The sequence below is a fragment of the Brassica rapa genome, chromosome A08, assembly GCF_000309985.2.
Source record: "Brassica rapa cultivar Chiifu-401-42 chromosome A08, CAAS_Brap_v3.01, whole genome shotgun sequence".
NCBI classification, from domain to species: domain Eukaryota; kingdom Viridiplantae; phylum Streptophyta; class Magnoliopsida; order Brassicales; family Brassicaceae; genus Brassica; species Brassica rapa.
Window position 1 is genome coordinate 6,673,801 of NC_024802.2, and position 72,089 is coordinate 6,745,889.

Below are 72,089 nucleotides of genomic sequence, written 5' to 3' on the forward strand. Positions count from 1 at the left end.
AGTCGTCTAGGAGTCGGTTCCATTAGGTTAAACTCTTCTGTTAGGGGATTTTTGTGTAGGCTCTTTGTGAATACTATGGAATGATGGATAAGCTGATAGTTTATATGTATTTCGTGAGGATTTAGAAATGATAGGCTTGAAGAGACGTATTATTAATCAGACAAACAAGAACAAGAGAGGTTACAAAGTATTCAGTAAGAACCCTAGTTCTAGCCGTCTAGTTCTAGTCTCTAAGCCTTGGGAAAGTCGGTCCCTTTCTTTAGGGTTTTAGTAGTCCTTATGTAGTCGTCTAGGAGTCGGTTTCCTTAGGTTAAACTCTTCCATATTCGGAAATATGGAAGGTTCTCTTTATCGGAAGTTTTCCATTTCTTGGAAGGGAGCTCGGTTCCAGGGACCGAACTCAGCGTTCCTTCTAGCGGAGACCTGGAGCGTTCTCTTATCGGGGACCCGAGGGTCTGGGTCCTGCCTGGAGGCTGGAGGAAATGATACCAGAGTATTTTTCCCCAGCAGTTTACCCCTTATTTCTAGATTACGTCATCAAAGTCGGGGGAATAACCTATGCACTCAAGCTAACCGGGGTTACTCATTCTCAGCAGGCTTCCCTTAGGCAGGACCCCGTTCCATTGATCCTGCTATCCTGGGTTCCATTCAAGCCGAAACTCTTTCTGAACCCTGGTGAGGGTCAGTTCCTTTGTGTTTGACCGGAGTCTAGTGGTAGCTTCTCTTATCTTCTGGAGATGATGAGGCTGGAGCTCTGAAGTTTTAACCATACGCGGGGCTGGAGACAATTCTTGCTGGGAGAATCTAGGGATCTTCGAGGCTATGATCCTTTGTCTTGAGGAAAAAAAGGTAGAAACATTGTTTCCCTTGGCGCCTTTCCTTTTTCCAGGCTGGTCGTTTCTTTCGTAAAGGATTCTCCTAAAGATTTGGAAATATCTAATTTCCTTTTTCCTGGCTCGAAAAAGGAAATAATCAGGCATATATTTAGGGTTCCTGATGCGTAGAGTTTCATTCATCCCTTATTCCAGAAGATGAACTCCGATCTTCCTGCTTCGCTTGTGGGTGGTCGCGTGAGACCTTGCCGCCTGTTTACTGATCCTTTCTTATCCCCTGTTGCTTCTTTCGGAGAAGTTTCTGAAACTGATAGCAAAGTGATTCCAAGGGCACCTTTGAAGCAACATGGTTCCCTTGTTCTCGACGATGGCCCGCGTTCTGAAATTCAGGAGGGAAGTCTGAAGGTGATACGGATGAAGTACGGGATCCATTCTTCGGTGAAGATGAGGAGTCCTTTGGAGTTTGAGCGCGCTCCTGATGGGGGCCAGGCGAGATAGCCATTTTTGAGGCGTATCTGGTAGCAGGTTTTCGGGGGAATCGTCCCTTCGCTTGTGGCTGAAGTATTATCGTTTTTGGGTTTCTGTCCTTCTCAACTTACTGTTGGGGTCGAAAACGGTCACGACGAAGTTAACGTCCAAATCTCCGCAATATATAAGTCTGACTCTCCGCAACATAGCTTTTCGAGATGAAGTTTCATCTCGAACTCCATTTAGATCAAACATAAGCCATCGGAAACATATCCAAACCAATTACGAGTAAGTTCGAGTATGACAATCGGAACACGGACAAACAAAGCTCGGTCATTACGCAACTACCGCACATGCACGCTGTCCGGTCGCTACGTAGCGACCGAGCTCGAGACAAATCCCGGTCGCTACGTAGCGACCGAGCGTCCGTCCCACTCGGTCGCTACGTAGCGACTGAGCATCCGTCTTGCTCGGTTGCTACATAGCGACCGAGCTCGAGCCAAAGCTCGGTCGCTACGTAGCGACAGTGCTCGGCCAAGCTCGGTCGCTACGTAGGGACCGAGCTCGGCCAAGCTAGGTTGCTACGTAGCGACCGAGCGTCCGTCCCGATCGGTCACTACGTAGCGACTGAGCTCGGCCAAGCTTGGTCGCAACGTAGCGACCGAGCGTCTATCCCGCTCGGTCGCTACATAGTGACCGAGCTCCTCCGAAACGTCAATACGACACCAGTCCATGCATTCTCGTCTCTCCTTCGACACTATCTCCCGAAGACCGTGGCGAACTCAGCTCATGTTTTCCGCCATTCTAAATCGTCGATCAAACTTTCCGGAAAAAACTGCGTAAAGTTCATTCTTTATCGAAAGAAGTTGCGATAAACGTTTCGAGTCGGAAGACGGCCCAAAGGGACCTAAGACACGACTCGAGGACCATCTCGCGATTTCTTAAACAAAAACCGGTAAACCATAGGACGGTTTACGCTTGGTTCGCAAGGGAAAATAAATGTCAAGTTTCCGCGGATAAATACAAAATTTTGAAGATAATTACGTAGATCAGAAAAAATGGAATATCTCCATTTTTTTGCTATGACGGCTTAAGGGCAGAAGAGTAAAAGCGTAAACCGACCTTGGAGCGAGTTTATAAGGAGTCCGAGGCGAGAGTCATAGGGAGAGAACTTTTTCAGTGCAATTTAGGCATATTTCCGTTTTTGTTATTTCGAGCTGCGACTCAATTAGGTTTAGTCGTCTTAGGGTTGCTAGAACTAGGAATCTCGCTGACAGCTCTCGAGCCCAGGCTTATACCTTGTTGTAACGCTCAAACACAGATTCAAAATAAGATCTACTTTGCTCTCTTCTCACGATTTTTATACTTTGTCGTTGATATATCGTGTTCGGATTGCTTAGCATGTGGTATTAACAGATCTCCGGGACCTCTGGGAAATTAGGGTTTTCCTAATTTCCTAATTTAGACGGAAATCGACAGTGCAAATTTCGGTTCCCACAGTTTGGCGCTAGAAGGAGGGGGGGGGGTACGGATCAATCTAACCCGCAAAAGCCACATCACGCGAATAACGTGCAGACTCCTCTTAACGGAGGCAGCGGCACCGATCTCCACACTCCAGCAGCGGACATATCCGCAGCTAACGCACCAACCAACGCCGCGGCGCTCGAGGAGTTTAAAAAGATGTTCGCCACCTATGAAAAAAGGTCGGAAGAACAGGACAGGCTCGTGAGCACCTTGACAAACAGGTTGAAACCTTAACGGCAAGGACTCGAGCAATCCGTCCCCGCGGAACCACTAAAGTCCGCGGGAAAAGACTCGACTTCGCTACCCCACTCGATAGACCTGGATTCGCGCGGGAACGACCTTCGGGTCAAAACCCTAGCGAAAAATCTCCCGTCGAAAAGGGGAACTCCGAAAGTCCTCCGCCTCCCGCAAAGGATTCGGAGGATAACAAAGTCTAACGCGTTGACCTGGATCCTATCGATGTCTCCAACAATAGCGATGAGGACGTCGACAGACATCCAAGAAGGACCAGAAGCCGATCTGCTCGAGAAAGTTCTCCGTTCGACAAACCAATGACGGAAGAGGAGGAAATCCTCTATTGGAACGAGCAAGAAGAGCTAGCTGAAAAGCAAACCGAGCTCACTCGCAGTAAATGCCGAAAGGCTCGGAAATCTGCTGACGAGACGTCGGATATCCGTGATCTTCGCGACTATATCACCAAGACTGCGGCAGAAGTAAGAGCCGTAAATTCTCAAATCCATCACGCTATTAGGGCTGCCCCTGAGATCGACAGGCTGCTGGAAGGGGCTCGGAAGACCCCCTTCACCACTCGCATCTCAGATATGAGGGTGTCCGATCCGGGAAAAATCGAAGTACCAAGGTATGACGGTACGACCGATCCGAAGGCGCACCTTCAGGCTTTCCACATTACGATGGGAAGAGCGAGACTGAAGGATTGCGAAAAAGACGCCGGCTATTGCCGCATGTTCGTCGAGAATCTGGAAGGAGCAGCTCTCGAATGGTTCGCACGCCTTAAGCGAAACTCTATCAGGAGTTTTCGACAGCTCGCGTCGGAATTTCTCAAACAATACTCTATGTTCATAGATAGAGAAACTTCCGATGTCGATCGGCCGATTCAAGCTGGTGATGTCCAGGGTCAGTGGCAAAGTGGCCATCGACGCGCTCAGAAAGACGCTCTGGTACAAGTCAAAATTCAGAAAATGGATAACCCTCGACAAACGCTCTGGTACAAGTCGAAATTGTTAAAGCTTGAACCGAGCTGAACATGGTATCAATCTGTCTTGAACCGAACTGATATGAGAGAACTGAACTGAAATGTTATGAACTGAGTTGAGTTTCTTCTTGAACCAGACTAGTGAACCTTATGTTCCAACTGTTATGTTTTGAATTCAGATGGCCAAGGAGAGTATTCGGATCAGCCGGATCCTTGTGATGGTTCTGAACCGAGAGTGATCTAGAAGTGAAGTGTGATTAGCTTGAGCTCGAGTCTAGTATTCCTTAGCCAATCTCATGGATTTAAAGGTGAGTCTAGATAGATGATGAATGAATTATGAAAGAGTATGCATGATTGCATATTGAATATAGCTGATTAGTTAAGAATTAATCATGAATTAATTAAAGGATAATCATTGATTAATTAAGGATTAATCATGGATTAATTAAGGAGTAATTATGGTTGATTGATTAAGTATTATCCCTTGATCTATATTTATATATGAAGTATTTATCTAGTTTAAATACTTAAGAATTAATAAGAATAATTCTTTGAGGTTATCCCAAGCCTTAGTACTTGTTCTCAAGTACTAATCTATAAGTATTCTATTAATAAGTGTGAATCATGTGAAGTCTTATTGTATACTCACTCTCCCGAAAGTCCCGCATTGCCGTGAATTGGTCCTGCGATATGGATCAAGGTCATGAAGACACGATGATGGGGTCGCACCCTGGAGGCCGTGTAACTGCATGCAGCGTTAGATGTTCTATCTTGGAATATCTGATGGAGATGATGGTTATATTTATTCCTCGTTAGGCTCGGTTAGCCTTGGTGGTTTTCCGGGTTTAGCATATATAAATATTAAGAGTATGAGTGATTGGCGGGTATCGTGGAGGTGATGTTTAAGATAGATTCACATGGATGGATTGAGAGGCCTTATAATTATATTAATTATGGAATATAATTTCACTGCATTCAAATGGTGTCGCTTGCTCGGGATACTATTGATATGTGTTTGGGTGTGGGATTTGACTCACTGAGTAAACTAGTTACTCATGACTCATTTGTGATGCAGATAACCAATTGGCGGGAGACCTTACTCTAGGACGGGAAGGAACATCATTAGCCAGCGGTAGTTTTATTATCCTTGCAAAGTCATTTTGATATATCTTATGTATAAGATTTGTTGATCGAAAACCTCGAGGTTAATTTATAACAAATTTTGTAAGATGCTTTTGATTGATATATAAAGAATGTTTTTTTAAAGTACGGGTTCCATATGATATTAGTCCTTGTCCGGACGAACTAACTATCGGGTATTGCTTTGTCGGGTTGAAAAGCCTAGAGTTATATCCGATAGGAGCGTTGGTGTTCTTTGGTTGTTGGTCTAAGGCGATCAGAAGTATTCTGAGAACCTCAGATCGACAATCGAGGAACATCGACCGTGTCATTTCCGGTCATCTACGATCGGGGGTGTCACAAAGGTGGTATCAGAGCATGGTTATACGATGCTAGAATGGGACTTGTTTCAAATGTTTTTCGAGTCAAAATGAGTCGCAAGGATAACTAAGATTTGCTGGCTTGTTCCTTCATTTTAGGATAGATAGTCCTGGGTAGTTACCTAACAGTGATCTTTCACAGCATAAGCACCGAGACAAGGTTTGAACGGGTGACCGTACTTACCGATGTTACTATCATCAGGCTCGAGTTTGCTACCCTCATGGTGGGGTTCACTACCATCCTGTTAGGAGTCAATAACCTCATGTCTTCCTGCCGTTCTTTTGAGTTCTAGTGGAGGATGCCAATTCTTTAGAGAGATATATGAGACAGAGTTGATACATCGAATACATCTCCGGACTCGTGTGTTATCGAAGTCAAGGTGGGTGTTGTTTGTGATCCGATTCAGAGTGATTCGACTACACATGATCACTCAAATGCACTTGTTCTACCTTCTGCTCATGTTGATCCAGTTTATGATGAGCCGTACCAGGACCAGAGCCGTACAATCCTGAATTGTTCATCATTTGTTTTAAGCTTAGAATTGATAGCTCGACTTTATTACAAGATGGTAGAAGCACATGAAGCATTTTGTTTGCAATGAGACATCATGAAGCTTATGATGCAAAGAAGAAGAAGTTGGGACCATAAGATACTGAAGAAACACTAAACCATTTGAGGTATACTTTGGCTTGAGGTAGATTTGGGATGAAACACCCAGAGCAAAACATTGACGTGGCCAATGTTCAGAGAATTACATGAAGGATTTGGTAGCAAGCTATTTGGAGATGAACGCCATGAGTTGTTGGTCGAGAGTCAAGAATTACTTCAGAGAGGTGAGATCGAGTTGGACAGATCTCGAGAGTTCAAGAAGTAGAATTTTCAACACAAGATATGGGACCGATTGAAGATTCAGTTTACGCAGTTGGTATAGTGGGATGTTTCCGCCAGGAGGTTCAAGTCGAGTTAATCATATACAGCATCGAGATATGTGGTCGAGTGAATTTCATTCATCGATTATGGTTTGGAGAATAAGCCAAAGATCATACGGAAATTTTTTGGGAACTTAGCCAAGAATTTTGGAGTAGATAAAAGACCATGGAGTTTCAAAGCTTCGAGGAGATGTTAGAGTATGACGTGAATGTTAAAGAAGCTATTATTTCTGAAGAAGTTAACCAAGTCATGCAGACCGTTTATTTTCCAACCGCTGCAGATCAAAGGCCAGTTTCAAGAAGTGAGTTAAGTAAGTCATTGGGGATGATTTTGGGTGTACATTTCATCAGATCAAGATTGAGGACCTTGAGCCGTTATGGTTGTGACTAGCAAGGACAGAATGGTCGTGATTGTCAAAGTGTGGGAAATCCTGGAACGTTTACATCATTCGCGCTTAAGTGGTTCTTGTGAAGAGTTAGGATTTCAGGTTACCCTTCCTCATGAAGTTACCCGATCTATGTTACCTATACCTAGGATATCACTTGTTGAACTTGTTCGCTTTTCCTTACCGTTAGTCCACATCCAAGTGTTAGGCTATTTGGGTAGAGCCTACACTTTATAGTTTCCTGGACCGTCAAAACCCCTGAAAGGTCCAACCACAGGTTCGCTTCTTATCCCATTGTGTGTTGTGTGCATTTTTAAAATATTATGAATGATTGAAAAAAAATGTGAATTGTGATCAAGATGTCGTAAGAGACCTTGCCTATGGATGGAATTTTCCGTCCATATTGTGTTTGATTCGGGAACCACACGTAGTTGTAGTTCCGGAGTAGCGTCATAGTTGTAAGCATGATTCACTTTAGTGAATTTAAGTACCCATTCTTATTCCTGGAAGTATTGGCTGCCAGTTAAATTTTATGGCATGCCTTTCCCCATTCCATAGTACTTCCGTTAGAGCGGTATGTTTCTATCTAGAATGAGATTGGCTATCTAGTTACCGAGCCCAATTAGGATATTAAGGAAAGAAGTCTTTTGAAGAGGATCAGTTATTGTTGGCCTACAATGGTATACTACTAACTGTTCGAGTATCACTCAAATCAGTCTGGCGTGTTGAAGAACTTTTGGGAAAACGGTGAAGAAGTGTAATCTAGTAACTTGATCGTTTAAAAAGTAGAAGATGAAAAGGAGTAGAGTAGAAGACAGTCTGATAATCAGGGAAGATGAAGATGTGTTTAAGGCATTGAAAGGATGGTCGACATCTAAAAAAAGTAACATGTTCAGTATTCTTGTTGAACATGAAATCACTGCAATAGCCTACGGATTTCACCAAGTGGTTCTTGTTGAGTTCTAGTAGTAGTTAGAAGATTATGAAGAGCATTTCAGATAGATCAGAAGTGTAAAGAATACTGTAAGTGAAATCATTCTTGGAATGGGTGAGTGTGTTTATTTGAGAGTAGCACCCCTGGTCTGAATCATGTTGGCGTGATTGATCGTGCATGTTCTTGTTTGATTGTTGCACGGTTAATCAAGTTAACATTGACTAGACTGGAGATGTTACATTCACGTAAGGCACATCACCTCACGTTCCAAATTTCATGTTGTTGTTATGGGGGAGAGCCAGATAGAAAAGGTTGAGAAGTAATAGTCTACAAATACAAGATTGTTAGAAAAAGTATGCAGACCGCAGTTGACAAGAATTGTGCAGAGTAAAGAATTTGGTTATCTTGAAAGTGGCTGCTCAGAAAAGAAAGGATCGGTTGGGGGAATCAAGGGATCGACCATGAGTTGTTTTGATATGGGCAGATTAAGATAAGGTCAGATCTAATATCCAGAACTCCTTTCAGAGACTGTTCAGTAAAGAGTGTACAGCTACGTTTTTAGAATTCGAAGACGAATTATTTTGAGGGGGGAAGAATGTAATAACCCTCACGAGAAGATAGAATTTTGGTCGAGAAAATTCTTTAAGATCAGTTTGAAGATTGATCGATCAGAATTTAAATAAAAATCGACACGGTGAATTAATCTTTCGACGGGCTGTCTTTTGGTCAAAAAACCATCTCTTGATGGTTCTGGTCGAGTGTTAATTATTATTGTCGATTTTTATTCATGCTAGGCGAGTTTATTCAGAGCAGGACGAGATTCGAATGATGAAAAATATTTAGTCGAAACAGTCCGAAAAATATCGACAAAACTCTGAAAATTATTTCTGAACAGTCACATGCCTTGCACCTTCTAGCCTACTTACTTCCTTAGTAATTAGGTCACATGACCTGCACCTACTTGCTTGCCTGCTTGCTCATTAGAAGTCACATGCTGGTCACAAGCTACTTGCTTCAGTTGCTTATAGCTTTCTTCATGGGAAGGAAAAGTTCAGCTGCTTGTGCTGCTTGGTGTGCTGAAGCATGTCTCCACCTGTCTAGCCTCAGCTTTGCCTTGTGTGGGAGTAAACCCTCATCTGAAGTAACTCCTTATGCTTTAAAACACCTTCTTCTCTCTTCTGGACGTTCATAACCTGCAAGAAAAACCAGAGAAAAATTCAGAGAGAAAGAGAGAATGAAGAGAGAAAAATCTGTGAGAAAAACTAGTTGCAAAATTTAGAAAAAAATTCAGAGAAGAGAATTGAGCATGGACGAACCTTTCTCACCATCCTGTGATTTTAATCAGTGAGTATTTGTGTGGTAAAGAGTTGGAGATTTGGTGTCCTGAAGTTGTGAATTACCCATGTTCTTCAGCCTTTGATTTTGATCGGTAAGATGGTTGTGGTTCAGTTTCTGTGAGAAGTTTTGTTGGTTTGCCTACACTAGAGATAAATTTTGAATAAATCCAACCATGGATTCTTGTGGTGTTGATCAGGTTAATTCGTGGTTAGCTTGAAGAGAGACAACCAGTCAAGTTTAATTAGTTGAGTAAAACCGGTAAGCTTCAGCTTCTTGATTCAGCCATGTTTTGATGAGAACCAATTGCTGTATGTTGGTTAACCTGTCAGGATCAGTTGTCTAAGGTCTTGTTCTCCTCAGTCTTGGTTGGATTATGATTTAATCAGTCTCATAGAACCAGTAGACAAACTGATAAGAATTATAGGAATTAAACCGAACTGATTTGATCTTGTTTAGAACTGAATTGAGCTGAGTATATTCTGATCTGATCTGAGCCGAGCTGTCTATGGTCTGAAATTGTCTTGAACTGATGTCGTCTGAGTATAAGCGAGTTAAGCTGTTGGGAACTGATTAGAACCGGAGTTACCTGAGCATGAACTAAGCTGATATGAACCGAGTTAAATTGTTAAAGCTTGAACCGAGCTGAACATGGTATCAATCTGTCTTGAACCGAACTGATATGAGAGAACTGAACTGAAATGTTATGAACTGAGTTGAGTTTCTTCTTGAACCAGACTAGTGAACCTTATGTTCCAACTGTTATGTTTTGAATTCAGATGGCCAAGGAGAGTATTCGGATCAGCCGGATCCTTGTGATGGTTCTGAACCGAGAGTGATCTAGAAGTGAAGTGTGATTAGCTTGAGCTCGAGTCTAGTATTCCTTAGCCAATCTCATGGATTTAAAGGTGAGTCTAGATAGATGATGAATGAATTATGAATGAGTATGCATGATTGCATATTGAATATGGTTGATTAATTAAGAATTAATCATGAATTAATTAAAGGATAATCATTGATTAATTAAAGATTAATCATGGATTAATTAAAGAGTAATTATGGTTGATTGATTAAGTATTATCCCTTGATCTATAGTTATATATGAAGTATTTATCTAGTTTAAATACTTAAGAATTAATAAGAATAATTCTTTAAGGTTATCCCGAGCCTTAGTACTTGTTCTCAAGTACTAATCTATAAGTATTCTATTAATAAGTGTGAATAATGTGAAGTCTTATTGTATACTCACTCTCCCGAAAGTCCCGCATTGCCGTGAATTGGTTCTGCGATATGGATCAAGGTCATGAAGACACGATGATGGGGTCGCACCCTAGAGGCCGTGTAACTGCATGCAGCGTTAGATGTTCTATCTTGGAATATCTGATGGAGATGATGGTTATATTTATTCCCCGTTAGGCTCGGTTAGCCTTGGTGGTTTTCCGGGTTTAGCATATATAAATATTAAGAGTATGAGTGATTGGCGGGTATCGTGGAGGTGATGTTTAAGATAGATTCACATGGATGGATTGAGAGGCCTTATAATTATATTAATTATGAAATATAATTCCACTGCATTCAAATGGTGTCGCTTGCTCGGGATACTATTGATATGTGTTTGGGTGTGGGATTAGACTCACTGAGTAAACTAGTTACTCATGACTCATTTGTGATGCAGATAACCAATAGGCGGGAGACCTTACTCTAGGACGGGAAGGAACATCATTAGCCAGCGGTAGTTTTATTATCCTTGCAAAGTCATTTTGATATATCTTATGTATAAGATTTGTTGACCGAAAACCTCGAGGTTAATTTATAACAAATTTTGTAGGATGCTTTTGATTGATATATAAAGAATGTCTTTTTTAAAGTACGGGTTCCATATGATATTAGTCCTTGTCTGGACGAACTAACTATCGGGTATTGCTTTGTCGGGTTGAAAAGCCTAGAGTTATATCCGATAGGAGCGTTGGTGTTCTTTAGTTGTTGGTCTAAGGCGATCAGAAGTATTCTGAGAACCTCCGATCGACAATCGAGGAACATCGACCGTGTCATTTCCGGTCATCTACGATCGGGGGTGTCGCAATCGGTAATGTACCTACCCCTCTAAACTGCAAGAAATCATCTCAATCTTTTATTTTGTTTTATTAGGATGCCAAAGGGAGGAGAGAAGAAAACCAAAATCACTCAGACTTTTACCTTTCAGACCTGAAGGAGGAATCCGATCCAGTGTATACCAAGCCCCAAGACAAGCAGTTAAGTCAAATTAGGTTGGAGGTCAGCTTCGGTTCCTTCAAACAATCTCAGCAAGTGTGAACATAGTTGACAGGTTGATCCACTTTAATATCTTTTGTACTATCTGCAATCAGTAAGTCTAGAATGGTGCTAAAAAGTGGTTAGATAACAAAGCATGAATCTAATAAGTTCATTATCCCCTTCTTGACTCAATAAAAACAGATTTTGAAAATATTTTAAATAAGACTCATAAAGGTAGATAAACGTTAGTAATCCCCCCAGACTTAAATTTTACTGTCCCCAGTGTAAAACAGTCGGTGGTAAGGTGAAAATCATAAAGCAGAAGTAGAAAATTTAACAAGTAAGAACGATAACCTGCTCAGTATCGATCGATGCGATGAAGTGACAATCGATCGTTGTTGATGAAGTGTTGTCGATCGATATCGAGATGGTCTCATTGGTCGATGATCTGAGCAATCGTCTACATGGATCTGTTTTTTTTTTTATAACTAAAACACAATATTAGTAGAACCTCCCCCAGACTTAGATAACGCTGTGACCAGTGTATATCCAGTCGGAGTTATGGTGTAAATTAATCATAAGTACTCAATTTAACAAGTTAGAATGATATACCTGACCGGAATGGATGTCGATCGATGTAAACGTGTTGTCATCGGTCGTGGAAGATGTAGCAATGTTGATCGATATCGACTGTTCTCGTCGGTCGATATCATGGCAATCGTTTACTCGGGTCCCTATTCTAAACATCTAACTAAAATCTAATATTAATATAACCTCCTCCAGACTTAAATAACATTGTGACCAATGTTATTCAGCCTAAGATCGGTGGGAGAATAAATCATAAGGACAATATTTAACAAGGAAGAACAATATACCTAACTTTGATGTGAATATTGACCAGCACAGTTAAGTGGCGATCGATACCCTTGATACTCTGTCGATCGATATTAGCTAGCCATCGTCGATTTCTATGGAAACTCGTCTTTCTCGGATCTTTTCCTTGTACCTAACATAAATAAAACACTAAAAGTCTAACAGTTAGTAATATATAACTAATAAAACCAATTAACTAATAATTTTTTTTTTTACCTGAAATCATTAGAAAACAAGAAAAAACAGTAATAAATGAAAATTAAACCATATTTAAAACAAACCTAACAGTGGGTTGCCTCCCACTCAGCGCTTATTTTTAGTCATTAGCTTGACTTCTGGAGATCTGATTTAGTCCGCATAAGAATGAGAACTTGCTCCAAATCAAGTCTCAATGTCTACTCTTTGAAGCTTTATCATTCTTGTGTGAAAGCCTCCTCCATATACCCTTCTCCTTTGTCTATCATTTCAGCAATAAGGAGTGCTTTGAGCTTTGCAAAAGGCTGTGAGAAGCATCTGCTGCGCACTCTGGGTTTTTTGACACCATCTGAGAAGTGGGGAATCAATGACAACTGAGGATCTCCCTTAATCCTTTTCCTCTTCTTCCAATTCCGCCTCTTCTTTCTCCCAGACTTGTCTGATCGCATGGTGGTGCCTCCATTAAAAAGATTCGGACACACTTCAAACTCTTTCTGCTCTGATTTGCGAAGGGTGTCGATCGATGGTATCTGACCGGTATCGATCGATGATGAAATGATAGTGTCAATCGATTTTGTTCTGTTGATGTCGCTCGATGGTACTTCTGCTGGGCAGTTATCTACTTCATCTCTAAATCGCAGCCCTCTTTGAGAAGCTTCTACGTACTTATTATCATCAAATACTCCACCATAGGAACTTAACTCCAAACTTTTATCTGGTGGGATAGGAGATTCAGCTTCAAACACTTCATATGGAACAACAAACTTCACAGGATCATGTATCCTCTTCACTCTTTTGCAAATCCCAACAGCTTCTTCTTCACATAGAGGTGGTCTTAGATTTTCGGGGACAGCAAGGTGTGAGGCTCCAGACGTGTGTTCTTTTCTTCGAATCAGTTATGGTTCAATCATGTATCATGATAGTTCATCCAAACATGGGTGTCGATCGATGCAATCGGGTGGGTATCGAGCGATACAGTTGGGTGTATGTTGATCGATGTTAGACGGCGACTGTAGATCGATGTTGTAGGGTGGGTGTCGATCGATCTCATCAAGTTTATGTCGGTCGATGTCGTCAGCCTTTAAGGAATTTTCCAGACCTTTTCCCGAAGCGAGCTGATCATCAAGCTTCTGCCGAAGCCATTCTTCCAACTCCAGAAAGTCTTTCAGAGTGACTTTGTCGACATCTGAGGTATGATCACAGCTTGATTCATCGATGCTCTCCTGTGTCGAGTTTGCAATGTCCTGAAGACAACTCGATCTTTCAGGGATTTCAACTGGAATCGATCGATGACAAAAGTCTGTGTCGATCATTTCTGAGGTACTGGGGTCGATCGACGATGAGGTGGGGGTGACGATCGATGTTATGGTAAGGATGTCGATCGATGATGAGCTCGTGTCACTAATATCAGCTACTCCTACTGTGCTCAGCTTTCCAGACTCATGTTGCTCATCATCCTCCACCATATATTCCAGCATAAACCTTATCTCAATCTCTAGATTTGCTGCAGCATCATAGAGAAATTTGTTGAGGACGGCGTATCTGATGTCATTCCAGATAGTGAGAGATCCTAGTGGCAACTTCCTGAACCAATATGCTGCTTCTCCAGCAAGAGAGTATGAGAATAATTTACATAAATAGTAGTCTTCAGAGACTCCATTGCATTTGATGGTCGATGCCAGATCTACAAATGTCTCCATGTGGCTAGTGGGATCTTCATGAGGAAAACCATGGAAAGAATGCATACCCACAAGAGAGATATATGCAGGGTGTAGCTCAAGGACAGTATTCTGAAGTGCTGAACGACGCAATGCAGACCTTTTAGCCTAGGCATCCTCAGGACTGTTATAGTCTCTAATTGCCTTCAGTCGTTCAGTCCTAACATACACAATGGTAGCATCAGGGATTGTAGAAGGTATCGATTGATGACAAATATCTGTATCGATCGTTTCTGAAGTGCGGACATCGATCGATTCTGAGTTACTACTGTCGATCGATGCTGAAGTCGGATCTTTTGTATCAGCTTCTTCTACTTTGCTCTGCTCTCCTGATACATGATATTCATCATCCTCAACTGTATCATGGTTGACCAGCTTTTCTCTGTTTAGTTCGTCCTTCTGCTTACTCTCATCTGCATGGTGAACCTGAATGTCTGGCTGCTTGACATGAGTGGTCGGGATTTCAAAATCTTCATCTTGCTCGCTATAGGAAAAATCCATTAACTGACTAATACTAATCTGACTAAGACTAGTGATTATTCCTTTCTCGTGATCTTCAATCATCTTGTCCACCATGTAATCAAACCTTTTACTTCGAGTTGCTACAACTTCGCTAAAATATTTACCTAGGAAGGCGCCTTTGATGTCTTCCCAGCAGGTTAGAGATCTTGGCTGCAGCTTACTGAACCAGCTAAAAGCATCTCCAGAGATAGTATAAGGGAAAATCTTGCAGAGTATGAGGTCTTCAGATATTTGTTTCTGCTTACGCCTTGAAACTAGACCCTCAAGCTCTTCGATGTGATTTTCATGAGGAAGACCTCGGAAAAGATCCTCACTTCCCCAATTATACCATTGGCTTGTCAGATCAAAGGTATTCATCTCAGCAACGGCAATTACATCCGGGATTTCATTACCCTCAGCATTAATCAATTGTCCTGTGCGGCTGCAAGGACGACCTTTTTCGTCTCGCCAAATACCTTTATTGTCGATCTTAAGTATGAGCGCTTCGACCTTCTCTGTCTCTCCGTAAGTGGTGCTCGTCATTGGAGGAACAATGCCGCGATAAATAGTGTTTCGATGAACAGTGTCACGATGAACAGTGTTCGGATGAACAGTATCGCGATGAACAGTGTTCGGGTGAACAGTGTCGAGCGACATAATATGAACAGTGTCGATCGACGAAAGATGAATAGTGTCGACCGACACGGGATGAAAAGTGTCAATTGATGGGACATGAATAGTGTCGATCGACGGGATATGAATAATATCGACTGACACGTTATGAACAGTGTCGATCGACGGTAGATAAATAGTGTAAGGATGAATAGTATTGCGATGAACAGTGTTCAGGTGAACAGTGTTTGGATGAACAGTATCGATCGACGGGACATGAATAGTATCGATCGACGGAATTTGAATAGTGTCGATCGACGGTAGGTAAATAGTGTCGCGATGAATAGTATCGCAATGAACAGTACTAGAATGAATAGTATTATGATGAACAGTACCTGGATGAACAGTACCTCGACGAATAGTACCTCGGTGAACAGTGTTGTTTGACGATTTGTTGGCTCTGTCGATCACTGCTACTTGTCGTTTGTCGATCGACGTCGGATGAATGGTGTCGATCAATTGATGGTGTATGCTGTCGATCGATGCTCCTTGGAGGGTGTCGATCGATACTTCCCTCTTAGACTTACGGATCGAAGATAAATGTCAAGTTTCCGCGGATAAATACGCAATTTTGATGATAATTACGAAGATCGGAAAAAATGGAATATCTCCATTTTTTGCTATGATGGCTTAAGGGCAGAAGAGTAAAAGCGTAAACTGACTTTGGAGCGAGTATATAAGGAGTCCTAGGCGAGAGGCATAGAGAGAGAACTTTTTCAGAGCAAACTTAGCACTTAGAGCAATTTAGGTATATTTTCGTTTAGTTATTTCGAGCTGCGACTCAATTAGGTTTAGTCGTCTTAGGGTTGCTAGAACTAGAAATCTCGCCGACAGCTCTCGACCCCAGGCTTATACCTTGCTGTAACGCTCAAAGACAGATTCAGAATAAGATCTACTTTGCTCTCTTCTCACGATTTTTATACTTTGTCGTTAATATATCGTGTTCTGATTGCTTAGCGTGTGGTATTAACAGATCTCCGGGACCTCTGGGAAATTAGGATTTTCCTAATTTCCTAATTTAGATAGAAATTGACAGTGCGAATTTCGGTTCCCACACTTACTCCTTCATCCTGGAAGACTTTAATGTCGATCCAAGTACTCGGGGAGCTTTATGGCCTTGATACCGGGATACACAAAGTTCTATACTCCTACTACTTCGCCCCTCTGACGATCATGCCTGGGTTCTACCACCTCCTGCCTCGTGACGGCGCTCCCTTGGTTGAAGAAACTTTAAGAGGTACCTGGGGTAGTTACCCTTTTGGGGACAACTGGACCAGTCGGTACGTGTTTATGAAGATCTAGGAACCCTTCCATTATCCTACATTTTGGCGTATTGTTGGTAAGCCTTGCTCCTGGCACTTTTTCCTTCTTTAGTTATTGGTCTACTGACAACTGATTTTGCTTTCAGATGTGTCTCGTCAGGTATCCTTTCTTGGGGAAGCCGTGGCGAAAATGATGTTGGCGATTCCTCGACGTTTCCGTTTAGGGCACTTCCTGATGAGCAAGGCGGTCCTGCGTCACAGTCGTCTTTGGGGTAAATCTCTGCATCTTGGTCCTTTCTGTAGTAGAATCCTGTCTTGGTAGGGTCTAATTTCTTCATTTTTACTCCCCAGGGAATATTGCGAGACTCCCTGTTTCTGTCCTCTATGACGATTATCAGCAGGATGGAGTGCGAAGAAGACGCCCTTTCTATGCTCCCCCACCTCGTTTGACTAGGGTAACACCGCCAGCTGCTAGGACTAGGCCACTCCCGACCGCGATTGACAGAGGCTTCTTACTGAGTTGTTTCTTCTTCGTAACCGGGTGCGAGACATGGCAGCTCAGCGTGACTTATTGATTGGGCAGGTGAGAGCTTCGGCTAGTGATATCACTCAAATTACCCTAAAGAGTGTTACTCTCATCAAAAGAGGTCGAGTTATAGTACTTAGAGATCGAATCCACAAGGAGCTAGAGAACCGATTAGATCTAAATAATTTATAATAAACTAGGCTAATAGATTATAAAGCAGTAAAATAGCAATTAAATAAACAAAGCAGTAAACAAGTTGAACAAGTCAATTGTTCAGCTTGGCAAGGGTTGTTCGATGGAAGGATGGTTGCTAGATCTAGGGTTTCTATTCAGGTGTTGGAGATTATAATTCCTATAGGTACCTATTTGTTTCATGCATGATATGTTAGAGCTCAACCGCTTAACTCAGTGATCAGATGTCGCATGTTTCACTGGTTAACTCGCTAGATCTCGTGTCTCAATGGTTAGTATCTTGATCACGAAAGAGTGTCGACCGATGGCCCTATTGGGACATCAACCGATACACCTTTACCTACGTCGACCGATAGTCAGTTGAGGACATCGATCGACGGGTTCTAGCCAGGCCTATGCGCGAGATAATTTGCCCTATTAGGATGCTAAATTGGCGGTTAGCCCTCTCTAACAATCCTAATATGATAGATAGATGTCAGGATGGGATAACAAGGATGCTTGTGTATGCAATCCTATGATCAATATTCTAGTTAATTACTCTAGAACAAGCAATAAGTATAGATCTATCATGAATATCACAACAAGGCAGATCTATAATTTGGGGCTAATCCCACAAACCTATATGAACCCTAGATCTAACAGGTGGATCTACTCAGACATGAAAACAGAAATCATAGATGAACAGATATAAAACTGAAATGAAATAGATAAATAAAACCAAAGGAGTTCCAGGAGGACTCTGATAGGAGTTCCTCCATTCTCTCCTCTCAGAGAAACAATGAAACAGAAAGCCTGTAAAAAGCGTCCCCGCCAACAATGGCTTAGAAATAACATAAATAGGGTTTCTGGTCATCCAAGGGCATTCTGGTAATTTGTGGTTATTTCTGGGCTTCACGCAGTCATAAAATATACAAGGCCCACGATCTGGGATCTCCATCGATCGACGTGCAGAGTGCTGCATCGATCGACGTGGCTTCCTCTTCTCGGCAGCTTCCTCTCGCGAGGCAGACTGACCACTCTTCAGTAAAACGGGCATAACTTCTGCTACATGATGCTTATTGACCTGAGACCGGTGGCATTGGAAAGATAACTAAAAGCTCTATTTTGTGTAAAAATATGGGCTCAATCTAACGGTCGGATGGTCTCTATACATAGCTAAACATCTGACGCATCTGTGCAACTCTGCACCTCCAAAGGCTCCAAAAGACTCCAAAATCACCATATTTCTCCTAAACGTCCCTGAACCTGTAAATACTCTAAATAGATTCCAAAACATAATAATTGTATCTTAAAACACTTTAAAACATTTATAGACCATGATTAAAAATGGGTAAAATATATGGTCTATCAGCTAGATGGGAGCTTATGAAGGAATGGCTGGAAGGAAGGACAGAATGCTGGGATCCTGAAGAAGAATATCGTCGACATCTGCTTGGTTCTAAAGGATCGGATCATCACTTTGGAGGGTGCCCTCAAATAGGTTCGAGGTCCGCTGCAGAGTCTCAAGTCTCATCCAGCCCACCTTTCAAGATGTTTGTTGCTTTTTGTCGAGTCTGTTTTTTTTTAAAATGGCTTCTTGTTGCCTTTCTTGATTTCTTCTTTGGAACGATGCTCTTTTGTAATGAATTTCTTTTCCTGCAAACCCTATTTCTTTTTTTCCCGTAAGTTTGGAATTGAGAACTTAGCCCGAAGGTCTCTTGAGGACCCGGAGGATTTTTTCTTTGGATCCTGTGATCGTAGTCGGGCCTGGGGTTAATAAGAACCTGGAGGTTTACCTTTTCTAGGCCATGAAGAAATTTTTTCAGGACCCGGAGATTGCATGGGGACCCAAAAGTTCTTAATAACCCGGGGGTATTCAGTTTTAATTTTAAGGGACCATATTCTGCCATCCTAGGTGAGGCGACTACCGGTACATGTTTGGATTTCGCATTCTACCACTCAGAAGCTGGTCACTATCGAGTTCTCGTGCTGCTTTTTCCAGCCAGACTTAGAGGGTGCTGGTGTGGGTGAAACCCCAAGTGCCAGACTTTGCTACTTTCCACGTTTGGAGAAGTAGAGTATTATGTGGTACTCCCGGACTTTTGCACTTGCTCAATGACAATTATACCTCGTGTCTCCTGTATTATTCTAGCACGTAGCGTTTTAATACAAGTACTTTCACAGTTTTGGTATTTTTGTTTGGGACCCCGATATGCCTGAGGCTATACAGGGGTTTTAAGTAGTATTGACGGCATACTCAGGTTTGCGCAGACCCATTCCTACCTTATGTCTCATACCTGTTTTGTTTTTTCGTGGTCGTACCACTTGTTATTAAGGGTTGGCCAGGATCGAAGGTCTCTTGGACCTGATCCAGCTTGTTTGCCCCTTTAAGTATTATGGCATTCCTTCTACTCTTTTATAGTTGGAACTATTTCATTATATTAGCTTTTGGTCCGGGGACGTTTCAGCATACATAGGTATAGGAAAACATAATGCTTAAATAATGGATATAGAGAATATGATCTAGTGATCTTAGTTAGAAATGATAAGCTTTAAGGTGTAGGGCATTCCAGCAATTGGGTTGTATTTTACCTTTGGCGTCTTGAAGCCTGTATGCCCCTGCTCCCCTGCTCCCCGTATGTGACACCCCCGATCTGGTCTAAGTATAAGTTGACTCGACCAGCCGTGCAACAATCAAACAAGAACATGCACAGCCGATCACTCATAACTGAAACCAAACCGAGAAGCCACAATGTGTACATAAACGACTAACCCAAAGTTCCCGAAATAAATCCAGGTACCTTAGGCCAACCGCCTAGGTACACATATCCTATTAGGTACAACCCGAGGCTTTACAACCTTAAGAGTAATACCCAATAGTTGGTTCGTCCGGACAAGGACTAATATCATTTGGAACCCATACTTTAAAAACATTCTTTATACACTATATACTTATTCATTTAAAAGAATCTTACAAAATCTTATAGATTAACCTCGAGGTTTTCGGTCAACAAACCTTATACATAAAGTATATCAAAACGCCTTTGCAAGGATAATAAAACTACCGCTGGTTAATGATGTTCCTTCCCGTCCTAGAGTAAGGTCTCCCGTCTACTGGTTACCTGCATCACAAATGAGTCATGAGTAACTAGTTTACTCAGTGAGCCTAGTCCCACACCCAAACACTTATCAATAGTATCCCGAGCAATCGACACCATTTGAATGCAGTGGAATTATATTCCATAATTAATATAATTATAAGGCCTCTCAATCCATCCATGTGAATCTATCTTAAACATCACCTCCACGATACCCGCCAATCACTCATACTCTTAATATATATATATATGCTAAACCCGGAAAACCACCAAGGCTAACCGAGCCTAACGGGGAATAAATATAACCATCATCTCCATCAGATATTCCAAGATAGAACATCTAACGCTGCATGCAGTTACACGGCCTCCAGGGTGCGACCCCATCATCGTGTCTTCATGACCTTGATCCATATCGCAGGACCAATTCACGGCAATGCGGGACTTTCGGGAGAGTGAGTATACAATAAGACTTCACATGATTCACACTTATTCATAGAATAATATAGATTAGTACTTGAGAACAAGTACTAAGGCTCGGGATAACCTCAAAGAATTATTCTTATTAATTCTTAAGTATTTAAACTAGATAAATACTTCATATATAAATATAGATCAAGGAATAATACTTAATCAATCAACCATAATTACTCCTTAATTAATCCATGATTAATCCTTAATTAATCAATGATTATCCCTTAATTAATTCATGATTAATTCTTAATTAATCAACCATATTCAATATGCAATCATGCATAATCATTCATAATTCATTCATCATCTATCTAGACTCACCTTTATATCCATGAGATTGGCTAAGGAAGACTAGACTCGAGCTCAAGCTAATCACACTTCACTTCTGGATCACTCTCGGTTCAGAACCATCACAAGGATCCGGCTGATCCGAATACTCTCCTTGGCCATCTGAATTCAAAACATACAGTTGGAACATAAGTTTCACTAGTCTGGTTCAAGAAGAAACTCAACTCAGTTCATTACATTTCAATTCAGTTCTCTCATATCAGTTTGGTACAAGACAAGTTCAGGTCTGGTCCTAAAAATTCAGTTAAACTCAGACTATATCTGTTCATGACAAGTTCAGACCGTAGACAGCTCGGCTCAGATCAGTTGAAGACAAGATCAAATCAGTTCGGTTTAATTCAGACAATTCACATAAGTTCAGCTACTGGTTCTATGATACAAATTCAATCATACACCAACCAAGAGTGAACCTTATATGAATTCAGACAACTGTTCCTGATAGGTTTATCAAGACACAGCACTTGGTTATCATCAAACAGAACTGAAACAGGAGACTGAAGCTTAACAAAAACTGATCTCATCAAACCCATAAGCTCTTACCGATTCAAATCAACAATCTTCTGAATTCAGATGGTACACAACTTATCGTTGAAGCCACTCCTAACCTGATCAGTGCCATATCAAGCCAAGGTCGGATTCATTCAGACAAAGCCTCAAGTGTTTCCAAACCAACAGAACTTCTCACTGAAAACTGATCAAAATACATCTTACCGATCAAAACCAAAGGCTGAAGAACATGGGTGATTCTGAACTTCAGGACACCAAATATTCAGCTCTTAACCACACCAATACGCACTGACTAAAGTCAGAAGAGGGTGAGAAAGGGTCGTCCAAGCTCACTTCTCTTCTCTTATTTTTTTCTGAATTTTTCATGTATTTTCCTCACAGATTTTTCTCTCTTTCTTTCTCTCTTTCTCTCTGAATTTTTCTTTCTTGTTTCTGAGATGAATGAGCTCGACCAGGAAGAGGACAAGGTAATAAATGACAGGGGAAATAGCAGGAGAAGAGTCAGCAAGAAAGGACAAAAGTTTCAGATCAGTATGAGACATGTGGTGAGCTGAATCACACTTTCCTTCCCATGAAGTAATGTCATTTCCTCTTCATGAATAAACTTCAAGCAGGTGTGCAACTCACATGACTTTAATGTAGCAAGCAAGCTGGAAGGTGCAAGTCACATGTACAGGTCAGGAAGGAAGCAAGCACCCAGGCAGCACATGACATGCACATGACTCGCAAGCAGCTGGAAGTATTCAAGACCAGTTTTGGATAAAATGTTTCCCGTCCATTGGTTCTCATCCAGCTTATAGATAAAACTCGACCATAATAATTAACACTTGGTCAGAACTATTAAGAGTAGGTACTTTGGCCTTGAGACAGTCCGATCAAGAATAATTCACCGGGTCGATTTTTATTTTTAATTCTGGTCGAACCAACTCCAAACTGGTCGAGCGGGATTTTTCTCGATAAAAATTATATATACTTGTGAGGATTATTACATTCTTCCCTCCTCAAAAGAATTCGTCCCCGAATTCTAAAAGCATAGCTGTACACACTTTACTGAACACTGTCTCTGAAAGGAGTTATGGATATTAGCTCTGATTTTATCTTAATATGCCTATGTTTACACAACTGATTTTCGGTTCCTCAACTCTTACAATCAATAATTTCTTTTATGAGCGAACAGTTTGAGGAGGAAACAAATTAATTACTGTACACAACTCTTGTCAACTGCGGTCTGGATACTTTTCTAACAATCACGAGTAGCTCTGCAGACTATCACTTCTGAAACTTTTCTAATTGGCTTTCCCTCATAACAACAACATGGAAATGTGGAACATTAGGTGATGTGCCATATGTGAAGGTAACATCTCGACTCTGGTGAATGTTAACGTGATTAACCGTGCAACAATCAAACAAGAACATGCACAATCAATCACGCTAACATGAATCAGACCAAGGGTGCTACTCTCAAATACACACACTCACCCATTCCAAGATTGATTTCTCTTACAGTATTCTATACACTGCTGATCTATCTGAGACCCTCTTCATAATCTTCTGAACAACTTAATCTCTCCTATGTTTCCCATTACCAAGTCAGGTTCTATTGCTTTCTGATTTCTTTCTTATGCCCATCAACCGAGGATTCAACAGGTCCATCTATACCAAGATTGATTCACCAACTGAGTAATCTTGTACCACGACTTCACACTTTATCTATTGATACATCCTCTTATATCTTAACAACCTTGGCATTCCCATATGCCTTACGGTCATATCTATTCCTTAACTCATCAATCTTCTTCGGCGTTCACTTAGCATCTCTTTTCTACTCATCTAGTTTAATCTTCTGGTAAATCTTGAGTTCCTTCTCCCACATCTTTTCTAACTATCCTTGTGTACATAACACTCCTCATATAATCCATTGAAATTATCTTCATTTAGCTCCTCCTATGTTTTCCTTAAGTTCTCATTTCTCAACTGTGTTCCTCAGATAGAAACGAGTAAGGCATCTTGTTTACTACTTGCGATCTTGGAGACTCTGTGCTCTCTCCTGGTATAACAGCCAAATCAATCATTTTGATTCTACTTCTTGATTTTTTGAGTTCCTTCTCAATATTGATACCAACTTTCCCTCTCCTCAAAGGATAAGAAACTGCATTTGCGTTTCTTATGTTTTCTTTGATCAGTGAACACTTGCATTCTTTCTCCATACTAAAATGATAACCAATTCTGAAAAGCAAACAAAACTATAGCCAACGCGTACTCGTGCATTGAATAATTTTCAGTATGCCTATTTAGCTCCCCTGATGCATAAATGATTATACAATCGTCTTGCAGCAGCATTCACCTAACTGGCTGACATATTAGGCTCATGCAAGGCTAAGATGTGTGTAGAGACATAGAGACTTCCTCGAACTGGTTGATTACTTCTACAATCATTTTACCTTATTCTAAGGTAACGCTTTTCTCAGCTAGTCGGCTCACTAGTTGATGGGTTCCAAATTTTGAACATACTTCTGATGGTAACCAGCCAATCCAAAGAACTCCGAATCTTGATAACAATGATTAGACACGACCATTATTCAATAGCATCAACCTCTTTTTTAAATCTCCAACAAATCCTTGTTCCAACTTGCTGACTATCGGATCCAACTTCCAATTTCCCAGCAGTAGCATTTACTAAAACTTGATGCATCCATCGAGCGTCTTTGAAAACCGTTTTCACCTTGCACCTGATCTTAACCACTTTAGAAAGTTTATACTTGATAATAGTCATGACAGCTATAGTTGAACATAACCACAAAATCTCATCCTTTTTCTTTATCACTAACATGGGCACTCCCCGACAAAATATCAAGGTCGAGGGAAACGTTTCTCCAAACAAATCTTCTAACTTCTATTAGAACTCGGCGAAAACCACTTGGTGAGATCCCTAGGCTATTGCAGCGAATCCAGGTTCCACAATAATATTGAACAGCTTACTTCTAGATAGCAACAACTCTTCCAATTCCTTAAGCATAACTTTAAATTCTCTAGCTATCTGATTGTTCACTATATTCTGATCCTTGTCATCTTCTCCTTTCCTAATGATCAAGATAATGGAATACACATCTTCACCTTTTCTCAAAAGGTCTTCAACTCATAAGACTGATACGAATGATGCTCAAACACTTGGTAGAGTAACATTGTAGGCCAACAGTGACGGGTCTTCTTCGTAATATTTATTTCCTCGACATCCTAATTGAACTCGGTAACTAGATAGCCAATCTCACTCTAGATAGAAACATACCGCTCTAACGGAAGTACTGAGGAATGGGGAAGGCATACCATAAATTTTAACTGGTAGCCAGTACTTCCAAGAATAAGAACGGGTACTTGAATTTACTAAAGTGAATCCTACTTACAACTATGACAATACTCGGGAACTACAACTACGTGTGGTTCCCAAATCGAACACAATATGGACGGAAAATTCCATCCATAGGCAAGGTCTCTTACGACACCTTGATCACAATTCACATTATTTTTTTTAATTTCAATCATTCATAAAATTTTAAAAATGCACACAACACACAATGGGATAAGAAGCAAACCTGTGATTGGACCTTTCAGGGGTTTTGACGGTCCAGTCAACTATAAAGTGTAGGCTCTACCCAAATAGCCTAACACTTGGATGTGGACTAACGGTAAGGAAAAGCGAACAAGTTCAACAAGTCTTATCTTAGGTATAGGTAACGTAGATCGGGTAACTTCATGAGGAAGGGTAACCTAAAATCCTAACTCTTCACAAGAACCACCAAAGCGCGAATGATGCAAACGTTCCAGAATTTCCCAAACTTTGACAATCACGACCATTCTGTCTTTGCTAGTCACAACCATAACGGCTCAAGGTCCTCGATCTTGATCTGAAGAAATGTACACCCAAAATCATCTCCAACGACTTACTTAACTCACTTCTTGAATTTGACCTTTTATCTGCAGCGGTTGGAAAATAAACGGTCTGCATGACTTGGTTAACTTCTTCAGAAATAATAGCTTCTTTAACATTCACGTCATACTCTAACATCTCCTCGAAGCTTTGAAACTCCATGGTCTTTTATCTACTCCAAAATTCTTGGCTAAGTTCCCAAAGATTTTCCATATGATCTTTGGCTTGTTCTCCAAACCATAGTCGATGAATGAAATTCACTCGACCACATATCTCGATGCTGAAATTGTTGTATATGATTAACTCGACCTTAACCTCCTGGCGGAAACATCTCACTGTACCAAATCTGTAAACTTAATCTTCAATCGGTCCCATACCTTGTGTAGAAAATTCTACTTCTTGAACTCTTGAAATCTGTCCAACTCGATCTCAACACCTTGAAGTAATTCTTGACTCTTGACCAACAACTCATAGCGTTCATCTCCAAATAGCTTGCTGCCAAATCCTTCTTGTAATTCTCTGAACAACGACCACGTCAATATTCTGCTCTGATTTTGTTGACTCCCAAATCTGCCTCAAGCCAAAGTATACCTCGAACAGTTTATTCCTTCTTCGGTATCTTATGGTCCCAATTTCTTATTCTTTGCATCATAAGCTTCATGATGTCTCATTGCAAACAAAATGCTTCCGGTGCTTCCATCATCTTGTAATACAATCAAACCATCTCTTCGTCCAATGCTAAGCTTGAAACAAATACATAAAAATTTGGCTTGTACGGCTCTGGTGCTTGTACGTCTCAGAATAAGCTTGACATTGATAACACAAGGGTCCGTAGATGTATTCGATGTATCAACTCTGTCCCATATATCTCTCTAAAGAATTGGTATCCTCCACTAGAACTCAAAAGAACGGCAGGAAGACATCAGGTTACTGACTCCTAACAGGACGGTAGTGAACCCGACCATGAGGGTAGCAAACTCGAGCATAATGATAGTAACACCGGTCAGCACAGTCCACCCGTTCAATCTTGTCTCGGTGCTTCTGCTCTGAAAGATCACGGCTAGGTAACTACCCATGACTATCTATCCTAAACTAAAGGAACAAGCCAGCATATCCTAGTTATTCTTGCGACTCATTTTGACTCGAAAAACATTTGAAACAAGTCCCATTCTAGCATCGTATAACCATGCTCTGATACCACCTTTGTGACACCCCCGATCTGGTCTAAGTATAAGTTGACTCGACCAGCCGTGCAACAATCAAACAAGAACATGCACAGCCGATCACTCATAACTGAAACCAAACCGAGAAGCCACAATGTGTACATAAACGACTAACCCGAAGTTCCCGAAATAAATCCAGGTACCTTAGGCCAACCGCCTAAGTACACATATCCTATTAGGTACAACCCGAGGCTTTACAACCTTAAGAGTAATACCCAATAGTTGGTTCGTCCGGACAAGGACTAATATCATTTGGAACCCATACTTTAAAAACATTCTTTATACACTATATACTTATTCATTTAAAAGAATCTTACAAAATCTTATAGATTAACCTCGAGGTTTTCGGTCAACAAACCTTATACATAAAGTATATCAAAACGCCTTTGCAAGGATAATAAAACTACCGCTGGTTAATGATGTTCCTTCCCGTCCTAGAGTAAGGTCTCCCGTCTACTGGTTACCTGCATCACAAATGAGTCATGAGTAACTAGTTTACTCAGTGAGCCTAGTCCCACACCCAAACACTTATCAATAGTATCCCGAGCAATCGACACCATTTGAATGCAGTGGAATTATATTCCATAATTAATATAATTATAAGGCCTCTCAATCCATCCATGTGAATCTATCTTAAACATCACCTCCACGATACCCGCCAATCACTCATACTCTTAATATATATATATATGCTAAACCCGGAAAACCACCAAGGCTAACCGAGCCTAACGGGGAATAAAAATAACCATCATCTCCATCAGATATTCCAAGATAGAACATCCAACGCTGCATGCAGTTACACGGCCTCCAGGGTGCGACCCCATCATCGTGTCTTCATGACCTTGATCCATATCGCAGGACCAATTCACGGCAATGCGGGACTTTCGGGAGAGTGAGTATACAATAAGACTTCACATGATTCACACTTATTCATAGAATAATATAGATTAGTACTTGAGAACAAGTACTAAGGCTCGGGATAACCTCAAAGAATTATTCTTATTAATTCTTAAGTATTTAAACTAGATAAATACTTCATATATAAATATAGATCAACGAATAATACTTAATCAATCAACCATAATTACTCCTTAATTAATCCATGATTAATCCTTAATTAATCAATGATTATCCCTTAATTAATTCATGATTAATTCTTAATTAATCAACCATATTCAATATGCAATCATGCATAATCATTCATAATTCATTCATCATCTATCTAGACTCACCTTTAAATCCATGAGATTGGCTAAGGAAGACTAGACTCGAGCTCAAGCTAATCACACTTCACTTCTGGATCACTCTCGGTTCAGAACCATCACAAGGATCCGGCTGATCCGAATACTCTCCTTGGCCATCTGAATTCAAAACATACAGTTGGAACATAAGTTTCACTAGTCTGGTTCAAGAAGAAACTCAACTCAGTTCATAACATTTCAGTTCAGTTCTCTCATATCAGTTTGGTACAAGACAAGTTCAGGTCTGGTCCTAAAAATTCAGTTAAACTCAGACTATATCTGTTCATGACAAGTTCAGACCGTAGACAGCTCGGCTCAGATCAGTTGAAGACAAGATCAAATCAGTTCGGTTTAATTCAGACAATTCACATAAGTTCAGCTACTGGTTCTATGATACAAATTCAATCATACACCAACCAAGAGTGAACCTTATATGAATTCAGACAACTGTTCCTGATAGGTTTATCAAGACACAGCACTTGGTTATCATCAAACAGAACTGAAACAGGAGACTGAAGCTTAACAAAAACTGATCTCATCAAACCCATAAGCTCTTACCGATTCAAAACAACAATCTTCTGAATTCAGATGGTACACAACTTATCGTTGAAGCCACTCCTAACCTGATCAGTGCCATATCAAGCCAAGGTCGGATTCATTCAGACAAAGCCTCAAGTGTTTCCAAACCAACAGAACTTCTCACTGAAAACTGATCAAAATACATCTTACCGATCAAAACCAAAGGCTGAAGAACATGGGTGATTCTGAACTTCAGGACACCAAATATTCAGCTCTTAACCACACCAATACTCACTGATTAAAGTCAGAAGAGGGTGAGAAAGGGTCGTCCAAGCTCACTTCTCTTCTCTTATTTTTTTCTGAATTTTTCATGTATTTTCCTCACAGATTTTTCTCTCTTTCTTTCTCTCTTTCTCTCTGAATTTTTCTTTCTTGTTTCTGAGATGAATGAGCTCGACCAGGAAGAGGAAAAGGTAATAAATGACAGGGGAAATAGCAGGAGAAGAGTCAGCAAGAAAGGACAAAAGTTTCAGATCAGTATGAGACATGTGGTGAGCTGAATCACACTTTCCTTCCCATCAAGTAATGTCATTTCCTCTTCATGAAGAAACTTCAAGCAGGTGTGCAACTCACATGACTTTAATGTAGCAAGAAAGCTGGAAGGTGCAAGTCACATGTACAGGTCAGGAAGGAAGCAAGCACCCAGGCAGCACATGACATGCACATGACTCGCAAGCAGCTGGAAGTATTCAAGACCAGTTTTGGATAAAATGTTTCCCGTCCATTGGTTCTCATCCAGCTTATAGATAAAACTCGACCATAATAATTAACACTTGGTCAGAACTATTAAGAGTAGGTACTTTGGCCTTGAGACAGTCCGATCAAGAATAATTCACCGGGTCGATTTTTATTTTTAATTCTGGTCGAACCAACTCCAAACTGGTCGAGCGGGATTTTTCTCGATAAAAATTATATATACTTGTGAGGATTATTACACCGTACCTCTATTATCTTGTAGGGTCCTTCCCATCCGGGGGTGAGTTTCCCAGTTGTTTTCTCTGTTCGTCGCAGGACCCAGTCGCCTTGCTGGAAGGTTCTGGTTCTGACCTTCTTGTTGTAGGTCTTGGCTACTTCTTGCTGGTAGGACCAATTTCTCAGACTGGCAGTTTCTCTCTTTTTGTCGAGTTGATCGAGACCTAGCGGTATTAGCTCGTGGTTTTCTTCCTGAGAGGTAGTCCCCAAGACTGTGGTCTTTACGTGCATTTCGGTGGGGATTATAGCCTCTGCTCCGTATACCAGCGCGTAGGGGGTTTCCTGGGTTTCTGTCTTGTGGGTGGTCCGATAGGCCCAGAGGAGTCCGTGCAGCTCCTCTGCCCAGTTTCCCTTGGAACCCTCCAAGCGCTTTTTCAGCATGTTTACCACTGTTTTATTTGTAGACTCTGCTTGCCTGTTAGACTAGGGGTGTCGTGGCGTAGCGAAGGAGAGTCTGATACCCCAGTCTTTGCAGAACTCCTTGAAATTGTGGCTCATAAACTGGGGGCTGTTGTCAGCGACAATTTCTTCTGGAACCCCGAACCGTGTGATTATGTTTGTCCATATGAACTTTCTGATATGGAGATCGGTTATTCTGCTGAGTGCTTCTGCCTCGATCCATTTTGAAAAGTAGTATGTCACTATCAGGAGGAAGACCTTTTGCCCCGGCGACATGGGGAACTTCCCTACTATATCCATGCCCTATTTCCTGAATGGCCAGGGCGAACTTATGGATTTGACGGAGCCAGTCTGGAGACAGGCGCATGCCTTTGGCATCTGTCACAATGTTCAGCTTTTTGGTTAGCGTCGTCGGCCATCGTGGGCCAGTAATAACCTGCTCTTTTGGCTCTCAGAACTAGGCTCCTGCCGCTGGAATGAGACCCGCAATCTCCCTCGTGTGATTCCACTAGGATCTTGGTCGCTTCACCGGGTGTAACGCATCTCAGATATGGGCCAGAGAACGACCTGCGGTATAGCTTCCCCTGACAGAGGCAATACCTAGCGGCCTTCTCCGGGTCGGGAGTAAAGCCGGAGAGAATTCGGCCACAAAGTCTGCTAAGGCCTGGGACTTAATTGCCGTAGCGGGTCGGAAGATTATGTCGTATTCTCCCAGCTCTACTGCCCACTTTACCAATCGTCCGGAGACCTCATGCTTATGTAGGACCAGCTTTATAAGGAAGGAAGTGACGACCACCACCGGATGAGCCTGAAAGTAAGGCTGTAATTTACGAGCAGCGACCATTAGGGCCAGGGCCAACTTCTCCAGGTGACTGTAGCGGGTTTCTGCGTCTAGGTGGGCTTTGCTCACGTAGTATATTGGTAGTTTCTTGGTTTCCTCTTCTCTAACCAAGACGGTGCTAACTGCATGTTCTGAGACAGCGAGGTATAGTAGTAAGACTTCGCCAAGCAAGGGTTTAGATAAGAGAGGGGGAGTAGGAAGATAATCCTTGAATTCATGGAGAGCCGATTCGCACTTCTCGGTCCATTCGAAATCCTTTGGCTTCTTGAGGGTTTGAAGAAGGAGTGAGACTTATCAGAGAGCCTGGTGATGAATCTGCTTATAGCCGCCATTATGCCAGTTAGCTTATGGACTTCTTTTACTCCTCGGAGAAGGAATTGAATGGATAGCTCTGATCTGGTCTGGATTAGCCTCGATGCCCTGGTGGGTCACAATGTACCCTAAGAATTTTCCAGAGCTGACGCCGAAGGAGCATTTAGCTGGGTTGAGCTTAATATTGTATTTACGGAGGGTAGAAAAGGCCTGTTACAGGTGCGAGATGTGGTCCTCCGCCTCTAGGAATTTCACCAGCATGTCGTCAATGTAGACTTCCATAGTTTCTCCTATTTGGTCCGCGAACATCATGTTCACCAACCTCTGATATGTCGATCTGGCGTTCTCCAGGCCGACGGGCATGACCTTGTAGAAGTAGATCACCTGAGACGTCATGAAAGAGGTTTTCTCTTGATCTTCGGGTTGCATGAGTATTTGGTTGTAGCCGGAGAAAGCGTCCATGAAGCACATTAGCTGGTGTCCAGCCGTGGCATCGACAAGATTATCGATGTGCGGCAGAGGGAAAGTGTAGAAACCCGTTAAAAAAAAAAAAAAAAAAAAAAAAAAAAGAAAAGAGAGAGAGAATGGTCGAGTATCTTTGTGGTTGAGTCGCGGGCAATACAGATCGATCGGGAAATTTGAAGTACGAGAAGGTCGAAGAATGGATCGTGAGTGAAGCATGAGTTGAGATAAGCTGCTCTACCATTGTTAGAAATGTCTTAGATTGATCATACGGCAGTTTTGGAAGAATTACATTTTTAAAGCACGACGGTTTAGAAGCTCGACGTTTTGGAAGATTGACGTTTCTTCATCGCGAAGTTTTCTCGGAATATCTTCGTATCAGTAAAATATTATTCTGAAGACATTATAAGTCGGAAGCAGGACGGGAAGCAAGCACGACGGGAAGCAAGCACGATGGGATTGAAGCACGACAGGAAAACCCGAAGTTGGTCAAAAACCCTAATTTCGGTTTTTCGAAATTATTGGAAGAAGCCGGAGGCTCGGGAAATATTTTTAGAGGATCTCAGTATTCATCTGGAGTTTATTAAAAATATTTAGAGAATCAGAACGGGAGCGGAAAAATATTCGGGATTGATCGCGGGACGAAAATTCACCAGAAAGACCGAAATCGCACAAATCAACCGGGAAGCTCGAGGTGTCCCTATGCATATGGCCAGGACGTTCTGTCTATCACATCAGCAGCTGAGTGTCAACACAAGGAGGAGGTGTAGACGTGCATGGAAGCTGAACATGCAGCTTGACACATAGAAGCACGAGGTGGAACAGTCAAGCACGAGGTGTCTCCGCACATGCAACCGAAGCATGCTGATCGAAGCATCGACAAGATTATCGATGTGCGGCAGAGGGAAAGTGTAGAAACCCGTTAAAAAAAAAAAGAAAAAAAAAAGAAAAGAGAGAGAGAATGGTCGAGTATCTTTGTGGTTGAGTCGCAGGCAATACAGATCGATCGGGAAATTTGAAGTACGAGAAGGTCGAAGAATGGATCGTGAGTGAAGCATGAGTTGAGATAAGCTGCTCTACCATTGTTAGAAATGTCTTAGATTGATCATACGGCAGTTTTGGAAGAATTACATTTTTGAAGCACGACGGTTTAGAAGCTCGACGTTTTGGAAGATTGACGTTTCTTCATCGCGAAGTTTTCTCGGAATATCTTCGTATCAGTAAAATATCATTCTGAAGACATTATAAGTCGGAAGCAGGACGGGAATTAAGCAGGACGGGAAGCAAGCACGACGGGAAGCAAGCACGATGGGATTGAAGCACGACAGGAAAACCCGAAGTTGGTCAAAAACCCTAATTTCGGTTTTTCGAAATTATTGGAAGAAGCCGGAGGCTCGGGAAATATTTTTAGAGGATCTCAGTATTCATCTGGAGTTTATTAAAAATATTTAGAGAATCAGAACGGGAGCGGAAAAATATTCGGGATTGATCGCGGGACGAAAATTCACCAGAAAGACCGAAATCGCACAAATCAACCGGGAAGCTCGAGGTGTCCCTATGCATATGGCCAGGACGTTCTGTCTATCACATCAGCAGCTGAGTGTCAACACAAGGAGGAGGTGTAGACGTGCATGAAAGCTGAACATGCAGCTTGACACATAGAAGCACGAGGTGGAACGGCCAAGCACGAGGTGTCTCCGCACATGCAACCGAAGCATGCTGATCGACATGTGTGTGCTGGTCTTGCATGAGCTCCAGTCATGCAGCCTGACATCTGGGAGGAGTGGTGGCGTCCTGCATGTGTCCTGGACATGCAGCCAGCCATGTGGAGCACGAGGTGGATCGGCCAAGCACGAGATGTCGCGACGCATGCAACCGAAGCATGCTGATCGACATGTGTGAGGATGTGTGGCGCCTTGCATGAGCTCCAGTCATGCAGCCTGACATCTGGGAGGAGTGGTGGCGTCCTGCATGTGTCCTGGACATGCAGCCAGCCATGTGGAGCACGAGGTGTCGCCGTGCATGCGTCCGGAGCCATGCGGAGCGACACACGGGCTGCCACCAACCTGAAGCTGATTGGCTGGTGTCTCCTATAAATACCCCACGACCCCAGCTCATTTCTTCACATCCAGACCTGTCCAAACCCATTTCAAAACATGAGAGAAAAGTAGAAAAAGAAAGCAAGTGATTCCGAGCTATTTCGAGAGTTTTAGAGAGTTTTCGAGATCAGTTCTCTATTGATTTCGAGTCAGCGCCTAGGGAAGGTTCTGTCCAACTGAAGGCCAATCAAATGAAGATCATCTCAGATGGGAATCAAGTCAACGTGGCCAGAGAGAAAGAGAGAGAGAAAGAAAGTGTTCGATCTATAGTTTGATCGATTCTGAAGACTGAGAAGGCCAGTTCCGTCCAATCGTCGATTATTTACGATTGTGACTCGGAAGCTCTGTCCAATTCAATCCGTCCAAGCCAGTCATATTCTCCTACAATCAAGTGGAGGTGCTGTCCAAGATTAGTTCAGTTCCACGGATTCAGATCAGTCGAAGTTCTGCTCGATGCTCCGGGGGAAAGTCCGAAGAACTGTCGAGGAGCTAAAGAAGGTTCTGTTCAGATCAGTCGGTCCAGACGTGTCAGTTTCTTCATGATGAAGCCGAGGTTATTTCCAAGTCAAGATCAGTCCAGTCCAGTCCAGTCAAGGTGTCCCTTGGGTTTTGGCCAAGTCCTCTTCGATCAACCAGCAGCTTCTCGCCTAGAACACTGTGAGTTGGTTTGTTTGAATTCCACTTGGAATTTAGGGTAGTTTTGTGAGTTGTTTTGTTTGAATTCCACTTGGAATTTAGGGTAGATCGAGTCGCATATAGAGTAGAATGATCAAGTTATTGAATGGTAGAGTCCTTAGGGTTATTTTATTTATGGAACCGGACTCAGTTTAGCACGGGCTAAGCTGAGATGAATGGAATTAAGACTGAGTTAATAACCTGACTAGGACTAGGGCTAGGATGCATCATGTTTTCTATTATTGCGTGTTGATATTATTGAGTGCAGGTTCCCGTTATCTTTAAAGATAGTTTCTCAGCGGGAGGCTGGACTATCTGGGTAACGGTTTGATTGTGTTGTTTAGTATTCATATTATTGTTTAGTAGTTAGTACTAATTGTCTTAGACCATATAGGCCGGACTACTGGTACTATTGGTTTGTGTTGTAGAGTCGAGTGTCTAGTTAGGATCTGGAACTTTGGCTTTAGGTTAGGTTCTAGATTGAGTTTGTTTTGTTGTGAGTGTGCCGACAGTATGTGCGAAACCCGCCCATACTAGGCTTGTGTAGGGGTGATTAGTGTTTCGTCGGCCTCGTACCCAGCGGGTTCAAGGAAACCCCTTATTCGCTGGATCGGGAAGACTCAGACGAACGGTGTCATGTACTATGGCTGAGTATTACACGACGGTGTAATGTGGCAGTGACCCGAAGGACTGTGGGCTTTCGCGCGGTGACCCGAATGACTGTGGGCCGCGGTCGGTTGAAAGTTCCTTCTTCTGGCCTTTGTGGTAGGGAGATAGGATATTGTCGATAGAGAGGAGGAACACGAAGTCACCAGGGCCCAGGTTAGAGTGTTGTGTTAGAGTGTCGTAGAGGGTTATGGAACCCTCGAGTTAGTGTAGCACCGATATACGGTGTTACAAGTTAGATCGAGTCGTAGTTACTCATAGTCTTATTATTGTGATTGTGTTTGTGGTTGATTGATTTGCTTGCAGGTTCTGACGTTAAGTCCTAAGTCTGGTTTAGGTACCGGATTAGGCTTGATGTGTATTTCATTAGTGTAGGCCTGACGTTGGCCTGTATGTGTTTGAGTGATTGCTTGTGAAGGGTGGTGGATATTAAAGCTATGCGGTATCATTGGTTGGCCGATCATGTTCTTGTTTGATTGTTGGTCGATCGATTAATGATACTTGCATAGTCTAAGTGTCTAACACTACATGAGTATTGAACTCAGGCGTATATATGGTTAACTAGGGATTGTTTGTTGACTTGTTTTAATGCAGGTTCCCGTTACTTGAAGCTAGATAATGGCAGGAGGCCAAGTCTAACTTAGTAACGGTTTGCTTAGCCTTAGCTTTTATTGCATGCTAGGGCTAGATTGATTGTTATTTTGGGTTGTCTGGGTAGAGTCTAGGTTGCGGGTAGAGGCCGCCAGCTCACTGAGTAACATTAGGTTACTCATCCAACTCTGTTGTCCTTTTTGCAGGTTACTTTAGGTAAGGATGATCGGATAGCTTCGTGCTGGATGTTAGGACCGCCGGTGTAGATTTTCATGCCTTTTGTAAACGGTATTGTGGATTTGTGTTTAGTTGACTCGATTTGGCATTAGGCCGGGACCGGTCTCGAATTATATCAATGTATGGATATTTCTCGAATCAATAAAGTAATTGTTTTATATGCGCTTCATGAGTACTCTGATATTTGACTAGTCCGGTCTAACACAACGTTAGGTCGAGGTACGGGTTGAAAAGCCTTAGGCCTTGATTTAACGGAAAACGCTAACTCTAGGTACGGGTTGCAAAGCCTTATGCCTTGACGCAGCGGGACGATTAGTGGATGAACTGGTCTAGGTCGTGGAGTAAAGTTTGTGACTCTGACCTGATTGTCCCTAGCCCGTCACGTAGCGCTTCCGGACCATGGTGTTGGGTTGGACGGTCAGTCATGTTCTTGTTTGATTGTTGGCTGGCCGGTTGGCCTTTCATCTCCAACCCTTGGTGTGGGTCGTCCGTCGGTCATGTTCTTGTTTGATTGTTGGCCGGTGGGTCGACCTATGCTTAGGACGGTTCGGGGGTGTTACAGAAAGGGTCCTTTGGGCAGGACTTTTTGAGGTCTGTGAAATCGATGCAGACCCGCCATTTTCCGTTCTTCTTCTTGACCACGACCACGTTGGCTAGCCACTCTGGGTACTGCACCTCTAGGATGAACCCTGCTTCTAATAGGTTCCTGACCTCTTTGTTGATTATAATGTCTCTTTCCGGAGAAAAAATTCTTCGCTTCTGTCTTGTAGGCTGGTGAGAGGGATCCACCTGCAGCTGATGCATAATGATCTCGGGGTCGATCCCGGGAATGTCTGAATGGGACCACGCAAAGCAATCAGAATTGGACCTGAGAAAATCTACTAGCCTTCTTCTTAATCCCTCGTGGAGCTTGGAGCCGATCTTGAGGTTACGAGTTGAATCGCCTTCGACTAGTGGCACATCATCCATATCCTCGACTTCTGGTTCCCCTGTGTTTGGAACTTGGGACTTGATTTGCGGGGGCGGCGCAGCCTCGATTTGTTTCTTCATAGCGACTTGCTAGCAGCGGCGGGTGGTCTCCTGATCTCCTCTAATTGCCCTAACGCCCCAAGGATTGGGAAATTTTATCGTCTGATGGAGAGTCGAGGGAACTGCCCCCATTCCATGAATCCACGCTTGGCCCAGGATCATGTTGTAGGGGGAGTGAAAATTGACTACCAGGAGCCTAGTAGGTAGGCTGACCCCTTCAGCATGGACAGGGAGGATGACCTCCCCTGTTGTTTGCTTGACCTCCCCGCTGAATCCGACAAGGGGGATTGCTTTTCGTATTAGGGCTTTCTCCTCCAGCCCCAGACCTTGGTATGCGGTTTGGAAGATGATATTACTGGAGCTGTCGCTATCCACTAGTATTCGTTTAACCAGGCAGTTTTCTACAGTATGCAAGATGACGAGGGCATCGTGGTGTGGCACCAAGACTCCTCTCGTTCTTCGGTGGTGAAGGTTATTTCATCGGTTTCGGGATACTCTGACTTGACACTCTCGGAGTTGCCCCATATGTCGCGGGCGTTTTCCTGAATAGTGGCATGGTTCACGCCGTATGCCTCTGGTCCTTCGGATATGACATGGATCTTCTTACCTCTTAGGCATGGCGGGACGGGCTCAGCTTTGACGAGTTTGTCTGCTGGACGTTGTAAATTGTCGGATAAGCCCTGGGGCTTGATTCCTCTTCGAATGGCTTCGGGTAGCTCTTTACGTTTATCCATCGCCATCATCACGTAGTTAGATTAGTCCCCTCCTTCAAGCGCCAAACTGTTAGGGGATTTTTGTGTAGGCTCTTTGTGAGTACTACGAAACGATGGATAAGCTGATAGTTTATATGTATTTCGTGAGGATTTAGAGAGGATAGGCTTGAAGAGTCATATTATTAATCAGACAAACAGGAACAAGAGAGGTTACAAAGTATTCAGTAAGAACCCTAGTTCTAGCCATCTAGTTCTAGTCTCTAAGCCTTGGGGAAGTAGGTCCCTTTCTTTAGGGTTTTTGTAGTCCTTATGTAGTCGTCTAGGAGTCGGTTTCCTTAGGTTAAACTCTTCCATATTCGGAAATATGGAAGATTCTCCATTTCTTGGAAGGGAGCTCGGTTCCAGAGACCGAACTCAGGGTTCCTTCTAGCGGGGACCTGGAGCGTTCCCTTATCGGGGACCCGAGGGTCTGGGTCCTGCCTGGAGGCTGGAGGAAATGATACCGGAGTATTTTTCCCCAACATCTTCCATATTCGGAAATATGGAAGATTCTCCTTATCAGAAGTTTTCCATTTCTTGGAAGCGAGCTCGGTTCCAAGGACCAAACTCGGGGTTCCTTCTAGCGGAGACCTGGAGTGTTCCCTTATCAGGGACCCGAGGGTCTGGGTTCTGCCTGGAGGCTGGACGAAATGATACCGGAGTATTTTTGCCCAACATCTTTCATATTCAGAAATATGGAAGGTTCTCCTTATCAGAAGTTTTCCATTTCTTGGAAGGGAGCTTGGTTCCAAGGACCAAACTCGGGGTTCCTTCTAGCGGATACCTGGAGCGTTCCCTTATCGGGGACCCGAGGGTCTGGGTCCTGCCTAGAGGCTGGAGGAAATTATACCGGGATATTTTTCCCCAACAGTCGGGGTGTGGCGAAAGTTAGTTTTATGCCCCAGTCCTTGCAGAACTCCTTTAAGTTGTGGCTTGTGAACTGGCGTCCATTGTCGGTGATGATCTCGTGGGGGACCCTGAAGCGAGTGATTACGTAGGTCCACAGGAACTTGCGAATCCTGAGATCTGTTATGAGGCTGAGCGCTTCTGCTTCGACCCACTTGGAGAAATAGTCAGTGACTATCAGAAGGAAGACCTTCTTCCCCGGCGCCATAGGAAATTTCCCTACTATATCCATGCCCCACTTTCTGAAGGGGCATGGTGAGCATATGGACTTGAGGTTCTCCGGGGGGATCTTGGAGACTGGAGTGTGCCTTTGGCATTGGTCGTAGTGTTTGGCTTGTCTATTGGCGTTGGCGGCCATCATGGGCCAGTAGTAACCATCCCTCTGGCTCTGAGCACCAGACTTCTGCCACTAGAGTGGGATCCACAGTCTTCTTCGTGTAGTTCTACAAGGATTCTAGCGGCTTCGTGGGGGTGTGACACACCTTAGGTACGGGCCAGAAAAAGACCTCGCGGCTCGCTTCTTGATCTTTCTGGCCTCGCTACTGTCTTCCAGGAGGGTGTTGGCCTCCAGGTACTGAATCAAGGGGGTCATCCAAGGTTTGCCTTCTTCGACAGCTAAGACCTCCTCTGATGGGGATACTCATCTGACTATTTTCGAGGGCGGACCCTAGATTGGCCAGGGCATCGGCTTGTGAGTTTTGTTCCCGGGGGATTTGAGTGAGTTTGCAGCTCTTGAACTTCTTGATTAGTCGTTGGTGACCGCCAGATACTGGATCATGCTGTCGTCTTTTGCTTGATATTCCCCTTGTACCTGGTTAATTATCAGCTGGGAGTCGCCGAAGACCTGGATATTTTCTGCCCCCATTTGGTGAGCAAGGTTCAGGCCCGCGATTAGGGCCTAATACTCGCTTTCGTTGTTTGTTGCTTTGAAGTTGGATCTCACGGCCCTTGAGGCTGTATTCCCCGTTGGCGAGGTAAGTATTATCCTTACTCCAGATCTTCTGACGTTGCTGGATCCATCAATGTGAAGGATCCATTCTCCTTCTTCCTTAGTCTCGCCTTCGAGGCGTACCTCCTGCTCCAGAGCAGGGAGGAAGGCAGGGGAGAATTAAGCCACGAAGTCTGCTAGGACCTGTGACTTTATAGCCGTGGCAGGTTGAAATATTACGTCGTACTCCCCTAGTTCCACAGCCCATTATGCTAGGCGTCCGGAGACTTCGGGTTTGTGGAAGACCAACTTTAAAGGAAAGGAGGTAATAACCACAATTGGATGAGCCTGGAAGTAGGGTCGGAGCTTGCGAGCGGCGACTATCAGGGCTAAGGCCAGCTTTTCGAGGTGGCTGTAGCGGGTCTCCGCGTCCAGGAGAGCCTTGCTTACATAGTAGATTGGTAGCTGCATGTTCCCCTCCTCACGAACTAAGACGGCGCTCACGGCGTGTTCGGAGACTGCTATATATAGCAGCAGGACTTCACCGAGTAGTGGCTTAGACAGGAGAGGAGGAGTGGTAAGATACGATTTCAGCTCTTGGAGGGCGGATTCGCATTCTTCCGTCCACTGAAAATCCTTCGGATTCTTGAGAGTTCCAAAAATGGCGTGAGATTTGTCGGAGACTCTGGAGATGAATCTGCTCAAGGCTGCCATCCTTCCCGTTAGCTTTTGAACCTCCATGACGTTCTTCGGGGAAGTGATCGAGTGGATGGCCCTGATTTGCTCCGGGTTGGCCTCGATGCCCCGGTGGGTTACAATTTACCTGAGAAACTTGCCAGAGCTGACCCCGAATGAGTATTTAGCTGGGTTGAGCATCATGTTGTATTTCCTGAGGGTGGAAAAGGCTTGCTGCAGGTGAGATATGTGGTCTTCCGCTTCCAGGGATTTAACCATCATGTCGTCGATGTAGACCTCCATGGTTCTCCCAATTTGGTCCACGAACATCATGTTCACCAGCCGCTGATAGGTCGCTCCCGCATTCTTTAGGCCGAAGGGCATAACCTTATAGCAGTACATCCCTCTAGACGTCATGAAGGATGTTTTCTCCTGGTCTTCCGGATGCATGAGTATCTGATTATAGCCGGAGAACGCGTCCATGAAGCTCATGAACTGGAGCCCCGCGGTGGCATCCACCAGCTTGTCGATATGAGGTAGCTGGAAGGGGTCCTTTGGACAGGATTTATTGAGGTCCGTGAAGTCAATGCAGACTCTCCACTTTCCGTTATTTTTCTTGACCACGACGACGTTGGCTAGCCACTCTGGATACTGCACCTCACGAATGAACCCCACGCCTAGCAGGATCTTGACTTCATTGTTGATGATCGCATCTCTCTCTGGAGCAAACTTCCGTCTCTTTTGTCTGACGGGTTGGTGTAGGGGATCTACCTGCAGCTTATGCATGATGATCTCCGGATCGATCCCAGGCATGTCCGCGTGGGACCAGGCGAAGCAATGGGAGTTATACCTGAGGAAGTCTATCAGTCTTCTTCTAAACCCTTCGGTTAGCTTTGAGCGATTTGGGGATGCCTGGTCTGATCCCCTTCGGTTAATGGCACCTCATCCATTTCTTCTACCTCCGGTTCCTGGGTGTTTGGATTTAGACTCGTGGTCTTTGGACCTTGAAGTCTTCTTAAAGATTGATCTAACCAGCGGGTTTCGTCTTTGTATTGGAGTTGGGCCCGAGCATTATAAAGAACTTGGAGGTTTACCTTTTCCAGGTCCTGAAGAAATTTGTTCAAGACCCGGAGACTTCATGGGGACCCGAAAGTATTTGAAAGGGACCGTATGCTGCCACCCTAGGTGAGGCCTCTACCGGTACCTGTGGGGATTTCGTATTCTACTGCTCGGAAGCTAGTCACTATCGAGTTCCCGTGCTGCACCCTGCTTTCTGCAGAAAGCCACTATCAGTCTTAGAGGGTGCTGGTGTGGGTGAAAACCCAAGTGCCAGACTTACGCTGTTTTTCCACGTTTGGAGAAACATGATATTATTGAGGTGCTCCCGGACTTTTGCACTTTCTCAGTGGCAATTATACCTCATGTCCCCTGTATCAATTTAGCCCGTAGCGTTTTAATACATGTACCTTTCACTTTTTTGGTATTTTAGTTTGGGACCCTGATATGTCTGAGGCTATACAGGGGTTTTAGTTAGTATTGACGGCATACTCGGGCTTGCGCAGACCCATTCCTACCTTATGCCTCATACCCGTTTTGTTTTTGTGTGGTCGTGCCACTTATCATTAAGGGTTGGCCAGGATCGGAGGTCTCTTTGACCTGATCCAGCTCGTTTCCCCTTTAAATATTATGGTATTTGTACTCTCTCTTATAGTCGAAACTATTTTATTATATAAGCTATGTTCGTAGACTTTCAGCGTACATATGAGTAGAAAAACATAATGCTTAAAATAAAAGATAGAATAATTAAATAGAAATCATGGTCCGGAGACTGTACAAGATATCAGCTTCCGAGATACCCCAGTGGTTAGGCCATGTTTTACCTCTTATTGTAGTGTGACCCGTTGTAGAAACCCGTAAAAAAAAAAAAAAAAAAAAAGAGAGAATGGTCGAGTATCTTTGTGGTGGTCGAGTCGCGGGCGATATGGGTCGATCGAGAAGTTTTGAAGTACGAAGTGGGCGAAGAAGTGATCGTGAGTTAACTATGGGTCGAATAAGTTGCTCGACCATAGTTAGAAGATGTCTTAGATTGATGAGACGGACGTTTTCGAAGCATAACATTTTTGGAAGCACGACGGTTTAGAAGCTCGACGTTTTGGAAGAATGACGTTTCTTCAGCATGAAGTTTTCCGCAAAACTTCGTATCAGCGGAATATTATTTCGAAGACATTGGAAACATGATGGGAATTAAGCAGGACGGGAAGCAAGCACGACGGGATTGAAGCACGACGGGAAAACCCGAAGTTGGCGAAAACCCTAATTTCGGTATTATGAAATTCTTTGAGGAAGCCGGAGGCTCGAGAAATATTTTTAAAGGATATCAGATATCATCTGGAATTTATTAAAAATATTAAACTCATCTGAATGGGAGAAGAAAAATATTCAAGATTAATCGCGGGTCAGAAATTTACGGGAAGGACCGAAATCAGGCCAATGGACCGAGAAGCTCGAGGTGACTCGTTGCAAGGGTTCAGAACGTGGTGTCAACCATCCAGAAAGCTCAGTGTCTACAGAAGCTCGAGGTGTCACCGTGCATGGAAGCTGCACATGCAGCTTGACATGTAGAAGCACGAGGTGGATCGGCCAAGCACGAGATGTCGCGACGCATGCAACCGAAGCATGCTGATCGACATGTGTGAGGATGTGTGGCGCCTTGCATGAGCTCCAGTCATGCAGCCTGACATCTGGGAGGAGTGGTGGCGTCCTGCATGTTTCCTGGACATGCAGCCAGCCATGTGGAGCACGAGGTGGATCGGCCAAGCACGAGATGTCGCGACGCATGCAACCGAAGCATGCTGATCGACATGTGTGAGGATGTGTGGCGCCTTGCATGAGCTCCAGTCATGCAGCCTGACATCTGGGAGGAGTGGTGGCGTCCTGCATGTGTCCTGGACATGCAGCCAGCCATGTGGAGCACGTGGTGCCGTCGTGCATGCGTCCGGAGCCATGCGGAGCGACACACAGGCTGCCACCAACCTGAAGCTGATTGGCTGGTGTCTCCTATAAATACCCCACGACCCCAGCTCATTTCTTCACATCCAGACCTGTCCAAACCAAGTTAAAAACATGAGAGAAAAGTAGAAAAAGAAAGCAAGTGATTCCGAGCTATATCGAGGTTTTTGAGGGTTTTTGAGAGTTTTCGAGGTCAGTTCTCTACTGATTTCGAGTCAGCACCTTGGGAAGGTTCTGTCCAACTGAAGATCAATCAAGGGAAGATCAGTTCAGATGGGAAGTCAACGTGGCTATGGAGAGAGAGATAAAGAAAGGGGTTGATCTAGAGTATGGTCGATTCTGAAGACCGATACTCCACCGAGAAGGCCAGTTCCGTCCAATAGTCGATTATTTACGATTGTGACGCGGAAGCTCTGTCCAATTCAATCCGTCCAAGCCAGTCATATTCTCCTACAATTAAGTGAGGTACTGTCCAAGATTAGTTCAGTTCCATGGGTTCAGATCAGTTGAAGTTCTACTCGATACTGCACCGGGAAGTCGAAGAACTGTCCAGAAGCTAATGGAGGTTCTGTCCGAGTCCAGATCAGCCTATCGAGGCCTTTCAGTTTCTTCATGGTGAAGCCGAGGTTGTGTCCAAGACAAGATCAGTCTAGTCCAGTCCAGTCAAGGCGTCTCTTGGGTTTTGGCTAAGTCCTCTCCGATCAACCAGCTGCTTCTCGCCTAGAACACTGTGAGTTGGTTTGTTTGAATTCCACTTGGAATTTAGGGTAGTTTTGTGAGTTGGTTTGTTTGAATTCCACTTGGAATTTAGGGTAGATCAAGTCTGCATATAGATTAGAATGATCACGCTATTGAATGGTAGAGTCCTTAGGGTTATTTTATTTATGGAACCGGACTCAGTTTAGCAAGGGCTAAGCTGAGATGAATGGAATTAAGACTGAGTTAATAACCTGACTAGGACTAGGGCTAGGATGCATCATGTTTTCTATTATTGCGTGTTGATATTGTTGAGTGCAGGTTCCCGTTATCTTTAAAGATAGTTTCTCAGCGGGAGGCTGGACTATCTGGGTAACGGTTTGATTGTGTTGTTTAGTATTGATATTATTGTTTAGTAGTTAGTACTAAGGGTCTTAGGCCATATAGGCCGGACTACTGGTACTATTGGTTTGTGTTGTAGAGTCGAGTGTCTAGTTTGGATCTGGAACTTTGGCTTTAGGTTAGGTTCTAGATTGAGTTTGTTTTGTTGTGAGTGTGCCGACAGTATGTGCGAAAGCCGCCCATACTAGGCTTGTGTAGGGGTGATTAGTGTTTCCTCGGCCTCGTACCCAGCGGGTTCAAGGAAACCCCTTATTCGCTGGATCGGGAAGACTCAGACGAACGGTGTCATGTACTATGGCTGAGTATTACACGACGGTGTAATGTGGCAGTGACCCGAAGGACTGTGGGCTGTCGCGCGGTGACCCGAATGACTGTGGGCCGCGGTCGGTTGAAAGTTCCTTCTTCTGGCCTTTGTGGTAGGGAGATAGGATATTGCCGATAGAGAGGAGGAACACGATGTCACCAGGGCCCAGGTTAGAGTGTTGTGTTAGAGTGTCGTAGAGGGTTATGGAACCCTCGAGTTAGTGTAGCACCGATATACGGTGTTATGAGTTAGATCGAGTCGTAGTTACTCATAGTCTTATTATTGTGATTGTGTTTGTGGTTGATTGATTTGGTTGCAGGTTCTGACGTTAAGTCTAAGTCTGGTTTAGGTACCGGATTAGGCTTGATGTGTATTTCGTTAGTGTAGGCCTGACGTTGGCCTGTATGTGTTTGAGTGATTGCTTGTGAAGGGTGGTGGATATTAAAGCTATGCGGTATCATTGGTTGGCCGATCATGTTCTTGTTTGATTGTTGGTCGATCGATTAATGATACTTGTATAGTCTAAGTGTCTAATACTACATGAGTATTGAACTCAGGCGTATATATGGTTAACTAGGGATTGCTTGTTGACTTGTTTTAATGCAGGTTCCCGTTACTTGAAGCTAGATCATGGCAGGAGGCCAAGTCTAACTTAGTAACGGTTTGCTTAGCCTAAGCTTTTATTGCATGCTAGGGCTAGATTGATTGTTATTTTGGGTTGTCTGGGTAGAGTCTAGGTTGCGGGTAGAGGCCGCCAGCTCACTGAGTAATACTAGATTACTCATCCAACTCCGTTGTCCTTTTTGCAGGTCGCTTTAGGTAAGGATGATCGGATAGCTTCGTGCTGGACGTTAGGACCGCCGGTGTAGATTTTCATGCCTTTTGTAAACGGTATTGTGAATTGTGTTATGTTGACTCGATTTGGCATTAGGCCGGGCCCAGTCTTGAATTATTCAATGTATGAATATTTCTTGAATCAATAAAAGTAATTGTTTTATATGCGCTTCATGAGTACTCTGATATTTGACTAGTCCGGTCTAACACAACGTTAGGTCGAGGTACGGGTTGAAAAGCCTTAGGCCTTGATCTAACGGAAAACGCTAACTCTAGGTACGGGTTGCAAAGCCTTATGCCTTGACGCAGCGGGACGAGTTAGTGGATGAACTGGTCAGGTCGTGGAGTAAAGTTTGTGACTCTGACCGGATTGTCCCTAGCCCGTCACGTAGCGCTTCCGGACCATGGTGTTGGGTTGGATGGTCAGTCATGTTCTTGTTTGATTGTTGGCTGGCCGGTTGGCCTTTCATCTCCAACCCTTGGTGTGGGTCGTCCGTCGGTCATGTTCTTGTTTGATTGTTGGCTGGTGGGTCGACCTATGCTTAGGACGGTTCGGGGGTGTTACAGAGGTGGTATCAGAGCATGGTTTTGTCCATGCTTCCGGAACTCATGATTTAATCGGTTTTAAATATTTATCGAGTCAAAAGAGTCACAAAAGGCATTAGGGAAACCGGTCACGTCCAGCGATAGGATTTGTTGTTTTAGGAATTAGGATTGAGATAGTGGAATCTAGAATTGCTAGGTTGCTTGTTTAGAACTGTTAGGTTGCTGGTTAGCATTGCTAGGTTGTTGTTAGTAGACTATTGGGATTAGTTGTCTACTAACTTGTGTGAAGTGTTCTTTTGAGTTGCAGCGAGTAAGTGTGTTTGTTGATCGGAACTTTAAGGAATGAAAACCTTAAAGTGGAGGGAGTTCGAGGCCAAACCCAAACCGAAGCAAAAGAGGAGAGACAGGTTCAGAGGGACTGGACAGTGGTATGGACTGGACAGATGGGAGGAAACAAGACTTCGTTGGGAAATGACTTCATCAGTAGTTGGGAAGACGAAGATCGAGAAGGTTGAGGAATCTGTACAAGGATGGTATCTATCAAAACGACAAGATAGTATCATGGGCGATGAATGTGTTATGACAGAGAAAAAGTAGGAGAATGACTAAGTGATCATTCAACTGATGAGATATGAAGACGATTGTGGAGGCCTTGAAGAGGACGCTCAAGGAACCGTGGTGGACAGAGTAAAGAAGTTATGGAGAATGTTGTGAAGAAGAGCAATTTCACAGCTAAGAATTCGAGGACGAATTCTATTAAGGGGGAGAGAATGTAGAAACCCGTAAAAAAAAAAAAAAAAAAAAAGAGAGAATGGTCGAGTATCTTTGTGGTGGTCGAGTCGCGGGCGATATGGGTCGATCGAGAAGTTTTGAAGTACGAAGTGGGCGAAGAAGTGATCGTGAGTTAACTATGGGTCGAATAAGTTGCTCGACCATAGTTAGAAGATGTCTTAGATTGATGAGACGGACGTTTTCGAAGCATAACATTTTTGGAAGCACGACGGTTTAGAAGCTCGACGTTTTGGAAGAATGACGTTTCTTCAGCATGAAGTTTTCCGCAAAACTTCGTATCAGCGGAATATTATTTCGAAGACATTGGAAACATGATGGGAATTAAGCAGGACGGGAAGCAAGCACGACGGGATTGAAGCACGACGGGAAAACCCGAAGTTGGGCGAAAACCCTAATTTCGGTATTACGAAATTCTTTGAGGAAGCCGGAGGCTCGAGAAATATTTTTAAAGGATATCAGACATCATCTGGAGTTTATTAAAAATATTAAACTCATCTGAATGGGAGAAGAAAAATATTCAAGATTAATCGCGGGTCAGAAATTTACGGGAAGGACCGAAATCAGGCCAATGGACCGAGAAGCTCGAGGTGACTCGTTGCAAGGGTTCAGAACGTGGTGTCAACCATCCAGCAAGCTCAGTGTCTACAGAAGCTCGAGGTGTCATCGTGCATGGAAGCTGCACATGCAGCTTGACATGTAGAAGCACGAGGTGGATCGGCCAAGCACGAGATGTCGCGACGCATGCAACCGAAGCATGCTGATCGACATGTGTGAGGATGTGTGGCGCCTTGCATGAGCTCCAGTCATGCAGCCTGACATCTGGGAGGAGTGGTGGCGTTCTGCATGTTTCCTGGACATGCAGCCAGCCATGTGGAGCACGAGGTGGATCGGCCAAGCACGAGATGTCGCGACGCATGCAACCGAAGCATGTTGATCGACATGTCTGAGGATGTGTGGCGCCTTGCATGAGCTCCAGTCATGCAGCCTGACATCTGGGAGGAGTGGTGGCGTCCTGCATGTGTCCTGGACATACAGCCAGCCATGTGGAGCACGAGGTGCCGCCGTGCATGCGTCCGGAGCCATGCGGAGCGACACACAGGCTGCCACCAACCTGAAGCTGATTGGCTGGTGTCTCCTATAAATACCCCACGACCCCAGCTCATTTCTTCACATCCAGACCTGTCCAAACCAAGTTAAAAACATGAGAGAAAAGTAGAAAAAGAAAGCAAGTGATTCCGAGCTATATCGAGGGTTTTTGAGGGTTTTTGAGAGTTTTCGAGGTCAGTTCTCTACTGATTTCGAGTCAGCACCTTGGGAAGGTTCTGTCCAACTGAAGATCAATCAAGGGAAGATCAGTTCAGATGGGAAGTCAACGTGGCTATGGAGAGAGAGATAAAGAAAGGGGTTGATCTAGAGTATGGTCGATTCTGAAGACCGATACTCCACCGAGAAGGCCAGTTCCGTCCAATAGTCGATTATTTACGATTGTGACGCGGAAGCTCTGTCCAATTCAATCCGTCCAAGCCAGTCATATTCTCCTACAATTAAGTGAGGTACTGTCCAAGATTAGTTCAGTTCCATGGGTTCAGATCAGTTGAAGTTCTACTCGATACTGCACCGGAAAGTCGAAGAACTGTCCAGAAGCTAATGGACGTTCTGTCCGAGTCCAGATCAGCCTATCGAGGCCTTTCAGTTTCTTCATGGTGAAGCCGAGGTTGTGTCCAAGACAAGATCAGTCCAGTCCAGTCCAGTCAAGGCGTCTCTTGGGTTTTGGCTAAGTCCTCTTCGATCAACCAGCTGCTTCTCGCCTAGAACACTGTGAGTTGGTTTGTTTGAATTCCACTTGGAATTTAGGGTAGTTTTGTGAATTGGTTTGTTTGAATTCCACTTGGAATTTAGGGTGGATCGAGTCTGCATATAGATTAGAATGATCACGCTATTGAATGGTAGAGTCCTTAGGGTTATTTTATTTATGGAACCGGACTCAGTTTAGCAAGGGCTAAGCTGAGATGAATGGAATTAAGACTGAGTTAATAACCTGACTAGGACTAGGGCTAGGATGCATCATGTTTTCTATTATTGCGTGTTGATATTGTTGAGTGCAGGTTCCCGTTATCTTTAAAGATAGTTTCTCAGCGGGAGGCTGGACTATCTGGGTAACGGTTTGATTGTGTTTTTTAGTATTCATATTATTGTTTAGTAGTTAGTACTAATTGTCTTAGGCCATATAGGCCGGACTACTGGTACTATTGGTTTGTGTTGTAGAGTCGAGTGTCTAGTTTGGATCTGGAACTTTGGCTTTAGGTTAGGTTCTAGATTGAGTTTGTTTTGTTGTGAGTGTGCCGACAGTATGTGCGAAACCCGCCCATACTAGGCTTGTGTAGGGGTGATTAGTGTTTCCTCGGCCTCGTACCCAGCGGGTTCAAGGAAACCCCTTATTCGCTGGATCGGGAAGACTCAGACGAACGGAGTCATGTACTATGGCTGAGTATTACACGACGGTGTAATGTGGCAGTGACCCGAAGGACTGTGGGCTGTCGCGCGGTGACCCGAATGACTGTGGGCCGCGGTCGGTTGAAAGTTCCTTCTTCTGGCCTTTGTGGTAGGGAGATAGGATATTGCCGATAGAGAGGAGGAACACGATGTCACCAGGGCCCAGGTTAGAGTGTTGTGTTAGAGTGTCGTAGAGGGTTATGGAACCCTCGAGTTAGTGTAGCACCGATATACGGTGTTATGAGTTAGATCGAGTCGTAGTTACTCATAGTCTTATTATTGTGATTGTGTTTGTGGTTGATTGATTTGCTTGCAGGTTCTGACGTTAAGTCTAAGTCTGGTTTAGGTACCAGATTAGGCTTGATGTGTATTTCGTTAGTGTAGGCCTGACGTTGGCCTGTATGTGTTCGAGTGATTGCTTGTGAAGGGTGGTGGATATTAAAGCTATGCGGTATCATTGGTTGGCCGATCATGTTCTTGTTTGATTGTTGGTCGATCGATTAATGATACTTGTATAGTCTAAGTGTCTAACACTACATGAGTATTGAACTCAGGCGTATATATGGTTAACTAGGGATTGCTTGTTGACTTGTTTTAATGCAGGTTCCCGTTACTTGAAGCTAGATCATGGCAGGAGGCCAAGTCTAACTTAGTAACGGTTTGCTTAGCCTAAGCTTTTATTGCATGCTAGGGCTAGATTGATTGTTATTTTGGGTTGTCTGGGTAGGGTCTAGGTTGCGGGTAGAGGCCGCCAGCTCACTGAGTAATACTAGATTACTCAACCAACTCTGTTGTCCTTTTTGCAGGTCGCTTTAGGTAAGGATGATCGGATAGCTTCGTGCTGGACGTTAGGACCGCCGGTGTAGATTTTCATGCCTTTTGTAAACGGTATTGTGAATTGTGTTATGTTGACTCGATTTGGCATTAGGCCGGGCCCAGTCTTGAATTATTCAATGTATGAATATTTCTTGAATCAATAAAAGTAATTGTTTTATATGCGATTCATGAGTACTCTGATATTTGACTAGTCCGGTCTAACACAACGTTAGGTCGAGGTACGGGTTGAAAAGCCTTAGGCCTTGATCTAACGGAAAACGCCAACTCTAGGTACGGGTTGCAAAGCCTTATGCCTTGACGCAGCGGGACGAGTTAGTGGATGAACTGGTCAAGGTCGTGGAGTAAAGTTTGTGACTCTGACCGGATTGTCCCTAGCCCGTCACGTAGCGCTTCCGGACCATGGTGTTGGGTTGGACGGTCAGTCATGTTCTTGTTTGATTGTTGGCTGGCCGGTTGGCCTTTCATCTCCAACCCTTGGTGTGGGTCGTCCGTCGGTCATGTTCTTGTTTGATTGTTGGCCGGTGGGTCGACCTATGCTTAGGACGGTTCGGGGGTGTTACACCCGTGGGGTTCGATTTGCTTTTGAAACGAACGTCTTCGCTGGAGGGTTCCTTCATCCTCTATAGGGTTTTGCATCTTTTTGAATCTAGGGACCTCGTTTGGGAGTTGTTTCATGCCCCAGCCCTTGCGGATCTCTGTGTTGTTGACGTTCAGGGGCCATTGTCTTCTATCGATGGAGGTTTTCAGCGCTTCCATGAAGCATGTAGTCGCATTCATCCCTTGGAGAAAATGTGTTCGGAGGTCTCCTATCTCCGTCTGGTGCCTGCTGGGGGCTCTCTTCCGAGGGGGTTTTGTCGAGGTGTTCGTGCCCCGCTTGTTTATATGTGAGATCACCGGTTGATAATTGTTGAAGCTTTTGGCTATCTTATCTATGTGAGGCAGAGGACGAGGGTCATGTGGGGACCAGACTCTATGAGCAGGTGCCACCTTGCAGGTTTTTAGGGGAGACCATGCGAAGCGGTCGACGTAAGCTCTCTAGAAGCTTTTTGGATGTAGGGTCCGGACTCTGCAGAGGGTTCCTAAATTGCCCCTACTGTTGACCCCTGATTCCTTATTCCGCGGGATCTGAGGTCTCCTCTGTAGTTGCTATAAGACCTTGGTTTTCCCCTTTAAGGTGGTCTGGTAGCAGGACCTAGAATTCTCCTGGTCTCCTCTGATTGCTCTGATGCTTCTTTGCTAAGATGAGCCTTGGCTTTCTCTGAAAGGATTTCTCGGAGATGCCCCTTTTGGGCAGTTCGTTGACCTCGATCTTCAGGGCGTCGCAGTCTTCCATTTTGTGGCCGTGATCGCGACCGGAAGTCGCACCAGAGTCCTGGGTTCTGGAACGAGTCAGGTGCTTTCTTCTTTGGGGGCCATTTGACCTGTTGGCCCATCTGCCTCAGCGTGTTAACCAGCTCTGGTGTGGATATTGAGAGATGGGAGATATCTGGCCAGGTAGACACAGACATCCCTTCTTCTTTTTCTAATGGGCGCTATTGGAACCTGCCCTGGTTCCTGCTTCCGGAGTCCTTGGATTCCTTTTGGGAGGATCTTTCTTCTTGGTCTCCCTGGTTTGATCGGGTGGACCTCTGATCCTGTTTCGGTTTAGCCTTGGCGCGGCTAGCGACGTCCTCTTCCCACTTCACATGTGCCCATGCTCGGGATAACACATCCTCCATGGGTTTGCAAGGTTACATGGTTAGCTATTTGTAGAGCCCTCCGTCTGGAAGTAGGCATCTCTTGAAGGCAGAGATTGCGGTAGGGATATGTTGGGGAAAAATTTCCCGGTATTATTTCCCCAGCCTCCAGGCAGGACTCAGTTCCCCAGATCACTGGTAAATGAGTACCCCGGGTCCCCGCCGGAGGAAACCTTAAGCTCGGCTCCTGGACCCTGTGAAGGACCCTAAGATCGGCTCACTCGAATGGATCAGATTTGGATATGAACTCGAAATGGAGAACTAGATGGAATTAAGGGTCGCACGAAGGTTGCGGATTGGCCTTCGATATTCCCGACTTCAGATGGTGCTTGATATGACTCACAAGTCCACCAAATGAAGAATCTCGAACCCTTACTTGATATGACTCACAAGACCAACGAAAAAGAGAAGTGTTTACTTGGATATGACTCACCAACAAAATAAGAACAAGTTCTTAAACGAAGAACAAAGAGTTTAACTCAAACTTTAGACAAAAACGATTTCTGATCTATTAAAATGAAAGAGTTTCATACTTATAGAGTTTTGTAGATGATATCACTCAAATTACTCTAAAGAGTGTTACTCTCATCAAAAGAGGTTCAAATGTAATACTTAGGGATCGAATCCACAGAGACTCTAGAATTACTCAACAGACTTAAATAATTAGAAATGAAGATAGACTGAAAGGTTTTAATAGTTTTAGAAGCAGTAAATGATAAATCGAAAACAACAGTGATTCAATAGATTGAATTGAAGTGGTTTCAAGATTGGGAAAGCAGCTAGATTCAGGCAATTCTCAGGTATAAAATGTATGCACTTAGTTTAGACTAAAGGGTTTAATGGTTCTTGAACGAAACATTGATTTAACCAGATAGGTTATCTTCACTAGATCTCGGATCTCAACTGTCGTATTTGGATCTCGAGAGAGTGTCGATCGATGTGACTTGATGTACATCGACCGATACACCTTTGTAACGATCGACCGACAGAACGATAGTTGCGTCGATCGACGGTTATTCTAGCGAGCTTTGCGAACGGGTTTAACTTGTTATCTAACCTTCTCAGACCAACTGTCGTTGCGCCTGAGTTAGTTAGATCACGCAAATGGGTTCAGGTATTGAGGGGAAACGGTTAGTTGGACTCAATTAATCCTATGATCTAAAATGAAGGTGATCAATCTCAATTTTAGCATTAAGTCCATAAGCAATGAAAGAACAATCAAAACACCTTTTTAACAGTCATATTAGCAGTACATAATTTCAACCATGGTGAGAAACCTAAATCTAACAATTGGTTTACTCAAACATATTCATGAGAGACAAAGTCATGATGGTGTGAAATAAACTCAAATGAAACATAGAACACAAATAGATAGAGTAATAAAAATAAAGGAGTTCAAGATCTTCTCTGTTTTGCAGTCTCAAATCTATCTCTCCATTCCTAAGCTCTCCTAATGGTAGCCAAAATGCTCCTCTCCAAAACTAGGTCTTTTGCAAGTGTCTGTTAGAAATGATTCAAAACCCTAGTACATATAGCCTAACAGGTGGCTAGGGACTTAAGTTGTAAATAATAGAACTTCTGGGAAATGAAATCTTTTAATTTGCGATTTCATCCGTGTGACTGGGCATCGATCGATGCACATGTGTGTATGTCGATCGATGGTAAGTGATTATGATCGACCGATGTTGCTCTTCAAGCGTCGATCGATTTTCCTTGCATAAAAGCATTCTAAAATGTCCCAAAAGTATCATTTCCTTCCATCTGGTGAATAAACCTGTATTTGCTTTGAAAAGACTCTAAAACATGATTAATACATCTTAAAACCTTTATATACCATGTATAAAAACGGGTGAAAATCATAGTATATCAACTCCCCCAGACTTATCTTTTGACTTGTCCTCAAGTTAAACCAATGGACAATCTCTCTGGAAGAGGGTTGAAAACATCAGGGACTCACAGATTTGAAACATTGAAATTATCACCTCTATAATATTGCATTCCACATCTAAGGTTTCTTCTTACAGATATACATTATGCAATATCCTAGCTTAGCAACCAAAATCATCTAGCCAACAATCTTAACTGATCTTATTATCAATCTCCTCAACCAACCTCATTTCTTAATGTAAAAAGTGTAGGGTTTACCTTGGGAGTATCGATCACAGGATGCAAGGATTTCAGACAAGTATCTGGAGCTGCAGGTAAAAGTTAGTTCCTAGTTTCTCTCTCTCTAAATTTCTCTCTTGGGTCAGAGTTTGCTTCCATTGCAGGATCAGTGACCAAGATTGGACAGGCTTCCATGAATCAAAACTTAATGGTGGGTGTAACACCCTCGAACCGTCCTAGGCATAGGTCGACCCACCGGCCAACAATCAAACAAGAACATGACCGACGGACCAACCAACACCAAGGATTGGAGATGAAAGGCCAACCGGCCAGCCAACAATCAAACAAGAACATGACTGACCGTCCAACCCAACACCATGGTCCGGAAGCGCTACGTGACGAGCTAGGGACGAACCGGTCCGAGTCACAGATTTATTCCGCAACCTAGACTAGTTCATCCACTAACACGTCCCGCTAAATCAAGGCTTAAGGCTTTGCAACCTGTACCATGAGTTAACGGTTCCGTTAGATCGAGGCCTAAGGCTTTTCAACCCGTACCAAGACCTAACGTTGTGTTGGTTCGGACTAAACCAATATCATATTGGACCCGTTAATTTTTTTAAGATTTAAATCCAAGATTTTTAAGAATATTTGCAATACTTTAGGGATCCCAAATCCGATAAAACGCAACGGAAACATAAATCGTATAAAAATCAAACCGTAGCCAAATGCACTGCAAATCTACTCCGGTGGCCTACGCGTCCAATCTCCTATAACCTAAACTCCTGCAAAAAGGACAACGAGAGTTGGGTGAGTAACAGAAGGTCACTCAGTGAGCTGGCTACCTAAATACCTTAACCTAGTAGCTAGCTCAGACAACCCAAAAATAACAATCAATCTAGCCTAAGCGCAGAAAACAAAGCTTTAAGGCTAATCCCCAAAACCGCACCGATTAAGGTATGCTCGACCTTAATCTAATAATACTAATAATAGACATGGCCAAACGACCATCTACTCAACGGATCCCTAATCTAACAATCAAGACTCGATCAACACCGTATCTCGGTGCTAACACTATCTCGAGGGTTCCTCACCCTCAAGACGACACAATAAAACTAACTCGACACACTATTCTAACTCTAGACTCAATACTCTAACATGGGCCCTGGTGATCTCGTGTTCCTCCTCAACATCGGCAATATCCTATCTCCCTACCACAAAGGCCAGAAGAAGGAACTTTCAACCGACCGCGGCCCACAGTCCTTCGGGTCACCGCGCGACAGCCCACAGTCCTTCGGGTCACTGCCACATTACACCGTCGTGTAATAACTCAGCCCTAGGCCATGATCCCGTCTCTCTGAGTCTTCCCGATCCAACGAATAAGGGGTTTCCTTAAACCCGCTGGGTACGAGGCTGAGGAAACACTAATCACCCCTAAACAAGCCTAGTATAGACGGGTTACGCTCATACTGTCGGCTACAACACACTAATCCTAATAAGACCAAGACTCCTACCACAAACTTAAATACACTAAGGAGTCTACGACACTAACACCAGTACTCGTAGTCCAGCCTATATGGCATAGGACTCGTAGTACTAAACTCGACACGGATGGAAATCGGCCTATATGGCCTAAGATCTCCTGAACAATACCATCCCTGCACAACAACAATCACTACCAAACCAAGCATTCAATAGTCCTAATATCTCTAAGGCAGGTCTACTCCGTTACTAAACTACCCATAAATAAATAAAGGAAAACATGCATCTCAATCCTAACAATTCAGCTAGGCCATAATTTATCATACTATACCGGTTAATGCATCATTCATCCTAGTCCTAGTCAGGTTATAACTCAGTCTTAATTCCATTATATCTCAGCTTAGCCCATGCTAAACTGAGTCCAATTCATAAATAAAAATAACCCTAGGACTCTATCATGCATCAGTGTGATATTACTACTCTATATGCAACTCGATCTATCCTAAGTTCCAAGTGGAACTCAAACAAACCAACTCACAGTGTTCTTGCAGCTGGTTGATCGGAGAGAGCCTAGCAAAAACCCAATGCCTCTGTCTTCAATGGACTGGTATGGACGAATCAGGACTTGGACAGAACCTCCTCGGAGTTCTGGATCTTCTTCTCAGACTTTCGGTAGAACAATGACTCTTAAAAATGCTCTAACTTCTTCAAAACAGCTCCAAATCCTACACTTCCTTTTTCTACTTCACTTTCTCTCTCTAGCCCAAGTTTTAGAGTGATGTTTGAGTGTGTGAAATGAATGAAACGAGCTGGGGGAGCTGGGTTTATATAGATATGGCCAACCATTGAAATGGTGCCACTCCATCGCCTGTGTGTCGTCCCGCATGCTTCCGGTCGCATGCGCGGCGACACACGGGCGTCCAAATATCACCATGCATGACTCCTCTGCATGCCAGAAGCCAGCACCACGTCCAGATGTCATTCAGCATGGCTGGAGCTCATGCATCGCGACACACGGGCCTCTGGGTGTCAAGACGATGCCATGTCGTGCTTTGGGTGTCATGCTGCATGTGAGGCTTCATCCTGCGGAGACATGTCGTGCTACGAAGGCACTAAGATGCTTGGATGAAGGACAGCACGTCCTGATCTCTCAGATAGGGCCACCTCGAGCTTCCCGGTTGATTTGTGCGATTTCGATCTTTTTGGTGAATTTTCGTCCCGCGATCAATCCCGAATATTTTTCCGCTCCCGTTCTGATTCTCTAAATATTTTTAATAAACTCCAGATGAATACTGAGATCCTCTAAAAATATTTCCCGAGCCTCCGGCTTCTTCCAATAATTTCGAAAAACCGAAATTAGGGTTTTCGAACAACTTCGGGTTTTCCCGTCGTGCTTGCTTCCCGTCCTGCTTACTCCCGTCATGCTTCCAAATTATAATATCTCTGAAATAATATTCTGATGATAGATGTGAAGTTTTGCGGAAAACTTAGTGGCTAAGAAACGTCGGGTTTCTGAAACGTCTAGCTTCTAAACCGTTGTGCTTCCAAAAATGTGATTCTTCCAAAATCTTCGTCTGATTAATCTAAGAATCTTCTAAGAAAGGTAGAGAAGCTTAATATGTCTCATGGTTCATTCACGATCCATTCTTCGACCACATCCTACTTCGAACTTCTCGGTTGGCCCGTACCGCCCGCGGTTCGATCATCAAGTTGATGCTCGACCAATCTTCTGTCTTCTCCGAACCATGTTAAGCTTTGTGTGATCAAAAGTCAACATTACTCCAAATATGTAATCTCCCAAAAGCTTGGCTCCAGATTCTGACTTTCCCTTGCTCGACCATTTTATCCCGAAGGGCGGGTTATCACAGTGGGTGCCACCAAGTTCTGTTCACTTCTTTTTGACCTATATCCAAGAGTTCTTTGCGAAAGCTAGCTTTGAAGATTGCCGCCTCCAAGTCCCATTTCGAACTCTTTTATTTGAGTCTTTATGAATCAAGCCTTAATGGTTTTAGCCACCAAGTCATGTTCAGACTCATCCTAATTAACAATAGATTATATATATATATATATATATATATATTTTTTTTTTTATATACTCACTAACTAATCTAGGGTCAAAATTTAGAGAGAGAAAATGTGATAAATAATCTAAACCAGGCGTTACCTTCCAGACTTGTCTGAAAAATCCGATCCCATGTATACCAAGCCCCAAAACAAGCAGTGAAGTCAGGTTAGTGTTGAAGGTTAGCTTCGGTTCTTTCTAACAAGCTAGCAAGTGTGCATAGTTGACTGGTTGATCCACTTTAGCATCTATAGTATTATCTGCAGTCAGTAAATCTAGAATGGTGCTAGAAAGTGGTTAGACATTCAAGTAGAAATCATTAGTTCATAATCCCCTTCTTGACTCAATAAAATTATTTTTGAAAAGATTTTTGACAAAAACTCAAGAAAATGGTGTTAGTAACTACCTCCCCCAGACTTAAAATGTACCGTCTCGGTGCAAAGCGTCCAAGGGTAGGTTAAAATCAAGTTAGATGTTTGAGAATGTTAGAGTAAGAATGAAGTACCTATCCGTACTACACATCGATCGATGTAATCCTCTCCATATCGATCGATGTGACTCGCCCAGAATCGATCGATGTAATCCTCTCCATATCGATCGATGGCGAAGCACAAAAATTTTCGCATGTGCTTGGAGTCAAACTCGAAGTTCCTTGCCTAATGTTAGCTCTGTTAGAAAATCAAGCATAAGAAATAATAAGCATCCTCAAACATAAAATATAGGTTTAAAAACATAAATCCTACAAGTTCGGAAAATAAATAAACAAGTTCATAATAAGAGGAGAAGAGATAGAGATGGGAGGACTAATCGGTGTCCTCATCAGTCGCCTCATCGTCCTTTGGGGATGGGTCCCTGCGTGCTGCTGGTGCTGGTGCCTGCGCTCATGTGGCTCTCTTGCTCCGACAAGACACTCTAGCCCAGATGGCCTGAAGAGCGTCCACCACGAACCTCTGAAAGTCTCCCTGGTCGTGCATAGGGATCTCTGGGATGTTCGGGAAGTCAGGAAGAGGAGGTGCCTGTGCGTCCCGAGCTCTGGTACGGCGAATGCTGGGAGGTCGGCGTGACATGTTCCGCGGGTTGCGGAGGAATGCATCATCTGGCATGCATCGAAGCTGCTCCACGTTGTTGCCGAAGTCAGTGATCCTCCTATCTGGTAGGGGTAGAAGGCGATGCTCGTCGCGGATCCTGAGGCACCAGAGCTTCCCTTCCTCGAGCCATAGCCAGTGCATCAAGTGCTGCTCGTCGAGGAAGGCGTGGTCGCGGTCGGCAGAGCGAGAGTCGAGGTGGATGCCGAGATACTGAAAAATCGGGGTCAGAAGACTCCCAACTGTCTCCTTCTTGTTCTTGCCCTTGCTGGTGAAGGGCTTCTTCTTCAGCTCCACCAAATGTGCGGCAAAGACAGCTCCGAGGTTTGGCGGGCTTACCTCGCCATCCTCGTCCAACTCAACCAAATCCACCACGCCGTTCACTGTGCAGAAAAGTAGTGTGAGCTCCTTTATCCTGACCTTGTTGGGCTCCATCTTGCAAACAAGTGTGTTTGCAAGAAGCCGTAGGAAGTAGCGAAGTGCAGGATGGCGGATGTCTGATAGCACAGCCCTGTTCGTGTTCCAAACTCCTGTGCCGACGATGTCCCAGAATCACTCAATGTGTGAGAAAGGTGGGACCGTGTAAGAGGCGATGCTCTCATCGAAACCGTAGATGCGGCAGAGCTCGAAGATAGTGATTGTGACACCCCCGATCGTAGATGACCGGAAATGACACGGTCGATGTTCCTCGATGGTCGATCCGAGGTTCTCAGAATACTTCCGATGACCTTAGACTAACAACCAAAGAACACCAACGCTCCTATCAGATATCACTCTAGGCTTTTCAACCCGAAAAAGCAATACCCGATAGTTAGTTCGTCCGGACAAGGACTAATATCATATGGAACCCGTACTTTAAAAACATTCTTTATATATCATTTTGAAGCATCTTTCAAAATTTGTTATAAATTAACCTCGACGTTTTCGGTCTACAAATCTTATACATAAGATATATCAAAATGACTTTGCAAGGATAATAAAACTACCGCTGGCTAATGATGTTCCTTCCCATCCTAGAGTAAGGTCTCCCGTCTACTGGTTACCTGCATCACGAATGAGTCATGAGTAACTAGTTTACTCAGTGAGCCTAGTCCCGCACCCCAACATATATTAATAATATCTAAAGCAATCAACTTCATTTGTATGCAGTGGAAATATATTCCATATCTGGATATTTATATATAAGGAATATTCTTCCATCATTGTGAATCTAATCATATACCTCACTTCCTATTCCCGTCTCTCATATCATTCATATAATCATATTTATATATATATATATATATATACCAGACCCGAGAAACCACAAAGGCTAAACGAGTCTAGCAAGTTAGCATCACCATCATCGCCATCAGATATTCAAAAATTGAACATCTAACGCTGCATGCAGTTACACGGCCTCCAAGGTGCGACCCCATCATCGTGTCTTTGTGACCTTGTTCCATATCGCAGGACCAATTCACGGTAATCATCATTCATACGGGAATATTTTGGAAGACAGGTTTATAATAAGACTTCACATGATTAATACTTCCATACTTAATTATATTTAACACTATACATATGTATTAGTGCTTGAGAACAAGTACTAAGGTTTGGAATAAACCTCTATGATCATTCATAAATATTTAATAAGTGTTTACACTAAGTAAACACCTTACCAATTCAATATTGATCAAGAGACAAAGCCTATCAATCATCTACAATCAGTACGTTCAATCAAGAAATATTCATTCACTACTCATCAATCATCTATCTAGACTCACCTTTGATTCTTTGAGATTGGCTAATCAAGACTAGACTCGAGCTCAAGCTAATCACACTCCATTTCCGGTACACTTGAGATTCAAAACGGTCACAATTATCTGACTGATCCGACCACTCTCCTTGATATCTGAATTCAAACCAAGTGACTGAGCGGCTACAAGGAGTGACTGGACCGATCTAGCAAAACTCTACAACCAACTAGACAGAAAACAGTTCTATTTGATGAACCAGCCTTATCCTTGAACTTTACTCGACCACTGACCTGAAACAGAGCAGTTCATAACATGATCTTCAATCCAACAGTTCGGTTCTGAAGAAGATATTTAAATCAGATCCTAACAGCTCGGTTTACAACAAGGTTAATCAGTTCAGCTTAGGTGTAGTCCAGACCATGACCAGTTCATTTCAGATTAAATCCAATCAGTTTATAATAGATGAGATAATTCTATTCCAGCAAACTGATTTATTCTGAAATAAATAAATCTGAACCGAAGACAGGTTAGACAATTGATCCATGACAACCGCTTAACTAAATAACATCTGATTCTGATCAAGACATGTCTGAGACAAGAGATTGAAGCTTACAACAGCAACTGATGACCATATGAACTCAGATAATCCTCCCCTTGAAACTGAACTCATGGCTGGACTGTTTTAAAAGGATAAATCAGAATTGGTTCATCACAAAAACAGAACAAGACCTAGGGTTTACTTTGGGTACCTCACCTTCTGATCTTCTACACAGCAGGGAACTGAGCTAGAGGATGGAACAAAGTCATCTAAGGTCGTGGCTAATTTTCCCATATTTTTTGTTCTGATTTTTCTCTCACTTTTTCTCTTCTTTCTCATTGTTTTCTCTCTAAACATTTCTCTTGTTATGCTGCAGGTTATGAACGTCCAGAGGAGAGAAGAAGGTGTTTTAAAGCATAAGGAGTTACTTCAGATGAGGGTTTACTCCCACACAAGGCAAAGCTGAGGCTAGACAGGTGGAGACATGCTTCAGCACACCAAACAGAACAAGCAGCTGAACTTTTCCTTCCCATGAAGAAAGCTACAAGCACCTGAAGCAAGTAGCTTGTGACCAGCATGTGACTTCTAATGAGCAAGCAGGCAAGCAAGTAGGTGCAGGTCATGTGAACTAATTACTGAGGAAGCAAGTAGGCTAGAAGGTGCAAGGCATGTGACTGCTCAGAAATAATTTTCAGAGTTTTGTCGATATTTTTCAAACTGTTTTGACTAAATATTTTTCATCATTCGAACCTCGTCCTGCTCTGAATAAACTCGTCCAGCATGAATAAAAATCGACAATAATAATTAACACTCGACCAGAACCATCAAGAGATGGTTTTTTGGCCAAAAGACAGCCCCGTCGAGATTAATTTACCGTGTCGATTTTCATTTAAATTCTGATCGATCAATCTTCAAACTGATCTTAAAGAATTTTCTCGACCAAAATTATATCTGCTCGTGAGGGTTATTACAGTGATCATGTAGCGTGTCCCTCTGGCGAAGAAGGTCAAAGTGCCATCTCCCGCTACCCTCGCAGCTGTAGTCCTGTAGGTGACCTCGACAGTGGCCATGAACTGGCGGACGAGATCGGGGTAGAGGTCGTAAGCGTGAGAGGGCATGGTACCGAGTCCTAGCTGTGTGATCATGTCCTTAACATCTCTCTCGATCCCGAGTTTCTTCAGGATGGGTCGGTCAAGGAATTTGGTGGGCTAGATAGAGATTCCTAGCCAGGCATTGTAGAAGAGGCTGTCGTAGTCGTCCCAGTTATCGGATAGAGGATGCTGACGGCACTCGTTGCTGTTGATTGCTGCCTTAGGATCAGCATAGCCCGGAACATCGAATGGTGTGTTTTCTGGGCGAGGCCATGGATGACGCTGTGCGTTGGAGGAGCTGCTAGTCTCGTCGAACCTCCTTTTCGACCTGAGTTCCCTGTTCGTGTGTTTGTCTCTGAGCTGCTCATCTGAAACCAAGAAGAAACGAAGGTTATTATTGTCGATAAAATGTAATATCGATCGATTGGTTATACTGAACATCGATCGATATCGTCGTGTCGGAACAATCAGACAAGAGAGCATCGGTCGATGCGAACAAGTTCATATCGACCGATGTGGAATCGCGAAACCTGCAAAATCACTCAACTCCAAATCGCGTTTATACGAATTTAAATGCATGGAAATCACAAACCGAACTCTATATAAGCAATATGAACTACAAAAACATCTCTTAATCACACTAAATCAAGCGTTCTAATCCAACTCAAAACGAAACCCTAATTTTTTCAAAAATTGAAAATTTCAAGTGCATACCTTGATTGTTGATTTCGGGAGTGGATTTAACAGTCACAGAGTGAAAAATCGAGTGGATTTAGGTGAAGAACGGACGAAATCCGTCGAGCACGAGAGAGAAAATAGGTGTTTTTGTTTTCGGTTTCGTTTGTGAGTGTGGAAGAGGAAGTGGGTTGATATCGAGTGAAGTTAGTTGATATACCTTGGATTTGACCCATTTTTATCCATGGTATATAAGTATTTTACTATATATATATCTATGTTTTCTACTCTTCTAGGTATGTTTTCAGGTTCAGGTGCATTTTGGAGTAAAGCTATGACTTTGGAGCATTTTGGAGCTTTAAGGACATTTCACCCGAGCTGACCACTTAGAGGTCGACGAGAGGAAGAATAATCGATCGATGCGCATCAGTGCTGACGATCGATATCAGGAAATGCCTCGACAGATGAAGATTAATATCGATCGATGTACACAAGTACCATCGATCGATGTCGAGACACCAGACGCGACATTTTGGATTCAGCAGACTTAAAAACCAAGGCCAAGCCAAATTACCAAAATGCCCTGACGAGTTTTTAACCTATTAGAATATATACTGCCTAAGTGTTTTGACGGCAGAGAACAGAGCTTTTTCTAGACCTAGTTTTGTTACAAGTTTCATTTGGGAGAGAAGATCGCTTTTGATTGGAACTCCTTGTTTCTATTTCTTTTAATCTTATTCTATGAGTTTCTATTTCTCTATTGATATGAATTGCTTTGCTATGTCTGAGTAGTTCAACTGTTAGATCCAGGGTTCAGATAGGTTTGTGGGATTAGCCCCAAACTAGAGATCTGCCTTGTTGTGATATTCATGATATATTTGTATTCATTGCTTGTTTTAGCCTTGCTAACTAGAACTTGATCATAGGATTGCATATTCAAGCACCATTGTTATCCCATCCTGACATCTATCTATCATATTAGGATTGCTAGAGAGGGCTAACCGCCAATTTAGAATCTTAGTAGGGCATTTCATAATCGCGCATAGGCCTGGCTAGAACCCGTCGATCGATATCCTCAACTGACAATCGATCGACGTTGGCAAAGGTGTATCGGTCGACGTCTTAATAGACTATCGATCGACACTCTCTCGTGTCTGCATACTAACCGGTGAGACACGAGATCTAGTCTGTTAACCAGTGGTACATGCGACAGCTGATCACTGAGTTAAGAGAATGCGTTCTAATATATCATGCATGCAACAGTTAGGCATCTATAGGTATTATAATCTCCAACACCTGAATAGTGGCCCTGCATCTATTACCATTTCCAACTAAGTTACATTTATTATTTACTCGCTTGTTACTATTGCTATTTCATTTAATCATTTACAACCTTTAGAATTAATAAACACTAGATTTAATTGTTTCCTAGCTCCTTGTGGATTCGATCCCTAAGTACTACATCTGAACCTCTTTTGATGAGAGTAACACTCCTTAGGGTAATTTGAGTGGTATCAAATTTGGCGCCGTTGCCGGGGAGCTTTGATAGCCATTAGATTTAGAATTATTAATTCTTATTCTTTTCTTTACCCCCTTTCTAATAATATTTTTCTTGTCTTTTCAGGTGCATGCCCAACGGTACCAGAAGCAACAAGGAGAAAGACTTGTTGTTCTCAGACGATCCTGCTCATTTCGAACGCACCATCCGTAGAGGTCAACGTTCCACATCGCTCGACGCAACCACTTCGTCGTCGATCGATACGCACAACCAACCGTCGACCGACACCAGACCGTCATCGTCGATCGATACCAATCGTTCGACAACGATCGATACTACACTGCGTACGTCGATCGATACCGTATCGTCAAAAATGGTAAACATTATTATTCTAACTCGAGACGAGAACGGAAACCTGTATGACCAGGCCGATCATCTGTGTAATGCAACAGGTCAGAAAATAGATGCTCAGGGAACTGTAATCCCTGATGCTGATGCTAAAGGAGCTGCTCAACCTGTAGATGAGGACGCTCGATCTAAACCACTGGCCGACTACAATCGCCCAGATGAGTACTATTCCAACAGATCGGCTATTCGACTTCCGGAGATCCAGAAGCAGAATCTCGAGCTGAAGCCTCAATACTACACTCTCGTGTCGCAGATACCCTACTCTGGGTTACCGCACGAGCATCCTATGGACCATCTGGAACGGTTCGAGGATCTAATCGCTGCTATTCGGTTGGAAGGAGTCCCCGAAGATTACGTGCTGTGCAAGCTCTTCAGATACACGCTGAATGGAGAAGCGATGCACTGGCTTAGGCAGCAACCCACATGATCATTAACATCCTGGAGCGACAACAAGAATGCTTTCTTACGAAACTTCTTCGATGAGGTGCGTGCTGAAGAACTTCAGAACAAAATTTCCACATTCTCGCAGAAGGCTGGAAAGTCTTTCAAAGATGCGTGGATTAGATTTAGGTTCTTCCAGCGAGACTGTCCACACCACGGATTTAACGAAGTGTAGCTGCTAAGCACTTTCTTCCGAGGTCTCGCCTTACAGTATCAAATGGCCCTTGATACGGCGAGTGAAGGAAACTTTACTACTCGGAATCCGTTGGAAGCTGTGAGACTTATCGAAAACCTTGCTAACAGCAGCAGCACCAAAAACACTGACTCTGAACGGAAGAAGTCTGTAGCCTCTATCGGGAAGGAACAGATGGACGAAGTAAGAGCTAAGTTAGATGTGGTGCACGAGCTTCTTAGGAAGCAAGTCTGTTCAGCTGAAGGAGAAGTTGCAGATACGGAAGGAGAAGAAGATGTGAACTACATCGGAGGTACCGGATTCCAGAAATTTGGAAACCAGGGCGGAAACAGAAACTTCTTTGGAAATGGCCAAAGAAGTAACCAAATTTCACAATTTCAAAAAACCTTCAATAACAGCAAGAGCTACTCGAACTCTTACTACCAAAATCCACCACCCCAGACTCAGTAAAGCAAGATCGAAGAGATGCTTGATCGAGTACTGTTGAGACAACAACAAATCACTGTGGATTTCAAGGGTAAGATAGACTCCGCCTACAACAATCTGAACACCAAAATCGAGACCTTAGGGACTCAGGTGAGAAAACTTGAAACCCAAGTAATTCAGACGGGCGAGACTACAAAGAGGCAAGAAGCTTTCGCTAGAGAGGCAGGAGCCGACAAAGGAAAACACCACGCAAATGCCATCATAGATGATGATTTCTGGCAAATGGTGAGAAATGAAAAGCTTGAGGAAGGAGATTTCGAAATCGAAAGCTCCATGAGTCTCAGCGGATCCCAATGGTGTCGACCGATATCGATGAACTCGCATCGATCGACAGACCATGATGAAGATTGATGGATGGATTACTCCAGTCATCGATCGATGTCGTCTGCCGAATCGACTGAATGCAATGCGGTTCGAATTCTAACTCATGAAGAATTTGCAGCTACGCATCCTCACCCACTCTCCCCTTTCTATGACAAAATCGATCGATCGATTGAGCCAGCCATCGATCGACAGAGTGAGTCTGACGTCGATCGTCACAATACACCTCCCATCGATCCACATGCACCTCTGACATACCGAGTGCGGTTACCCTCAATCGATAATGATTACATCAACGCACTCAGACCACCACCTAAACCATTAGCAAACCCACCCGAACCAAAACCCAACCCTTTAAATAGTTCACCAGAATCAGTTCAAGAAGAACAAGAATCTGAAGGGAGAAGGTTAAGGAAAAGAAAGGAGAAGATTCCTAAAAACCTTAAGAGGGAAGCTAACGATAAGGAGATGGATGGTTTCACTAAACGAGTCCTCAGATCCCAATCGAAAAACCTTTTGATGAAGCTTACTTCACACACCGGTTGTGGATGTTCTTCAGAGAAACAAAGGTAACTGAGGAGGACATTAGGAGAATGTTTCATCAAGTCAGAGAGAAGATGAAACACAGGATCACATTGACGAAGAAGAGTGATCCTGGGAAGTTTGCAATACCATGCGTAGTCAAGGGTGTTGAATTTCCCCATTCAATGTGTGACACAGGAGCATCAGTTAGTATCCTCCCTAGGATCATGGCAGACCAGCTTGGTTTGACCATCGAACCCTCAACGGAATCCTTCACCTTCGTGGATCTTTCAGAGAAACGATCAGGAGGTATCATAAGAGATCTGGAGGTACAGATTGGTAATGCCCTTGTCCCTGTAGATTTTCATGTCTTAGACATCGAGCTTAACTGGAACTCTTCACTTCTGCTTGGAAGATCTTTCCTAGCTACAGTAGAAGCTGTATGTGACATGAACAAAAACAAATTGTGTCTAACGCTCATAGACCCAAACATCCACTACGACCCCATCCGACCTAAGAGAAAGTTCATTAATTCTGTGGATTATGGGAAAGAACTTGGCTTCATTGGTGCATGCCATTGTGGAGAAGAGTATCAATCGGAGTACGAAACAGAGTACTCGGAATCGATTGATATCCCAACCTTTCCATCGATCGATTCCAATGTGTCAACGGTGACCGATGACCGCAACAACACGTCACTCGATGTAATGCAACCAGTTGACCATTTCGCTTCACCCAATCATTGTTACCAACATTTTGCCTTCCAACCTCCAAGCAAGAGAGGACATGATGATTATTCCATAGGCAGTTTGGCAGACAGTGGTTTCCATGAAAGTTTTGCAGTTGACACTGTAATTACTTCACCTAATGAGGAACATACCGAGGAATACGATGAGGATTATTGGAAAGAACGTGCAATAGAAATGTCTTTGCAGGATGAAAAACTTGAAACACATAAGTTCACCAACACGTTTTTAACATCGTTCGACGCTGTGCACTCCACATCGGTCGATATCCACCCTCGTCCAGCAAAACAACCGCTCACATCGATCGACACCCACACTGGAACATCGATCGATATTCGCGCCGCAGCGAAAATTCAGGAGCAGGAGAATATTCCCTCCCCAACTAGTTTTATAGATACCTATATAAATCGTTTTGCACCTCCGAAACCACCTACACACATCAGAGCAAACACACAAGCAAAAAAGATGAACACTCTTCCTTCTACATCAACAGAAAAATCCATGAAGAGCAATCATCTCAAGAACACAAGTTCTGCAGAAATTACTCTGCCATCGATCGATGTAACTGTATCTACATCGATCGATACTACTCTAAACCCTAATCTTTCTATTTCTAAATTGAATGATTATGCAAACATTGATTACGGTTTTCTAACACCTGATGAATTTGGTATTTTCAGGGACCCAGATGGCAACGCACGTGCAATGGATGGAAGGATTTTACAAGTGTCCAGAGAGGACATAGCAGACATCCTTCAAGTAGCCAATGGACCTGACAACCTATTCTCACAGCAACGTGGCACTCCAGACGTCATTCAAACAGATCCTAACAACCACGCAGGAGTCGCCACAACAGAGATCAACCCAGATCTATCACGCCTACCAAAAGGGCAAGCATCGATCGACGGTACAACGGAGAAATCGATCGACAGGGTAACACCAACGTCGATCGATATATAGATGAACCGACGTCGATCGATATAGATGAACCGACGTCGATCGACAGACGGTATGAATGTGGGAACCGCGCTTTCGACATGTACGGAGCCAGAAAGTTCACTTGGGAACAAAGGGACGAGTATGGAGTCTACAGAGATGAGCGTGGACACGCACGAAGCGTAGCTGGTGAGATGATACCTGTCACAGAGGACAACATCAGGAAAATACTGGAAAGAGCATCTCTTTTTGAAGAAAGCCACATCTGTCTTCCAGAACATGCCACTTCCTTCACACTCACAAGACTGGCACCAGAACTCTACACCAAAGATGAAATCGATGAGATGGTGTTTGGTATTTGTGGAGCTCAGGAGAAACTGGGAGAGGAGCTCAAAACATTGGTAGAAGATACACATCAGCCTTTGGATAGAGGCTACAACGAGCTTTTCAGATGTATGGCAGAAATGAGGACAGAAATTGAGAGTTTACGTCAGCAACTTGAGAAGGAAGCTACGACCTCAGCATCGATCGACGCACCACATGCAACATCGATCGACGTCAGTCTTCCTACAGCTCAGATCCCTGCAGAACCGCAATGTTCAACACAACACAGGGATGAATGCGAAGTATCATACATCGACACGAGGATAAACGACGTTTACTGCCCTCTCAACAACAACGTGGACGGGCTAAGCACTAAAATCGAGCTACTACAGCAAGATCTGGACACCATTCGCAAGAAGGACAAACAACCAGCCACATCGATCGACATGTGTACCTTCACATCGCTCGACGCCAAAGTCTCAGCCATGAATGAGAGGCTGAGGACTTACGAGGATATGCATGACCGCTTTATATCACCAGTCATGATAGATTTAAACAAATTGTCTAGTCAATTACTTCATGCCCAAAAGGATATTGAGAACATTACTAATCAAAGTTTTTTGCAGGCAAAATCAGCATCGATCGACAGGCTACGAGGGCCTTGGATCGATGGCAAGAAACATGTGGAGTTACTTCCTTACACAGCAACAGAGGTTGACAAGATCACATCCAAGATCTACACTTCTCTAGATACTATGGAGGAACGACTTGACAAACGCTGCGATGACATCTACTTTCCATTCGACAACAAAATCAGTGGATTAGACAACCACGCAGAATGGTTACAGAAAGAAGTCAAAGCCATTCAGAGGCAACTCGCAGCTCAACACCAGATATCAGCATCGATCGACAGGACATTAGCGAAATCGATCGATGGCAACTCGCCGAGATCGACCAACGAACACATAATCGCATCGATTGACGCCGAGTCTACACTAATCGTCGAACAGCTGATAAACAAGACGGTAGAGTCCATGCTAAAGGAACTGACAGATCTTTCAGCATACGCCTATGACAACATAGGCTGGCACCAGGTCAGCATTGACAACGTTCAAGAAAGGCTACAGAACATCTCCAAAGTACTTGAGAAGATGGATGACAAATGGACAAGAAATGATGAGGCCACAAGAATTTTCATTGCAACTTGGTCCAGAATGCGCAGAGATGACGTGGATGCTTGCTTTCCAACAAGCAGCTGCTTCTCCACCCAATAGACAATCACTACCACAGTCAAGCTAAATGACTATAACCAAGCGCTGAGTGGGAGGCAACCCACTATTAGGTATTTTACTTTGGTTTTATTTAGCTAGCATTTAATTTCTTTCGTTTTATTTCTTTCAGATTTAGGAGACCCAAGTAGGAGGACCTGAATATCGACCGACGACGAGACGTCGACATCGTTCGATATAGGCAACCACAAGACGATCGATGTAACACTTACACATCGATCGATATCTAATCCGGTCAGAAGTATCTTCCCTACTTGTTACATTTCGTACATCATGAACTATTCATCATAACTCCGGCTGAGTTACACTGGGACAGTGTAATTTAAGTCTGGGGGAGATTTACTGATATAATTTATTTTATTCTTATGTAAAAAGGAATTTCAAATAAATTATGCTTAGCTATTGAAAATAGGGACTATAATCTTATATTGATTTAAACATGAATATCTAACCAATCTTTAGCACCATTTTAGATTTACTGATTGCAGATAGCACTAAAGATGCTAAAGCGGATCAACCTATCAACTACACACTTGCCTTGAACCGTATGAAGTAACCAAAGCTGATTTCCAACACTAAACCTGACATAACCGCTTGTCTTGGGGCTTGGTATACATGGGATCGGATTCTTCAGACAGGTCTGGAAGGTAACGCCTGGTTTAGATTATTTATCACATTTTCTCTCTCTAAATTTTGACCCTAGATTAGTTAGTGAGTATCTATAAAAAAAAAAAGATCTATTGTTTAATTAGGATGAGTCTGAACAGAACTTGGTGGCTAAAACCATTAAGGCTTGATTCATAAAGACTCAAATAAAAGAGTTCGAAACGGGACTTGGAGGCGACAATCTTCAAGGCTCGCTTTCGCAAAGAACTCTTGGATATAGGTCAAAAAGAAGTGAACAGAACTTGGTGGCAACCACCATTAAGTTTTGATTCATGAAAGCCTGTCCAATCTTGGTCACTGATCCTGCAATGGAACCAGACTTTGACTCAAGAGAGAAATTTAGAGAGAGAGAAACTAGGAACTAACTTTTACCTGCAGCTCCAGATACCTGTCTGAAATCCTTGCATCCTGTGATCGATACTCCCAAGGTAAAGCATTCACTTTATATTTATGCTAAGAAATGAAATCAGTAGAGGGGATGTCAGACGTGAAATGATGAGTTGTGTTATGTTAGAAATGGTTGCTAAGCTAGGATATTGCATAGTGTGCTTTTGTGATTAGGACTTTTTAAATGTGGTTGCAAAATTGTTGAGGAAAGATTTCTATGTTTTAAAATCTTAAAGTTCCCAAATATTTTCAAACCTCTTTCAGAGAGACTGCATGTATGTTTTCCTTGAGGACAAGCAAAAGGGTAAGTCTGGGGGAGTTGATATACCTTGGATTTGACCCATTTTTATCCATGGTATATAAGTATTTTACTATATATATATCTATGTTTTCTACTCTTCTAGGTATGTTTTCAGGTTCAGGTGCATTTCGGAGTAAAGCTATGACTTTGGAGCATTTTGGAGCTTAAAGGACATTTCACCCTAGCTGACCACTTAGAGGTCGACGAGAGGAAGAATAATCGATCGATGCGCATCAGTGCTGACGATCGATATCAGGAAATGCCTCGACAGATGAAGATTAATATCGATCGATGTACACAAGTACCATCGATCGATGTCGAGACACCAGACGCGACATTTTGGATTCAGCAGACTTAAAAACCAAGGCCAAGCCAATTACCAAAATGCCCTGACGAGTTTTTACCTAGTAGAATATATACTGCCTAAGTGTTTTGACGGCAGAGAACAGAGCTTTTTTTAGACCTAGTTTTGTTACAAGTTTCATTTGGGAGAGAAGATCACTTGTGATTGCAACTCTTTGTTTCTATTTATTTTCATCTATTCTATAAGTTTCTATTTCTCTATTGATATGAATTGCTTTGCTATGTCTGAGTAGTTCAACTGTTAGATCCAGGGTTCAGATAGGTTTGTGGGATTAGCCCCAGACTATAGATCTGCCTTGTTGTGATATTCATGATAGATTTGTATTCATTGCTTGTTTTAGCCTTGCTAACTAGAACTTGATCATAGGATTGCATATTCAAGCACCCTTGTTATCCCATCCTGACATCTATCTATCATATTAGGATTGCTAGAGAGGGCTAACCGCCAATTTAGAATCTTAGTAGGGCATTTCATAATCGCGCATAGGCCTGGCTAGAACCCGTCGATTGATGTCCTCAACTGACAATCGATCGACGTTGGCAAAGGTGTAT

The 72,089-nt window shown here is 43.3% G+C and overlaps 1 protein-coding gene across 1 annotated transcript; it reads right to left on the reverse strand.

Annotated features, from left to right (window-relative positions):
* Positions 1–14,215: 14,215 nt before the first annotated feature.
* Positions 14,216–31,859, reverse strand: LOC117127419. The gene is made up of 2 exons (XM_033277752.1): positions 29,623–31,859; positions 14,216–19,920 (listed from the first exon to the last, which is right to left on the reverse strand). Exon 2 carries the CDS (start codon positions 15,317–15,319, stop codon positions 14,270–14,272), a length of 1,050 nt encoding a protein of 349 aa, XP_033133643.1. The 5' UTR covers positions 15,320–19,920; positions 29,623–31,859; the 3' UTR covers positions 14,216–14,269.
* Positions 31,860–72,089: the final 40,230 nt, after the last annotated feature.

Excerpts from the sequence above, each read along its gene's own strand:
- LOC117127419 (XM_033277752.1), bottom strand. The coding sequence starts at position 15,319 with ATGTCGCTCGACACTGTTCACCCGAACACTGTTCATCGCGATACTGTT.